This window comes from Arachis hypogaea, chromosome 9 (assembly GCF_003086295.3).
Source record: "Arachis hypogaea cultivar Tifrunner chromosome 9, arahy.Tifrunner.gnm2.J5K5, whole genome shotgun sequence".
NCBI classification, from domain to species: Eukaryota; Viridiplantae; Streptophyta; class Magnoliopsida; order Fabales; family Fabaceae; genus Arachis; species Arachis hypogaea.
In genome coordinates, this window is record NC_092044.1 from 83,775,457 (window position 1) to 83,831,984 (window position 56,528).

The 56,528-nt window shown below is 35.2% G+C and overlaps 2 protein-coding genes and 1 non-coding gene across 6 annotated transcripts; 2 read left to right on the top strand and 1 right to left on the bottom strand.

Moving 5' to 3' along the window:
• The first annotated feature begins 16,613 nt into the window (after positions 1-16,613).
• LOC112711118 (peroxidase 47) lies at positions 16,614-29,207 on the top strand. Its single transcript, XM_025763684.3, has 4 exons — positions 16,614-16,918; positions 26,178-26,366; positions 26,919-27,081; positions 28,669-29,207. Exons 1-4 carry the CDS (start codon positions 16,703-16,705, stop codon positions 29,046-29,048), a joined length of 948 nt encoding a protein of 315 aa, XP_025619469.1. The 5' UTR covers positions 16,614-16,702; the 3' UTR covers positions 29,049-29,207.
• Positions 19,299-22,622, top strand: LOC140175331 (UDP-galactose/UDP-glucose transporter 2-like). Of its 4 annotated transcripts, none has more exons than XR_011865882.1 (6): positions 19,299-19,470; positions 20,404-20,457; positions 20,756-20,809; positions 20,902-20,976; positions 21,385-21,586; positions 22,249-22,622. XR_011865882.1 is itself a non-coding variant. In XM_072203071.1 (5 exons), the coding sequence occupies exons 3-5, from the start codon at positions 20,939-20,941 to the stop codon at positions 22,468-22,470; spliced, it is 399 nt and encodes a 132-aa protein (XP_072059172.1). In that variant the 5' UTR covers positions 20,319-20,457; positions 20,756-20,809; positions 20,902-20,938; the 3' UTR covers positions 22,471-22,622. The 4 variants fall into 4 exon arrangements, 2 of the variants coding, with proteins under 2 accessions (XP_072059172.1, XP_072059173.1); XR_011865883.1 differs by having other exon boundaries at positions 19,330-19,470; positions 22,296-22,622; XM_072203071.1 differs by lacking the exon at positions 19,299-19,470 and having other exon boundaries at positions 20,319-20,457; positions 22,312-22,622.
• Positions 29,208-34,869: 5,662 nt separating the features above from the next.
• Positions 34,870-34,977, bottom strand: LOC112713764 (small nucleolar RNA R71). Its single transcript, XR_003158725.1, has one exon. It is a non-coding gene; the product is annotated as a small nucleolar RNA R71 (small nucleolar RNA).
• Positions 34,978-56,528: the final 21,551 nt, after the last annotated feature.

Below are 56,528 nucleotides of genomic sequence, written 5' to 3' on the forward strand. Positions count from 1 at the left end.
AACTACATCTAATCCTAAAATTATATGTTATGATCTCATGATCTTGAGTCTCTGCATGTTCCCTGAATTTAATCTGTGTTTCTGGGCCAAACTCTGGGTCAAAATGCGGCCCGAAACTGTCTCTAGTGTATTCTGAAATTTCTGCAGATCGCGCAGGTCACGTGTACGCGTCAGTCACGCGTACGCATCATTCAGCATTTTCCTTGCCATGCGTGCGCGTCTGGCACGCGCTCATGCCGTTTGCGTGAACTCCAATCCATGCGTACGCGTCAAGCACGCATATGCGTCGCTATGATTTTGTCCGATTCGCGTGCACGCGTCAGCCATGCGTGCGCGTCACTATTCGCTGGTTGTCTCCTTTATTTCTTGTGATCCTTCCCTTTTTGCAAGCTTCCTCTCCATTCTCTAAGCCATTCTTGCCCTATGAAGCTTGAAACACTTAATACACAGATCACGGCATCGAATGGTATAAAGTAGAATAAAAATATACAATTAAAAGATCTTTAGGAAGCAAGTTTTCAATCATAGAACAATTTGGGAAGGAATTGTAAATACATGCTAATCAGATGAATAAGTGGGTAAAGACTTGATAAAAACCACTCAATTAAACACAATATGAATCATAAAATAATGGTTTATCATCCACTCTTTTTAAAAGGCTGCACAAACAGAGCAATACATGCACATAGTTTAGTTGTTTTTAAAGGGACACCCACTGAAGAAGATTGAAGAAGATTGAAGAAGAATTAACTTAGTTAGAATAAAAAATTCATACCTTGGTCTTAGGTCCTGAATGGTGTTCGGACTTAACTGAGAATGACCTTGAAGAATTAGCAAACCTTTCTGGACTAAAACCCGAGTCCTTGGCTGATGCATTGGTCTCTGATCGATCGCAAGGGTTACCTAGCACACTATCCTGCATCAGATCTGGACATCGCTTATAGTAATGACTGTACTTATGGCAATTAGAGCATGCTCTCTTCTTCCTCCAAGAAGACCTCTTCGAAGGGGCACCTTTGCTTTTGACAACAAAGGGATCGTTGATGCCTTCCATGTCAACATTAGGAGTTGACTTGCCTTTTTTGCGTGACTGCAAGCGGATAACTAACTTCACAAGTTCAGACTGGACTTCGTCAAAGTTTGCAAGATCCTTGCAAGCAATATTACACAGCTTGTTGCAATTCGATGCCTGGTGCACAAAAATTAAACTCACACTATGTAATTCCGCACAACTAACCAGCAAGTGCACTGGGTCATCCAAGTAATACCTTACGTGAGTAAGGATCGAATCCCACGGAGATTGTTGGCTTGAAGCAAGCTATGGTTATCTTATTATTCTTAGTCAGGATACCAATAGGGTTCTTTAATTTCAATTGTAAAAAGTGAAAGAGCATGAATTGAGTATTTGTTACGCAGTAATGGAGAATGTGTTGGAGTTTTGGAGGTACTTTGTCTTCTGAATCTCTGCTTTCTCCCTGTCTTCTTTTTCACGCATGCAAGGTTCCTCCTATGGCAAGCTATGTGTTGGTGGATCACCGTTGTCAATGGCTACCATCTGTCCTCTCAGTGAAAATGGTCCAGGTGCTCTGTCACAGCACGGCTAATCATCTGTTGGTTCTCACTCATGCTGGAATAGGATCCATTGATCCTTTTGCGTCTGTCACTACGCCCAACCCTTGTGAGTTTAAAGCTCGTCATAGTTATTTAATCTCTGAATCCTACTCGGAATACCACAGACAAGGTTTAGACTTTTCGGATTCTCAAGAATGCTGCCAATGGATTCTAGCTTATACCACAAAGATTCTGATTAAGGAATCCAAGAGATACTCATTCAATCGAAGATAGAACGGAGGTGGCTGTCAGGCACGCATTCATAGATTGAGAATAGTAATGAGTTTCACGGATCATCACATTCATCATATTGAAGTGCAAATGAACATCTTAGAGAGAAACGAGCGTGTTTGAATAGAAAACAGAAATAATTGCATTAATTCATCGAGACGCTGCAGAGCTCCTCACCCCCAACAATGGAGTTTAGAGACTCATGCCGTCAAAAGGTACAAAGTTCAGATCTAAAAATGTCATGAGATACAGAATAAATCTCTAAAAGTTGTTTAAATACTAAACTAGTAACCTAGGTTTATAGAAAATGAGTAAACTAAGATAGATAGTGCAGAAATCCACTTCTGGGGCCCACTTGGTGTGTGCTGGGGCTGAGACTTAAGCTTCTCATGTGCCTGGGCTATTTTTGGAGTTAAACGTCAGGTTGTAACCTGTTTCTGGTGTTTAACTCCAACTTGCAACCTGTTTCTGGCGTTCAACGCCAGAATGCAACATGGAACTGGCGTTAAACACCAGTTTACGTCGTTTATTTTCGAGCAAAGTATGGACTATTATATATTGCTGGAAAGCCTGAATGTCTACTTTCCAACCCAATTGAAAGTGCACCAATTGGACTCCTGTAGCTCCAAAAAATCCATTCCGAGTGCAGGGAGGTCAGAATCCAACAACATCAGCAGTCCTTTTTCAGCCTGAATCAAATTTTTGCTCAGCTCCCTCAATTTCAGCCAAAAAATACCTAAAATCACAGAAAAATACACAAACTCATAGTAAAGTCCAGAAATATGAATTTTGCCTAAAAACTAATAAAAATATACTAAAAACTAACTAAAACATACTAAGAACTACATGAAATTACCCCCAAAAAGCGTATAAAATATCCGCTCATCACAACACCAAACTTAAATTGTTGCTTGTCCCCAAGCGACTAGATAAATAAAATAGGATAAAAAGAAATCAAGAAGCAATAATATCTCAGAGTTTTAAATGAAGCCCAGATTCTAATTAGATGAGCGGGACTAGTAGCTTTTTGCTTCTGAACAGTTTTGGCATCTCACTTTATCCTTTGAAATTCAGAATGATTGGCATCCATATGAACTCAGAATTCAGATAGTATTATTGATTCTCCTATTTTAGTATGATGATTCTCGAACACAGCTACTTTATGAGTCTTGGCCATGGCCCTAAGCACTTTGTTTTCCAGTATTACCACCGGATACATAAATGCCACAGACACATAACTGGGTGAACCTTTTTAGATTGTGACTTAGCTTTGCTAAAGTCCCCAATTAGAGGTGTCCAGAGTTCTTAAGCACACTCTTTTTCTTTGGATCACGACTTTAACCACTCAGTCTCAAGCTTTTCACTTGGACCTGCATGCCACAAGCACATGGTTAAGGACAGCTTGATTTAGCCGCTTAGGCCTGGATTTATTTCCTTGGACCCTCCTATCCATTGAAGCTCAAAGCCTTAGATCCTTTTTACCCTTGCCTTTTGGTTTAAAGGGCTATTGGCTTTTTCTGCTTTTTTTCTCTTTTTTTTCACTGCTTTTTCTTGCTTCAACAATCAATTTCATGATTTTTCAGATCATCAATAACATTTCTCATGTTCATCATTCCTTCAAGAGCCAACAGATTTAACATTCATAAACTCCACTATCAAAATTATGCACTGTTCAGGCATTCATTCAGAAGACAAAAAGTATTGCCACCACATATAAATAATTAGAATTTTCATTATTAAAAACTCGAAAAAAAATGTTGCCTCCTAATTCTAAAAGTCTGCTATTTTATTCATGTTTGATGATGATGAGAAAAATAAATAATAGTTTAATTAGAGATAAAATCAAAATAAAGATACTAATTACTACTAATCAGATAGGTTCCTAAAAATAAAAATTATCACATATTTAAGGTTAAGATTAGGACTCAACAACCTTTAGTTTGGGAGATGATGGGTGCTCCTTCAACCTGTCGGGTGTCTGGTCCTTCAAGAGACAGCTTCTGGTGCTTCAGCTCCTGCATCTCCAAATATTCATCTTCTTTCAGATCGAATTTAATTTCCGGGATCACTGATCTCAGACCCATTATTTTGTGGTAATGGTCTGCAAGTTCTTTGGTTAAGAACTTCTCTTGATTCCAAAGTGGTTTTGGAATATTCTCTTTCTTGCCTCTTAAAGTGGTTTGTTTTCCCTTAGGTGCCATGATCTTGATGAGTTTTTGCTCAGTGATCACGGAAAAACACACCAAACTTAGAGGTTTGCCTGTCCTCAAGCAAAAGAAAAGAAAGGAGAGGAATAGAAGGAGAGGCAATTTCGAAAATTCTCCTCCCCACAATTCTGGCGTTACACACCCAAACGCCGCATGTTTTGGGCATTTAACGCCCATTTGTAGCTTCTCCTGGGCGTTTAACGCCCAGCTGTAGCATCTGGCTGGCGTTAAACGCTAGAAACCCCTTTATTACTGGGCATTTTTTTGAACGCCCAGGATGCTGTAAATCTGGCGTTAAATGCCCAGAAGATGCTTCTTTCTGGCGTTTAACGCCCAGATGGCTATCTCTACTGGCGTTAAATGCCCAGTAGATGCTTCTGTTGGGCGTTTAACGCCTAAAACAGCTCTTACTGGCTTTTTCGCACCAGTGAGCTTCTTTTCGCTGTTTTATCCTCTGAATCCTTCTGTAACTCTGTGAACTCATGCAATTGGTATTTTACCTTGAAGATAATTAATATGAACCTGTAAAATTCAATTAATTAACAAATAAGCTTTGTTAATGGCTGGGTTGCCTCCCAGCAAGCACTTCTTTATTATCTTTAGCTGGACTATTACTGAGCTTTAATCAAGTCTCAGTTTTGAACATTCTTGCTCAAAATTGCTTTCAAGATAAAGTTTGACTCTCTGTCCATTAACAATGAACTTTTTGTTAGAATCATTATCCTAAAGCTCTACGTATCCATATGGTGACACACTTGTAATCACATATGGTCCTCTCCACCGGGATTTTAATTTCCCAGGGAATAATCTGAGCCTAGAATTAAACAGCAGAACTTTCTGCCCTGACTCAAAGACTCTGGATGATAGCTTCTTATCATGCCATCTTTTTGCTTTCTCTTTGTAAATTTTTGCATTTTCAAAAGCATTGAGTCTGAATTCCTCTAGCTCATTTAATTGGAGCAATCGTTTTTCTCCAGCTAACTTGGCATCAAGGTTTAGGAATCTGGTTGCCCAGTAGGCCTTATGTTCCAGTTCCACTGGCAAGTGACAGGCTTTTCCATACACAAGCTGGTGTAGAGAGGTCCCTATAGGAGTCTTGAATGCTGTTTTGTATGCCCACAGAGCATCATCCAAGCTTCTTGCCCAATCCCTTCTACGGTTAATCACAGTCCATTCCAAGATTCTTTTAAGTTTTTTATTAGAGACTTCAGCTTGCCTATTTATCTGTGGATGATATGGAGTTGCCACCCTGTGGCTAACTCCATATCGAACCATAGCAGAGTAAAGCTATTTATTGCAGAAATAGGCGCCCCCATCACTGATTAGTACTCTAGGGACACCAAATCTGCTGAAGATATATTTCTGGAGGAATTTTAGCACTGTCTTAGTATCATTAGTGGGTGTTGCAATAGCTTCCACCCATTTGGATACATAATCCACTGCCACCAGAATATAAGTGTTTGAGTATGATGGTGGGAAAGGCCCCATGAAGTCAATACCCCATACATCAAACAACTCAATCTCCAAGATCCCTTGTTAAGGCATGGCATAACTGTGAGGCAGAATGCCAGATCTTTGGCAACTGTCACAATTAAGTACAAACTCTCGAGAGTCTTTATAGAGAGTAGGCCAGTAGAAGCCACATTGGAGGACTCTTGTGGTTGTTCGCTCACTTCCAAAATATCCTCCATATTGTGATCTATGGAAATGCTAGAGGATCTTCTGTGCTTCTTCTTTAGGCACACATCTACGGATTACTTCGTCTGCACATCTCTTGAAGAGATATGGTTCATCCCAAAGATAGTACTTAGCATCCGTGATCAATTTCTTTGATTGCTGCCTACTATACTCTTTGGGTATGAATCTCACAGCCTTGTAGTTTGCAATGTCTGCAAACCATAGTATTTCCTGGATGGCAAAGAGCTGCTCATCTGGAAACTTTTCAGAGATCTCAGTAAGAGGGAGGGACGCCCCTTCTACTGGTTCTATTCGGGACAGGTGATCTGCTACTTAGTTCTCTGTCCCTTTTCTGTCTCTTATTTCTATATCAAACTCTTGCAGAAGCAACACCCATCTTATGAGTCTGGGTTTTGAATCCTGCTTTGCGAGTAAATATTTAAGAGCAGCATGGTCAGTGTACACAATCACTTTTGATCCTACTAAATAAGATCTGAACTTGTCAATAGCGTAAACCACTGCAAGTAACTCTTTTTATGTGGTTGTGTAGTTCTTCTGTGCATTATTTAAAACACGACTGGCATAATAAATGACGTGCAGAAGCTTTTCATGCCTTTATCCCAACACTGCACCAATGGCATGGTCACTGGCATCACACATTAGTTCAAATGGTAATGCCCAGTCTGGTGCAGAGATGACTGGTGCTGTGACCAGCTTAGCTTTCAGAGTCTTAAACGCCTGCAGACACTCCTTATCAAAGATAAATGGCGTGTCAGCAGCTAGCAGATTACTCAGAGGTTTGGCAATTTTTGAAAAATCTTTTATAAACCTCCTATAGAATCCTGCATGCCCCAGAAAGCTTCTGATTGCCTTAACATTGGCAAGTGGTGGTAATTTTTCAATTACCTCTACCTTAGCTTGATCCACCTCTATTCCCTTGTTCGAAATTTTGTGCCCAAGGAAAATTCCTTCGGTAACCATAAAGTGACATTTTTCCCAGTTTAAAACTAGGTTAGTCTCTTGGCACCTCTTTAGAACAAGTGCTAGATGGTCAAGACAGGAGCTGAATGAGTCTCCAAATACTGAAAAGTCATCCATGAAGACTTCTAGAAATTTTTCCACCATATCAGAGAAAATAGAGAGCATGCACCTTTGAAAGATTGCAGGTGCATTGCACAGACCAAATGGAATCTTTCTGTATGTAAATACTCTGGTGGACATGTGAATGCTGTTTTCTCTTGATCCTAGGGATCTACTGCAATTTGATTATAACCTGAATATCCATCCAGAAAGCAGTAGTATTCATGACCTGCTAGTCTTTCTAGCATCTGGTCTATGAATAGTAAAGGAAAATGATCCTTTCTGGTAGCTGTATTGAGCCTTCTGTAATCAATACACATACGCCACCCTGTAACTGTTCTTGTAAGAACCAGTTCATTTTTTCATTATGAACCACTGTCATGCCACCCTTCTTAGGGACGACTTGGACAGGGCTTACCCAGGGGCTATCAGAAATAGGATAAATAATCCCAACCTCTAGTAATTTAGTGACCTCCTTCTGCACCACCTCCTTCATGGCTGGATTCAGCCGCCTCTGTGGTTGAATCACTAGCTTAGCGTCATCCTCCAATAGGATCTTGTGCATGCAACTAGCTGGGCTAATGCCCTTAAGATCACTGATGGACCATCCAAGAGCTGTCTTGTGTGTCCTTAGCACTTGAATTAGTGCTTCCTCTTCTTGTGGCTCTAAGGTAGAGCTTATGATTACAAGAAAAGTGTCACTTTCTCCCATAAATGCATATTTCAGGGATGGTGGTAATGGTTTAAGCTCAGGTTTAGGAGGTTTCTCCTCTTCCTGAGAGATTTTCAAAGGTTCTATTATTCTTTCTGGTTCCTCTAGATCAGGCTGAGCATCTTTAAAGATATCCTCTAGCTCTTATTCGAGACTCTCAATCATATTGACCTCTTTTACCAGAGAGTCAATAATATCAATGCTCATGCAGTCGTTTGGGGTGTCTGGATGCAGCATAGCTTTGACAACATTCAACTTAAACTCATCCTCATTGACTCTCAGGGTTACTTCCCCTTTTTGGACGTCAATGAAGGTTCGTCCAGTTGCTAGGAAAGGTCTTCCTAGAATGAGAGTTGCACTCTTGTGCTCCTCCATTTCCAGCACCACAAAGTCAGTGGGAAAAGCAAATGGCCCAACCTTGACAATCATGTCTTCAATCACACCTGATGGGTATTTAATGGAGCCATCAGCAAGTTGGAGAGATATTCGGGTTGGTTTGACTTCTTCAGTCAAACCAAGCTTTCTGATAGTAGATGCACGTATTAGGTTGATACTTGCCCCAAGATCACATAGAGCTTGCTTGGTACAAGTACCCTCTAATGTGCATGGTATCATAAAGCTTCTGGGATTTTTAAGCTTTTCTGGTAAGCTTTTCAGAATGACTGCACTACATTCTTCAGTGAGGTAAACTTTTTCAGTTTCTCTCCAATCCTTCTTATGACTTAAGATCTCTTTCATGAACTTAGCATAAGAAGGTATTTGCTCAAGTGCCTCTGCAAACAGAATCTTTATTTCAAGAGTCCTGAGATAGTCTACAAAGCGGGTAAATTGTTCATCCTGTTCCGCTTGGCAGAGCTTCTAAGGATAAGGCATCTTGGCTTTGTATTCCTCAACCTTAGTTGCTGCAGGTTTATTTCCTGCAGAGGTGGTTGGGAAAGCCTTCTTAGAGGGGTTGTTATCAGCACTTGTATGTGTCTGATCCCCTACTGGTGTTTGAATGCCAGGGTTGGAAGCTGGATTGGCGTTGGACGCCAAGTCCTTACTTGTTTCTGGCGTTTGAACGCCAGAATTGAGCTTCCTTTGGGAGTTTAACGCCACTTCCTTGCTTGTTTGTGGCGTTTGAACGCCAGAACTGAGCATGGGTTGGGCGTTCAACGCCAGCTCTTCACCCTTTTCTGGCGTTTGAACGCCAGAATTATTCCTCTCTGGGCTCTTACTATCCTCAGAGGGATTTTGGGTAGCAGTTTGTTCATTTCTTGGCTTCCTGCTGCCTTGAAGTGAGGTATTTAACGTCTTCCCACTTCTTAATTGAACTACTTGGCACTCTTCTATTATTTGTTTTGATAACTGCTATTTTGTTTGCTTCGACTGTACTTCCATGTTCATATTAGTCATTCTTGTGTCTTGTAGTATCTCCTTGAATTCGGCTAGCTGTTTTGTTAGAAAATCTAATTGCTGATTGAATTCAGTAACTTGTTTTGCAAGACTGAGTTCAGTAGTTACTGTTTAGCCTCTTCTTTCATGGAAGGTTCACCACTTAGGTACAGATACTGATTCTTGGCAACTGTATCAATGAGCTCTTGAGCTTCTTCAATTGTATTTATCATGTGTATAGATCCACCAGCTGAGTGGTCCAAAGACATCTGAGCTTTCTCTGTAAGCCCATAATAGAAGATGTCTAACTATACCCACTTTGAAAACATTTCAGAAGGGCATTTTCTTAGCATCTCTCTGTATCTCTCCCAAGCATCATAAAGAGATTTATTATCTCCTTGTTTAAAGCCTTGGATGTTTAGCCTTAGCTGTGTCATCCATTTTGGAGGGAAATATTGATTCAGAAATTTTTCTGACAGCTGTTTCCATGTCCTTATGCTAGCCTTAAGTTGATTATTTAACCACCTCTTAGCTTGGTTTTTTTACAGCAAATGGAAACAATAATAATTTGTAGACATCCTGATCTACTTCCTTATCATGTACTGTGTTAGCAATTTGTAAAAATTGTGCCAGAAACTCTATAGGTTCTTCTTGTGGAAGACCGGAATACTGGCAACATTGCTGCACCATGATAATGAGCTGAGGATTCAACTCAAAACTACTAACTTCGATGGAGGGTATACAGATACTACTCCGATATGAAGCAGCAGTGGGGTTAGCATATGATCCCAGAGTCCTTCTGGACTGTTCATTTCCACTTAGGTCCATGATGGAGAAAGGGAGATGATGTGGATTTATTTTATTTATTTTATTATATAAGAAAAATAATTTTCAAAATAATAAAATGAATTAAAATAAAAACTAAAATAAAAAAGAATTTTGAAAATATTTTATGAAGATTTTCGAAAAAGTGAGGAGAGAGAAAGTGGTTAGGATATTTTTGAAAAAGATGTGATTTTTTTAAAAAACTCTTAAAAGGATAAGATTTTGAAAAATTTTGAAATTGAAATCTGAATTTTTATGAAAAATTTTGAAATATTTGCTTAAAAATAGTTAGAAAAGATATTTTTTATTTTTGAATTTTATTATGAAAGAAAGAAACACACAAAAGACTTAAAATTTTTAAATCCAAGCTCCTTGTTTTCGAAAATTTTGGAGGGAAAACACCAAGGCACACCAAACTTAAAAATTTTAAGATCAAAACACAAAGAAGACTCAAGAACACCTTGAAGACTCACAAGAACAACAAGAACAAAAGAAAGAACATCAAACTTAAAATTTTTAGAAAACCAAAATAAAATTTTCGAAAATTAAAGAACGTTAACAAGAAAACACCAAACTTAAAGTTTGGCACAAGATTTAATCAAAGAAAAATTACTTTTGAAAAAGTTTTAAAAGAAAGATACCCAATTGCCAAGAACACAAGCCCACGCTCTAGCCAACTGAGTTATAAATTTAACGTGTTTTAATAAGGTATTTAATAAAAAAAATTTGAAAACTAAAAATTTGAAAATGCACAAGAAAAACAAGAAAAGACACAAAACAAGACAAACCAAAGATCAAACAAGAAAAATTGACAAGAACAATTTGAAGATCAAGGAAGAACAAAGAACATGCAATTCGAAAATTGAAAGACAAAGAAAAGTATGCAATTGACACCAAACTTAAAACATGACACTAGAATCACGTAAAAACTAAAAATTAATAAAGAAAAATAATATTTTTGAAAAACTTTTGAAAAGAAAATAAAAGACTCTGACCCAAAAGACAAAATTTTCCTAATCTAAGCAACAAGATTCACCGTCAGTTGTTCAAACTCAAACAATCCCCGGCAACGGCGCCAAAAACTTGGTGCACGAAAATTACACTCACACTATGTAATTCCGCACAACTAACCAGCAAGTGCACTGGGTCGTCCAAGTAATACCTTACGTGAGTAAGGGTCGAATCCCACGGAGATTGTTGGCTTGAAGTAAGCTATGGTTATCTTATTATTCTTAGTCAGGATACCAATAGGGTTCTTTAATTTCAATTGTAAGAAGTGAAAGAGCATGAATTGAGTATTTGTTATGCAGTAATGGAGAATGTGTTGGAGTTTTGGAGGTGCTTTGTCTTCTGAATCGCTACTTTCTCCCTGTCTTCTTTTTCATGCACGCAAGGTTCCTCCTATGGCAAGCTGTGTGTTGGTGGATCACCGTTGTCAATGGCTACCATCCGTCCTCTCAGTGAAAATGGTCCAGGTGCTCTATCACAGCACGGCTAATCATCTGTCGATTCTCACTCATGCTGGAATAGGATCCATTGATCCTTTTGCGTCTGTCACTACGCCCAACCCTTGTGAGTTTGAAGCTCGTCACAGTCATTCAATCCCTGAATCCTACTCGGAATACCACAGACAAGGTTTAGACTTTCCGGATTCTCAAGAATGCTGCCAATGGATTCTGGCTTATACCACGAAGATTCTGATTAAGGAATCCAAGAGATACTCATTCAATCGAAGGTAGAACGGAGGTGGTTGTCAGGCACGCGTTCATAGATTGAGAATAGTGATGAGTGTCATGGATCATCACATTCATCATATTGAAGTGCGAATGAACATCTTAGAGAGAAACAAGCGTGTTTGAATAGAAAACAGAAATAATTGCATTAATTCATCGAGACGCTGCAGAGCTCCTCACCCCCAACAATTGAGTTTAGAGACTCATGCCGTCAAAAGGTACAAAGTTCAAATCTAAAAATGTCATGAGATACAGAATAAATCTCTAAAAGTTTTTTAAATACTAAACTAGTAACCTAGGTTTACAGAAAATTAGTAAACTAAGATAGATAGTGCAGAAATTCACTTTTGGGGCCCACTTGGTTTGTTCTGGGGCTGAAACTTAAGCTTCTCACGTGCCTGGGCTATTTCTGGAGTTAAACGTCAGGTTCTAACTTGTTTCTGGCGTTTAACTCCAACTTGCAACCTGTTTCTGGCGTTCAACGCCAGAATGCAACATGGAACTAGCGTTAAACGCCAGTTTACATTGTTTATCTTCGAGCAAAGTATGGACTATTATATATTGCTGGAAAGCCCTGGATGTATACTTTCCAACCCAATTGAGATCACACCAATTGGACTCCTGTAGCTCCAAAAAATTCTTTCCGAGTGCAGGGAGGTCAGAATCCAACAGCATCAGTAGTCCTTTTTCAGCCTGAATCAGATTTTTGCTCAGCTCCCTCAATTTCAGCCAGAAAATACCTGAAATCACAGAAAAACACACAAACTCATAGTAAAGTCTAGAAATATAAATTTTGCCTAAAAACTAATAAAAATATACTAAAAACTAACTAAAACATACTAAAAACTACATGCAAATTACCCCCAAAAAGCGTATAAAATATCCGCTCATCAATGCCAATGCACCAACTTGAAACTTTAACACCCTTTCGACGTCATCATTCACGGGCATTTGTGTGCTAATAAATTCGTTCTTTACATTCTTTGTCCACCTTTTGTAGATCAACGAATCTAGAAATTCAAGTATGTTTTCGAACTTTATGGCACAGAAAACATGACTACATGGAATACCACGTGATTTAAACAGCTTGCACGAGCACGAGAATAGATTCTTACTTCTATCGACTTCCACCCGTCGATCTTTGGCCAGGTCCTCGAGAGCAGTCACACTGAACTCTACCTTGTCCAAGGTTGTGCTTAGTACCTTGATGTTCAAAGCCTCTGCCCTCTAAATCTCATTACAAATTTCCTTAAAAATATTTCGAGTGAAATAACATGATGCAGATCTTTCATATACCTCCAACGAGGTAATCATCACTGGCTCTGAGCACTGAGACTTAAAGCCAGCTATTAATTCGTTGTTTCTATACTCCTTTAAGGCCCTATCCAGGTTATGCATGAAGTCAATGAGGGTGTTCTTGCGATTAACATAAAACCTGATGAGAGAATTTATACCTTCACATTGTGACGTCGTCCTTATGTAACCGAAAAACTTATCCCGGAGGAAACAATGGGACCACATCGCACGAGTTTCGTACGTCTTTTCCATCCAGGTACTCCCAACAAGGTTGTACTTATCCAAAATTGATGCCCATCTCCGATCAAAGTCTCTGTGGTCGTTGTTGTCGTATATAAGACCCTTAAAATCGCGTAGAAAATTCAGATTCTTTATATTTTCACATGCATTTCTCTGCAGATGCCATCCGCATAACCGATGGGTCTTGATTGCATCTCGCATGGCAAGGTCTCCGTCCGTTACTGCTTTAGGACTTTTGCCACCCATCGCTTCAACAAAGGTTTCCAACAACCACTTATACGTCTCTGTGGTTTCGTTGGATAGTAGGCCGGAGCCGAAGATAACAGTTTGCCCGTGATGATTGCATCCGGAGAAAATGACCAAAGGCTTGTTGTATTTATTCTTCTTGTAGGTTGAATCAAAGGCAACAATATCTCCAAAACAGTGATAGTCGATAATTGACTGCCCATCTTCCCAAAAAATATACTCGAGCCTTTCGTCACTAGTAAACGTATACTTTCTGAAGAATAGCGGATCGTTGTTTGACTTGCCAATCAAATAGTTTATTGCCGCATTAGCATCCCCGTTTTTAACTTTTGACCGACGATAACGATCAATGTGGTTGTACAAATCTTTGCGTGTGAAGCCAGCATGACGATATCCACCCTTCTGGAACGCAATATACCCCATAATATGGCAGGTCTTGACACCAAAATTATGAAGATTTTCCACTTGAACTTTATCAGTGACAGTTAGGCGACGATTGGCCGGAACCAGATGCACAAATTGGGGTGGCGTCAGATTGTGGTTGTGAGATTCCACAAAACATGATACCTTCCATCAACTGCAGCCATAGTCAAGCTTTACCCTAAGCCGAGCTGGACACTTGATCTATCATCCAAATCAAGATACCTCATATTCCTCCAACCCTCCTTATTGCAAACAAGCTGCCTGCTAATGATTCTACCTTGATTATCCCTAACCACGTCATCCTTCCTCATTACAAATCCATGCCAACAAGAATAAGCGTTATAAAATTGACAAGCCTCATCCTCTGTCCTAAACTCCAAGTTCCAAATATCCTCCACCATTAAATCCGCTATTCTTTTTACACCACAAACTTCTTCACTCTTGCTAGTAGAATCCAGCGAATCCACATCGTCGTCCTCAGCATCATCTTCTGCATTTGGTTGATAATCAAAATCATCACCCAAATCATTATCAGAATCATTCTTCACATTATCCTCCTTTATGGACATAATTTAACCCCTGCCATAATTTTACCCAAAATTGTCAATAAACAGAGCCAATAAATGACGCACCTAATCCGAAGGTAACTGAAAAATGGGAATGGTAAACCAGCTTCCGCCAGCCACAATTTCGTCTCATGCAGAAGTTCAGCTACAAATTTCTCTACTAGAGCAACATTAGTTTAGCATTCGCCCTCTCCTCAGTTGACGTTGATGCCTAGCCGACGAAACCAGAGTACCAATTCTGGCTCCTGTTACTCGGAGGAGATCATTCTTGCCAAATAGACGTTGGGTGGATTAATCTGTGGTATAACATAGAACGAAGGGGAAAAAACCAAACAGGGTTGGGTAGTGGGTACTAGGATAACCAATTTCACTACTGGAGGCTATGCGTTTTACAAGTTATGAGAGATACATGTTGAATTTCAGGAAGACATGGAGGGTATTTTAGAAAAAAAACAACTTAGAGATTATAAATTATAATTGCAAATGTTCCCCAATGCATTATACAGTATATATATACATTAATTAATGTAGTATGTTTATGGTATAGGTTCATTAAAAGCTTTTGCTATAACCAATGAATGAATTAATGAAAGGTTGAAAATTTTTTTTTTTTTATCAATGGCTGAGATGATGACACATGTGTAAGGATAACTTACCCACAAAATTGCCATGGATTTGGAAGAAATCTCCTTAAAATTTTTGAGAGGATAGTTGATTCTGTTAGCTTAATCTGTTGACCTTGAAAGTGTATGTTAATATCAAATCATATCCTTTAACCAAACAGTATAGCAAACTCATTAATTATCTTGTTGACCAACACCAAAAAATTAAACGTATCAAAATATCTAATAGCAAGATAAAACAGATTTTTGTCCTCTCTCTATCCTCTTTATTTTCTCATTTTTTGGTTGGACACTTGTGAGTATAGTTATCAGAACTAGACCGAACCGGTCGGTTCGACCAAAAAATAAGTGAACTAGTGGTCTGGCCGGTTTGGTTTATGATGCAGACCGCTTCTGCAATTAACCCGGTCAACAGTGGTCAAACCTGTTAAAAATTAGACAGATCAACGCGAACTAATGCGGTTCGGGCGTATGAACTGCGCGTCTCCAAGGTGCACCGGCGGGCATGCTGAATCCTGGGATTCGAACCAGGAACCTTGTGCAAAAGCTCCAATTCCCTTGCCACTAAGCCAATCATTCTTCTTTGATAATTATAGGCTAATAATAATATATATAATAAGAAAGTTCACATAAAAATGCTTAACCATACACTAGTTCATATGTCTAAGATTAATTTTATTTATATGTAACTTTTTTTAGATTAGACCCATTAAATTAAAGACTAATAATTTATATATATATATATATATATATATATATATATATATATATTATATATATATATATATAAATATATATATATATATCATATTAAAATAATAAGCTAATGAAATTTATATATAATTTATTTAAATTTAAATAATATGAAATATTAAACCTTAATTTTTATTTTTCAATAAATATTGTATTATAATTTTATATATTTATTTAATTATTACTGGATTAAACAGTTCGACCACTGATCTATTGGTTGAACCAATAATCTAATAAACCAATAACTTCACCGAGTCGATTGTCCATTCGATTTTGATAACTATGCTCGTGACTTTTTTTTTTTCACTCATTTCTTATGCTGTCTCTAAGTTTCAACATCTTTCTTAGCTTCTCATCATTTTAAATACAAGAGTCCGCATTCATTGGTGAAACTATATACATATGGGTGTTATGTTGGATCTTGATAACCTGGCTGACACATTTGATTTTCACATAAATGTGAAATTCCTTACGTGTCAATCCACATGCAACCAGCATTATTTATTTTGCTAGTTTTATTAATTAATATAAGTAATAAAAATTGACCAATGTGATTAGGTAAGATTTTATAATTTTTTAACTAATGGTGCAAAGCTAAGCGATAAAGTACATGCCACTATCTTCAACTTTCTATTTTTCACTGTCTAATTTCCATATCCCAATTTTTTCGGCCAATTGCCTTTTCAATCATGCGCAAATGATATATTTATTTGAAGGAAAAGTATATAAAGATAAACAAAATATTTTAATCATAGTTCCTTATATACATGTGTGTGGTAGTTGAAACAATTAATTTTCTCTAAATATTATTAGTATCTTTGTGTTTTATCTTCTAAGAGCATTATCAAAAGAAAACAAAATGACTACTCGGTTCTAGTAAATTTATGCAATATAATACTATATATATATATATCGCCGTTACCCCACATTGTAGTTTATGCCAACTTTCCCCCACTATATAAACTTCTTTAATTTAGGACCTCATATTACCACAATCCAACTAAACACTACTCCTCCCACACTAGCTATATATATAGTTAACCAAGATTGGATTCATCCAAGATGCAACAAACATAGATCGTATTTGAAGGTTTTGAAGATAGTGATGGCAAATTTGTTGGTAATTGTTTTGGTGATTCATCAAGTGATGGCAAGTGGATACAGAATGGGAGCAAATGGCTTAGACATGAACTATTACTTGATGGTGGGTTGCCCTCTTGTTGAGCCTGTCGTTAAGAACATTGTTAATAGGGCTTTGCAACATGATCCTACTCTTGCTGCTGCTCTTATTAGAATGCATTTCCATGACTGCTTCATTCAGGTACTTCATTCTATATATGTATCACTTTCACATTTTGATAAAGTCTTTGCTAAATATATAATTATTTATTTATCTTTATTTAATAGTTTACATTTTTAAAATAAATAATTTTATATATGGTATTAGAATTTCTCTAATCTTTGATCATAGAGTTTGATCTTTATTCTTTCTAAAGAATTTAGCATAAAAAAGTAAAATAATTTAATAATTATTTGTGTCATTATTTTAATAATTTAATTTTTTAGGATAAGTAATTATTTTTATTTTAATGGTCAATTTATTTATATTTTTAACTCTTATATTTATTACTTATGTTTATATATATATATATATATATATATATATATATATATATATATATATATATATATATATATATAATTTAATTTTAGATATACAAATAATACAGTATTATTACAGTATTACACACACGCCAATCAGCTAAGCATTATGTCAATGAGTAATAGCTCAAATGGTATAGTCTCCCCATACTCAATTAAAAGGTTGCGGGTTCGAGTCTCCTATCTTTGGTAAAAAAAAAATCAGCTAGGCATTATTGGTAGAATGGTTTACTTTTGCATGGTGGGTTTTAAAATCAAATGTGAATTCATTGACCCTTTTAAATCGAGTTTGCAACTGGCAACTTTTGTTTTGTATTATTTCAAGTTTTTATAACATGTATACATATATAAATGATTATGCTTTTTAATGAAAAAATATGATTGCAATAATAAAGAATCTTATATAATTTCTCACTGAAAATAGGCAATATTTTTATGAATGAAAAAATTAAATTGCCTATAGAATAAGTCATGGGTAGACTAGATAACAACCAATTCCATCTTTTTTTTTAATAATTTCTTACTGCTCTCGACCACCAAAATGGGAGAAAAGATTAGCCTCAGTGTTTCATACATACATAAACATCATAATCAAAACACTATCACCTAGTATAATTACTATAATTTTTGTTACATTTTATTACACCTATACAACCAAATACCAATTATTCAAAATCGGAAACACCCCTTCATAAGGATTGGAAAATGTTCTCTCATCGGAGTTTAGATAATGGAGTATGTCTAAAACGAGCACAATAATTATGTGTTTATTAGATGCATTATATTTATATAGATCATTAAATTTAATTAGATAAAAATTAAAGGTTAATATAAAAGAAGAACATTGATGGACTCTAATAAATATTTAGTACATAAATAAATATTTTAAATAATAATATTTTAATACACAATATTTTAAATAGTAATAGAATCTTTTATTCTTAAATAATTAAATATAAAACATATAAATACAAAAATATGAGTATTGTTTATTCAATAAGATTAATTATTATGCAAGAAATTTTTATGATATTAAAAAATTATATTAAAATAAAATTTTAAACTATAAAATAAAAATATAAAATAATTAAAATTTTATTTTATATTACTTGACAAATAATTAGATTATTATATTCAAAATTTATTAATTAACTAATTTTGTTAAAGATATTATTATATAAAATAGTTTTTCATTAAAATATTTTGAAAATATAATTTATTTAAAATATTATATATAATACATAAAAATATTAATCTTTTTTATATTTTTTATTTTTTTTAGAAAAACAGAATAAAAATAATATAATTCTAAATATATACATATCACATTATATATTTACTTGTATTAGTAAAATCTAAACTAATCAAACTTACATAAATAAAAATATAAAACATATAAATACAAAAAGATAAATATTTTTTATTTATTAAAATTAACATTTAAAGTTTCATACATATATATATAAAGGTTTAGTGTAAAGATCAGCCACTTGATCAACAGCACGAATGTGCACAATGTGAAGCTGGTTCTGATTCACCTTCTCCTTTACAAAATGAAGTCTCAAGTTCAAAGTGCTTGCTTCTATGATGAAAGGATAGGATTTGCTAAGAGTTGAAACGTGTTTTAAGTTATCACAATATATCACCATAGTTAATAAATTTTGAATATAATACACTACAAGAAACACGGAACATAGCGGCAAAAAATTGCCGGCCGCTCAGCTAACCGCCACAAAACATGTCAGCAGAAGTACCAATCCTTCATGTGCCGCACCATTGGTGGCGACTGCATCTGAAATGCCGCTAATTTGGATCTTTATCATAATTCAATTTTCATTTTGCCTTTTTTTGTTATCTTATAACTAATATTTTCCCCAATCTTGCAGAAACCCGCAAAGTGAAATTGGTAGCGCATGAAACCCTGGCACTACTGCTCCACCGTGCGTCGCTGATCCATCCTCATCTTTTCGGCGTCAAGCTTTCGACTCTCCTGCACAGTGCCTGAAATCCATACTCCCTCATCCACGGTGCCTGAAATCCCTAATCTTCGATTCACCCTGCGCCTTTGTGTGGTTGTGGAGTCACGCGGCTGCCCTCTGTCCTTCTCTCACCGGCGTCGAAGTTTTCCATCTCCTCGATCGTGCGTGAAACCCTTACACCCTCCTCCCCCGTGCGCCAATCTGAGCTATCGTGGCCTCTCCCCTGTTAATGGTTCGTTCTTCCACATTGATCTTTCTTTCTTGTTTTCATTCTTGGTTCAAAATTTTGATTCAGGTTACTTTGATTCAGAATTTGTCTATATGTTCTATTAATTGGGGTTAATTGTTGCTATTTAGAGTTAGGAATTTGAAGGTACTACTTTTTTTATTTATTGTGTGCTTTGTATTAAAATTGATAGTTAGAGTAAATAAATGAAAAAAGTTATTTGATTGATTCAGTTTCAATAATGTTCAAGTCTGTTTTTGACATAATGTTATGGATGAAACTGTTTGAAATAAGGTCCCCAACCATCCTTTTTATGAGAATCTATTACACACTTACATTATCAATTGAGAGCCTTAAGGTTCAGCTCAGCTTAATTTCAGCTGAATCATGTGGATCGATTGCCTTCATGCGTTGCTTTATTAGAGTTCTTCCATAAAGTTAGAAATGACTTAACTTCAGTACTAATAACTAGCTATCTACCATATATCAGGATCAGAACTTCTAAGTTATTAACATTCTAATCAAGTCAAATTTTAATTCGAAATAGTAGTAAACTAGTTATTAGCACTAATGAGGTAAAATATAAAAAAAGGGTCATTATCATTATTAGAGGAATGTTCAATTGGTCATGGATTGTGCTTTCCATTTTTGGAATTGGAATTATTAAAAAAAGGGACTTAGGTACGTGTATAAATCATATAAAGAAACGCTAAGGTGTTCATGTTGATCTCCATTATGCTCTTTGTATGCTAATAGCATCTATGTTCTGCTTCTGAGCTTGGAATTTTCATCTATTGTTCTGCTGTCTTAACCTTGTATATGAAAAGGTAGTTTAAGCAGCAGTCAGGTATTTCATCTGATGTAATTTACTTATTCTGATGGATGTATGAGACGTGGTTATTTAATCGTTTTGTTTGATTCGTTGTTAAACAATTGTAGACAACTGAGGAAGCAGCTGAAACACTGAACCAGCTTAGACAAGGTGCAGTGAAGGTGAGTTTCTGCAACTGAATGCTACTTTGGTTTGGTTTTGATAGTGAAAAAAAAAAGTTGAACTCTTGCAGAGTGGTTGCTTTTATTGCACAAGATGCAATAACTTTTGTTTTTAGGCCATTGCAGATGATAGATTTGCATGCCAGTTTTATTTACTAGTGATGGTAGTACTTGTTAGTTGTTACATATGGCTAATTGCTCAGATAGAAGATAGTTAATTACATAAGTTTACTTTCTTTAGTGGTGATGTTATAATGCTTTTCTTGTTGGGAATCAATTATTTCTTTTCTTGTTGCAGTCTGAAACTGATATGATTAGTTGATACTTGAATGATAACAATATCTCGGCAAAGGTTAGCTGTGCATTTCTCTTTCAATATGTAGATAATTCTATTAAGCCTTGCTGCTGAATTATAAATCTGATGCTTGACTTGGATTAAAATAGAGTTATCATGGTGGCATGAGTTCAAAGGAACGCAACTATGTCCAAGAGTTGTTTACCTCCAACAAGATTAGAGTGGTAAGATAAAAAATTTTGTTTCTAATTTCCAATTTTGTCAATTTTGTGGTGCTTAAATGCTTTTTTGATAAATGCATATCCCCAAGTTATTAGAATATATATACTTGATTGTAGCAAGGTTGGTCACAGTTTGGCTCCTATAATAAACTTGACTGAAGGGATTCGTGCTGATTAAAATGTGTAGCAACAATTATATATAGGCTGACCAAGATAGATAGATAGATATATTAGGATTTAGGAGTAAGACTATATATATATATATATATATATATATATATATATATATATATATATATATATATATATATATCCTCAGCAAGATATACGATGAATTAATTAGTACTATTTTTATTTGTTAGTGATATTAATTTGTGACTAATAATGATTTGGTGGTTTATTAATTTTCAGCTATGGTTGGTACTTCACATTTATTCAAGGGTTTGTTTACCTTTTCCTGATTTACCTTCAAGGCTTCACAAGGAAGCAAATGGTGAATCCATGGAAAACTTATGTGAAGCTTTTAGCTGTTCTTATGGGTTCTCATGGCCTAACGAAGGGGTCTCAGGCTTTCCTTAACTGCCCTGCACAAATCATGTTCAAATCCACAAAGGTAAATTTATCAAACTAATCCTTACATTTTCTCAATCTTATAGGGAACCTATATACTGATGAAATATCCTGAATGCATTTTCATCTTATTAGTTACTTGTTGGATTTATCAGACATAAATTGGTTGAAAATTAATTCTACATGAATATCTTGATTGAAAAATATATGCATTTGTGTCCTCTTTTCTAATTTGTTGTTGACGAAGTAAACTCAAAACTTACATGTAAATCATTGTAAGTGTCTAATAATTTACTATGAGGGTGTATATGAAGTTAAACTGTTATTGGGTACAAACTAGTAAGACAAAAATAAATCTTCGTTGATCTAACGATTTAGTAAGTTATATTGGTTACTTACGACAACAACTAAGGCAGAGAGCAATTTATGAGACACTCCTCCTATACTCGTATATAGACATACAATTGGACTATAAATATTAAATACATGCCAAGATCGATTTATATAGGATATTTAATATAATTTTGTTACAATTTGCATAGTATTGGTTTCACTTTTACTTCCCAATCCAATTCAATTTTATTTAAAATATTGTCTATATCGATTTGGATTTATTGGATTTGAATTTGGGAATTGATTTTTCTTATTACATCTATATTGTGCATATATGTATGTCTCACTAGACATGTTAGCTTTTTTTTAAAGGTAAAAACCATAAAAGAGGAATTGCATATATGAGCTTGGCTGTGTAGTGCTTAATCTCCACAGATCCATAGGAAGTTGCTTGAACTCCAAGCAGAGCTGGAAGGCGAGAAGTTGAAGAGGAAGGCGATGGAGGATGAGGCAGCAGCAGAGAAGAAAAAGATGAAGGCGATCTGTTTCAACGGCAAGGCAAGGAGCTGCCATCAGACATCACTGCAGGGATGAGTTTCGTGGAATGATAGAGTGAAGAATAGAATATTAGGATTGGAGATCTTTTTGATTGAAGCAAATATTTTATTGAATTAGACTAAGCAACTCTTTGAAAGAGATTTATTTTCTTCGTATTTTTATGAATATATTATTTTGTTTTGCTAAAAGTTTAGATTCTAAGGTTGAAAATATTCACTCTTAAAATAATAAAAAATCTAAAAAGAATAAAAAAATAATTCAATAATATTTTTAAAAAATATGTGTGTTTTTTTTGAGAAATCTATTTTTTTTTTATTTTTTTTAATTTAGCGGCGGTTTTAAACCGTCGATATTTGTGACCGAAATTATAGTATTATTTAGCGGCAGTTTAAAACCGCCGCTAAACGTGTGGCAACTTGGACCTATTGAGATAAATCGCGGTGGTTCGAAAACCACCGGTAAATATGAAGCAAATCGTGTCAGTCTGGTTTGGCGGCGGTTATCTATTGGTGTGCCGCAAAATTTTGATTTAGCGGCGGTTATACCAGCGGTTGCTGGAAACCGCCGCCAAACCCAATCCCGGCGCCCATATCCATAGCGGTCCGGTTAGCCGCCGGCATTTGATTTTGCGGCGGTTTAAAACCGCCGCTAATCAAGAAAAAAACCACCGCCATTTCGCGCCTCCCTTGTAGTGATAATTTAATTATTTATTAAGTAATATAACATAAAATTTTAATTATTGTATATATATTACAATTAAAAATTTTATTTTAATATGATCTTTTAATATTATAAAAAAATTTTGCATAATAATTAATTTTATTGAATAAAGAATATTTATATTTTTTATTTATATGTTTTATATTTAATTATTTAAAAATAAAAGATTTTATTATCATTTAAAACATTGTGTATTAAAGTATTGTCATTTAAAATATTTATTTATTTATTAGAATATTCTGTATTTATTAGAATTCATCGATGTTCTTCTTTTATATTAGTATTTGATTTTCATCTAATCAAATTTAATAATCTATATAAATGTGGTGCATCCAATAAATACATCATTGTTGTGCTCATTTTAGACATACTTAGATAATGTATTTTAAACATTATTACTAAAGTCCAAGCGTTTTTTGCCTAATTTGGCTTAGCCTATTATTCAATAGTCAGTGTTTCTTTTTTTTTTTTTCCCACAAAGTGTTGCTTATACGGTTATACCACATTTAGACCATATTGTCTAAAAATATATAGCCTAAAATTTATTAAGTAATATTTTTTAAAATAAAGGAGTAATATGACATATAAGACTTTGAAAAATTTTATAATAGATTTATAAGTTTTTAAAAAAATAAAATAACAAGTAAATTCTTGAAAAAAATGTTTTCTCCCAGAACCTATAAAAAATCCACCGTTGCAAGTCTTCATGGTCTTATTACTCACATACTTGGTACTTTGTTTAAAAAACTTCTAATGAGATAGATAGATAAGACAGATAAAAATTGAAAAATACCATTAGTCAAATATTCCGACAACGCTTGAAATATAATGTGAAAAAATTTAAAGGTGAATATTTTTTTTTAAATTTAGTCCATATTTAATCGGTAAAAAAAATAAATAATTTTATATTATTAAATAAAATTTTATACTATTAAAAATATTAAAAATAACTAATTAATAACTACAAATCATAAAATATACTGTTTTCTTAGCACTTCTCATATACTATTATAGAGAAATAGAATGTATTGATGACAACAAAATGGTAAGTCCAAGAATTTATATCTCCTTTTTTTTATAGGAAAAATTTTGGAACTAAAATAATAAATAATTCAGTTATAACTAGTTAAAAATTAATTTTAATTTGACTTCATTTATAAAATTATTTTATATTTTGCTTTTTTATTTTACTCTCTTATTACTCAATTTATCATATTATATCATTAATTATTACGATTATCATATATTAATAAAAATTTTTATAATTTAATTTTCATATATACTATTACATTAAAAACTAATCATAATAATATATTTTAAATGTCATTAATGTTAATTGATTTTTCTTTGTATATAACTACTATTTTTTTTATTATTGTTTACTGCACCTACGTAATATCGTAGAAATTGGTAGAGTAATCTAAATTTTAATTATCATTAATTTTAATTAATTTTTTTGTAATCACTAATTTATTATCTTACTTACATAATATTTGTTTCTTATTTTTCAAAGTGGAATAATAATTTATTATATTTTTTAACACAAATATTTTCAAATTTTATCATAACTAAATTTAAAAAAATATATATCAAATACTTAAATTAATTTATTTAGTTGACAAATTTATTCATAATATCCATAAGTTCATACAAATAACATTTATAATTTTATATATATTAATAACAATTAATATTACTAAATTTAAAACTGTATCTTATTATATTTTTCAAATATTATCTCATATGTATACTAATAGGTCATAATTTTAATTATTTTAATATTTTTATTTAATATTCATATATATGCTTATTTATTGATTTTAATATAATGAATTAATAATTATTTTTAAAATTTTATTTCTTAATTTTTGTTTATATTTCATTTTCTGTTTTTTTATTTTTAATAGTCTATATATAAAATATGAGTTGTATAGTTGAAGTTGTTAAATTTTTTTAATTTAACATTCATAATTTTATATGTATAACATCTATAATTTTAAACACATAAAATCTATAGTTAATTTATTATTTATTATTTTATTTTGTAGGTTAAAAACTAATACCTTTGGATGTTTTTAAAAAATAAAGACTAATCAAATATAAGATGTTTTTATTTTTTATAAAATGTATTGAGGTGATGATTTAAGATTTTTTTTAGAATTAAAAATATCAAAATTTAAAATTTTTATTTAGAAAAAAAAAACTTATAGAATTATGAATGTAATAATAATGAAAGAGCATTTTTGAAATTTAATTCATATTAAATTTAAAATTGACTTTAGTGTAACTAAATGAGAGAAGATAATTATATAAAGAAATTAATTGTGTCAATTTATTTTTATTCAGTAATATTAAGAAGACAAACAAACAATCAATAAAACTTTTTTTATTTAGTATTTATTAATTATCACAATAATTAATAAATATTAAATAAGACAAATTATCACTATTTTTGACTAATTTTCTTTAATTACCAAATATTTTTTATTTTTATTTATTATCTATAATATTTTGACTACTTAACAATACTCTTTTTATAGTATCTAATTTTGAAATCTACAAATTAATAATGAATGGACCAGCAAGATGACTTCTATTCCATCCTTATTTCTTAGAATGAGTAACCATTACCTGAAAGTAGTGATCCAACTACTTCTTGTCTCAAAAAATGTCCACACCATTCTGTGGTGCATCTCTTTCAACAGCGACAAAATCCTCGACCACTTGAACACCTTCATCCATTATTTTCTACATTTTACACCTCATGATTTTTATTTTTATTTTTCTTTATGCCAACTCATTCTTGTTATTTGTGTAACAGCTTTTGGTGAAGTTTATTAGAATCTAAATTAATTCAAGCTTATAATTTATTCAATAATGAATAAATAAAATAATACCCATTTCAATTATAATTTATTCAAGCTTATTTGTGTAACAGTTTTTTTTTGTTGTTATTAATTGCAGTCGTTGATACATTATTGAAATCGTTTGCTCACTTATTTGTTCTACGTGCACTTACATAGGGTTGTGATGGGTCAATCCTAATTGACTCCACAAAGGACAATACAGCAGAAAAGGACTCACCAGGGAATCTGAGCCTTAGAGGATACGAAGTCATTGATGAAATCAAGGATGAACTTGAAAGACAATGTGCTGGTGTTGTTTCGTGTGCTGATATTCTTGCTATGGCGGCTAGGGATGCTGTATTCTTTGTAAGTAGATGACGAAATATATTACTTAATTTTATTAGATATAAATTTATTTTGAGTAAAATATGTACTTTATTTTTAATGGCTGTAATTTTTTTAAAAATATTTTTAACATTTATTTTTATTTAATTTTATCGGTGATGTTTTAGATTTATTTAATTTTGTCTCTAATATTTTTTATTTTAAAGTTATCTTTAGATATTTTTAATTTTATCTCTATGATATTTTAGATCAATGAAATTAATCTTTAAAGATAATTTTAACATAAATAAAAAATATAAAAAATAAAATTAAATATTAAAAATATTTTTAACAAAATCATAAATGCTGAAGAAAGAAAATGTATTTTATCCAATTATTATGTGATTATATATTTAATATTTTAAGTTTTAAAAAAATAATATAAGAGTTTTTATGAATGGACGGCGAGAAATATTTTAATCAAATATCATAAATAAAGATTTATCGCAAGTCCAGTATTATAATAAGTGATGTTGTATCCTATATCTTATAAATAATTATTGTACGTATGATGAAAAAAATAAAATAAAACAGGCTGGAGGTCCAATCTATGACATACCAAAAGGGAGAAAGGATGGAAGAAGGTCGAAAATAGAGGATACTATAAATCTTCCATTCCCAACCTTCAATGCCTCTGAGTTGATTAAGGCTTTTGGGCAACGTGGTTTTTCTGCTCAAGAAATGGTCGCTCTTTCGGGTAAGCAGTGTAAACTATTTTATTTACTGTGTAAAAGAATTATATTATTATATAACTAAACTTATTTATTATTGTCGTAGATGATTAATTAATTAATTCTTTTCTTCATTATTTCATAATGTTATTTTTTGCGGACATAATTTTGGTCTTTTGAAAATTCTGTTCTAGTAGTAAGAAAGAGTTAGATGATTAAAATATGAAGTGAAAAGAAAACTTCATTTTCATATATTACATCATTGGTCACTAAGTTCAAAAGGTGGGGGAAAATGTAATAAATGCAAGGATATAAATTATATAGATCTTTGTTTTGTCTTGACAATATGGAGTGATAATTAGTTTGGAAAATATTTTTACGAAAGTGTCACATATTTTGAAATTTATTATCAAAATGTCATATTTTATAAATAATAATTATTCATATGTTATTCTTTTATAAAAAATATTAGAATATATTAGGATCAATTAGCTTTCATTAAAATTATTTATCATATTTATTATAGGATAATACGTTTTTATTATTTTAATTATCTTAATACTTATAAATATCATTTTATATTATACCATTCTATCCAAGTTGAATACACACAAATCCTTTTACATAGGGTATCATGAGTCATGTATCTTTCTTGAAGAAGATAGGTTGTTTTTTTTCATCGTATTTTTTACACTTTTACTCTATCATTTTTCTTTGCTTTTTTTGTCTCTTTTTATATTTTTTCACCTCGCCGATTAGCATATCTTCTTTATTTTGTATCTTTCCAAGTCTGATGAATCAAATACCATTATTATCCACTACTTACGTATTTTCGTGGAAAAATCAAATATTTTTTTTGTCATTCTTCGACATTTTACCATCTCTTCACAGTTTGCCACTTTTTGGCAATTTTCGAGCAGTTCGCCATCTTTTTGGTAGTATTGCCTGAACTTCCTTCCGCAAATTTTGTTTGCACCCGTTTCATTAGTTTATGTAAATTTTTTATATTTTTGTTTTAAAAAATTTCAAACTCAAGTTGTTACTTGAGTTTGAAGTGGATGTTAGAATATATTATGATCAATTAATTTTCATTAGAATTATTTAGCATATCTGAATATTTATTATAAGATATTACATCTTTATTATTTAGATTCTCTTAACATTTATAAATATCTTTTTATATTATATCATTTTATACGACTTGGATACACACAAATCCTTTATAACAAAAAAGAATGATATTTTAGTAATAAATTTAAAAAAAAATCACATTAGTTAAGAAAACTAGTTTGGAATGTGGTAAATATATTTCTAGAACGACTAAATTGCAGATGGAGTTAACATAAAAATATGGAAAAGTCTAGGGGGCCAGCAATTTTGTTGAATTTTGGCCAGCATTTAACCAGCAGAGAAAGGTGAACCATTGGATGAAATCTCACACCAATCTCACACCATCAAATCATCATTGATGACTAGTTGATGGCTAATAATCACAAAAATTGCTGGCCCCTAGCATTGCTCTAAAAATATACGATTAGTTTTTGAAAAATATAGAATGTTCCTTGGCCATAATTTTTTAACAGTCCATATATATATATAATACATTTATGCAGGGGCTCACACGTTAGGAGTTGCAAGATGTGCTTCTTTCAAGAACAGATTGAACCAAGCTGACCCAACATTGGACTCACAATTTGCCAAGACACTCTCTAGGACATGCAGCTCCGGCGACACGACAGAGCAGCCGTTCGATGCAACAAGGAACGACTTTGATAACTTGTACTTCAATGCTCTGGTGAGGAAGAATGGTGTTCTCACGTCAGATCAAACCCTCTATGCTAGCCCTTTAACAAGGAACATTGTGAATGCCTATGCATTTAACCAAGCCATGTTCTTCTTTGATTTCCAACGAGCAATGGTCAAAATGGGCCTCATTGATGTCAAAGATGAATCCAAGGGTGAAGTGCGACAAAATTGCCGCAGAATACTTTAATTAATTATTAATGATAATTATATACGAATAATTGGGTGTGTGTTCTCATGTTCTGTGTGATATATATTTTATGTGTATGTACTGTGTGTATGCATGTTAAATGTGTTAAGGTTTGGTGTAAGTTGTTTTTGGAATAAAGGGGTACAGTAGTTTCTGATACATCTTTCTTGTTTATATTTTTATATATGTTTTTTTTTAACTTTTACATGTGAATCTAATTACGTAATGTATAACATCTTAACTAAAGAATTTGACACGTCCCGTTACTAATAAAGAAAAGACCTACAAATAAGGAGCTGGACCCTTTAGGTTTCTCAATGTGTGGTTCTCATATTCGTAGTTCAAGAAAATTTTCGATCAAGATGAAAGAAAGTAGAGGGGAGAACTTGTGCCAAAATATTGAAGAATATAAACATTTTACTGCGCTCAACGAATAGAATAAGAAATATGAAAACATAGATGAGAAGATAAAGTGCTTTGACGAGAAAATTGCAACAGTAAAACAAGAATTGAAAAATGGGATAAGCTATGAAGAAAACTTAATAAAGAGACAAGCTTTAAAGAATTAAGTTGAGTTAAGGTACAAGTAGGAGTGGCAAGTGGGGAAATCCGCCCGCCCTGTCCCGCCAGAAGCTTTTTTTTGGTGGGTTGGTCCGCCCCGCCTTGCCTAGTGAGGCGGTTCTAAAATCTTAGTCCGCCCCGCTTAAGGGTGGGCTGGCGGGCCGGCGAGCTAAACTCGCCAAATAACCTCTTTTTTTTCTTTTTTTTTTTATTTTTAACTATTAAATAATATATATATAAAGGCATAAAAAAGTCTCTCCTATTTTTTACTTTTAACTATTATAATTTCTAAAAGTATAAACAAATTATAATTTTTATATTCACAAACATTAAAGTCTTTGTAATTATAAATATCTAATAAATATAATTATAAACCAAGTTTTCATCCAAAACATAATTATAAATATTGTTCTCAAAGCAAAATAAACATAATCCAAAACATAATTATAAATATTATCTCTAAAACAAAATAAATATAATCCAAAATACTCCATTTTCATCTTCATTCTCTTGTAAGTTGGGTTGGGGGAAGTTGGATTTTGGTAAAAAAAAATTGTAAAAATACCCCCTTGCTAAAAAAATTTCTAAGTCCAACGGAAAAGCCCACCCTGCCCGCCAAAGCCCGCTAAAAACCCGCGGTTTAAGCGGTGCGGGTTAGGCAGGCTTTTACTTTCTGGCAGTCCCAATTTTTCAACCCAACCCGCCTTTTTGGCGGGTTATGCGGGTCGGCCCGGCGAGTTTAGACCCATTTGCCACCCTTAGATACAAGAGAAGACAAAATTTTAGAAACAACACTCAAGGGATAAATACAGAAAGGATTTTGATAGAAACTCGAAATATTTTCATGTAAAGTTAACAAATAAGGCGGAGAAGAAGCCAAATCCTAAAAATTCAAGACGAGGGAAGAAATGTGAAGGATCCAAGTAGAGAATCAACAAGATTGCTAGGAGGTCATACTTTAAAGATCTCTAAACTCAAAACCTATGTTGGTCGTGTCTTTTTAGGAGGAATTGATTCCAAAGATATTAGAAGAGCAAGCCATCATGATTGATATAATTCCGAGTGACAAGGAAATAAGAGATGTGGTTTGGTCTTGTGAATCTACAAGAGCTCCAAGGCCTGATGGATACAACTTTGGGTTCATCGAGAGGACATGCAAAACAATTGGAGCTGAAATTACAGACATGGTCAAAGGTAGGTTTCTTTATTCAAGGGAGTATACAAAAAGAGATCAACACAACATGCGACTTACTAGTATGGTGGGTTGCGTGGGTTGGTGATGAGCGGATAATTTATACGCTTTTTGGCATGATTTTTAGATAGTTTTTAGTAGGATCTAGCTACTTTTAGGGATGTTTTCATTAGTTTTTATGCTAAATTCATATTTCTGGACTTTACTATGAGTTTGTGTGTTTTTCTGTGATTTCAGGTATTTTCTGGCTGAAATTGAGGGACCTGAGCAAAACTCTAATAAGAAGGCTGACAAAGGACTGCTGATGCTGTTGGATTCTAACCTCCCTGCACTTGAAATGAATTTTATGGAGCTACAGAACTTCAAATGGCGGGCTCTCAATGGCGTTGGAAAGTAGACATCCAGAGCTCTCCAGCAATATATAATAGTCCATACTTTATTCGAGATTAGACGACACAAACTGGCGCTCAATGCCAGTTCCATACTGCATTCTGGAGTCAAACGCCAGAAACACATCACGAACTAGAGTTAAACGCCAAAAACACGTTACAACTTGGCGTTTAACTCCAAGAGAAGCCTCTACACGTGTAAAGCTCAAGATCAGCCCAATCACACACCAAATGGGCCCCGGAAGTGAATTTCTACATCAATTACTTAATTCTGTAAACCCTAGTAGCTAGTCTAGTATAAATAGGACATTTTACTATTGTATTAGACGTCTTTGATTGTATAGTCTCTTGACCATTCGGTCTTTTGATCATTCATGGGGGCTGGCCTCTCGGTCATGCCTGGACCATCATTTATGTATTTTCAACGGTGGAGTTTCTACACACCATAGATTAAGGTGTGGAGCTCTGCTGTACCTCAAGTTTTAATGCAAAGTACCACTATTTTCTATTCAATTCAAGCTTATTCTTATTCTAAGATATTCGTTGCACTTCAACATGACAAATGTGATGATCCGTGACACTCATCATCATTCTCACCTATGAACGCGTGATTGACAACCACTTCCGTTTTACCTTAGACCGAGCGCATATCTCTTGGATTCTTTAATCAGAATCTTCGTGGTATAAGCTAGAATTGATGGCAGCATTCATGAGAATCCGGAAAGTCTAAACCTTGTCTGTGGTATTTCAAGTAGGATTCAGGGATTGAATGACTGTGACGAGCTTCAAACTCGCGATTGTTGGGCGTGATGACAAACGCAAAAGAATCAATGGATTTTATTCCGGCATGATCAAGAACCGACAGATGATTAGCCGTGCTATGACAAGAGCATTTGGACCTTTTTCACTGAGAGGATGGAAAGTAGCCATTGACAACAGTGATGCCCTACATACAGCTTGCCATGAAAAGGAGTAAGAAGGATTGAGGAAGGTAGTAGGAAAGCAGAGATCCAACAGGGACAAAGCATCTCCCTACACTTATCTGAAATTCTCACCAATGATTTACATAAGTATTTCTATCTTTATTTTCTGTTTATTTATTATTATTATTCAAAAATCCCATAACCATTTATTATCCGCCTAACTGAGATTTACAAGATGACTATAGCTTGCTTCATACCAACAATCTCTGTGGGATCGACCCTTACTCACGTAAGGTTTATTACTTGGACGACCCAGTGCACTTGCTGGTTAGTTGCGAGAAGTTGTGAAGAAATTGCTGAATTAGTAGATGCGCATACCAAGTTGAATGCCATTATTAGAAATCACAATTTCGTGCACCAAATTTTTGGCGCCGTTGCCGGAGATTGTTCGAGTTTGGACAACTGACGGTTCATCTTGTTGCTTAGATTAGGTAATTTTCTTTTAGTTTTATTTTCAAAAAATTTTCAAAAATCTTTCAAAAAATCTTTACTTCTATTTTCGAAAAATTATTCTAACTTTTTAAGAATGAATTCTAGTGTTTCATAAAGCATGTTGAAGCTTGGCTGGCTGTAAAGCCATGTCTAACTCAATTGGATTGAGGCTTCCCCTTGTCAGTATATGGAGTTGGATGAAGTATCAGCTGGTATATGTCTGATTTATATGCTAAAGCTTGGCTTGCCATTGGCCATGTCTAGTGTTTTGGACAGAAGCTTTCACAAAAAGCTTGGCTGGCTATTAAGCCATGTCTAATTCCTGGACCGGAGCTTTAGACTAACATTGCAAAGATTCCTGGAATTCTTATTAAAAATTTTGAATTTCTTATTTTCTTTTTCCTATATGTTTTCGAAAAAATAATAAAAATACAAAAAATTAATAAAATCATAAAATCAAAAATATTTTGTGTTTCTTGTTTGAGTCTAGTGTCAATTTTTAAGTTTGGTGTCAATTGCATGTCTTTTAAAATTTATGCATTTTTCGAAAACTCATGCATGGTGTTCTTCATGATCTTCAAGTTGTTCTTGGTAAGTCTTCTTGTTTGATCTTGATATTTTCTTGTTTTGTGTTTTTTGTTGTTTTTCATATGCATTTTTGCATTCATAGTGTCTAAGCATTAAAAATTTCTAAGTTTGGTGTCTTGCATGTTTTTCTTTTCTTGAAAATTTTCAAAAATAAGTCTTGATGTTCATCTTGATCTTCAAAGTGTTCTTGGTGTTCATCATTGACATTCATAGTGTTCTTGCATGCATTATGTGTTTTGATCTTAATTTTCATGTTGTGAGTCATTTTTGGTGTTTTTCTCTCTCATCATTAAAAATTCAAAAAAATCAAAAAAAAATATTTTCCTTATTTTGCTCATAATTTTCAAAAATTTGAGTTGACTTAGTCAAAAATGTTTAAAACTTAGCTATTTCTTATAAGTCAAGTCAAATTTTCAATTTTAAAAATCCTATCTTTTCAAAAATTTTTTTCTTATCTTTATTTCAAAATTTCGAAAACTTTACTAACAATTAATGTGATTGATTCAAAAATTTGAAGTTTGTTACTTTCTTGTTAAGAAAGGTTCAATCTTTAAATTCTAGAATCATATCTTTTAGTTTCTTTTTAGTCAAGTAATCAATTTTAAAATTTTGAAATTAAATCTTTTTCAAAATATCTTTTCAATCATATCTTTTCAAAATATCTTTTTCAAAAATTTGATTTCAAAAATCTTTTCCAACTTCTTATCTTTTCAAAATTGATTTTCAAATCTTTTTCAACTAACTAATTGACTTTTTGTTTGTTTCTTATCTTTTCAAAACCACCTAACTACTTTTCTCTCTCTAATTTTCGAAAATCATCTCCCTCTTTTTCAAAATTCTTTTTAATTAACTAATTGTTTTAAATTTTAATTTTAATTTTATTTTTTCTCTTAATTTTCGAAAATCACTAACCCTTTTTCAAAATTTATTTTCGAAATTCTCCCTCTTTCATCTCCTTCTATTTATTTATCTACTAACACTTCTCTTCCACCCAAGAATTCAAACCCACTCTCTTCCCCCTTGTGTTTGGATTCTCCTCTTTTCCTTCTTCTATTCTTTTATTCTTCTACTAACATAAAAGAATCTCTATACTGTGACATAGAGGATTCTTCTTCTTTTCTCGTTCTCTTCTCTTTCATATGAGCAGGAACAAGGAAAAAGGCATTCTTGTTGAAGCTGATCCTGAACCTGAAAGGACTCTGAAGAGGAAACTAAGAGAAGCTAAAATACAACAATCCAGAGACAACCTTACTGAAATTTTCGAACAAGAAAAGGATATGGCAGCCGAACCTAACAACAATAATGCAAGGAGAATGCTTAGTGATTATACTACACCTACTTCCAAGTTTGATGGAAGAAGCATCTCAATCCCTGCCATTAGAGCAAACAATTTTGAGCTGAAACCTCAACTAGTTGCTCTAATGCAATAGAACTACAAGTTTCATGGACTTCCATCAGAAGATCCCTATCAGTTTTTAACTGAGTTCTTACAGATCTGTGAGACTGTTAAGACTAATGGAGTGGATCCTGAAGTCTACAGGCTCATGCTTTTCTCTTTTGCTGTAAGAGACAGAGCTAGAACATGGTTGGACTCACAACCTAAAGATAGTCTGGACTCTTAGGATAAGCTGGTCACAGCCTTCTTGGCTAAGTTCTTTCCTCCTCAAAAGCTTAGCAAGCTTAGAGTGGATGTTCAGACCTTCAAACAAAAAGATGATGAATCCCTCTATGAAGCTTGGGAAAGATACAAGCAGATGACCAAAAGGTGTCCTCCTGACATGCTTTCAGAATGGACCATTCTGGATATATTCTATTATGGTCTATCTGAGTTCTCTAAGATGTCACTGGACCATTCTACAGGTGGATCCATTCACCTAAAGAAAACGCCTGCAGAAGCTCAAGAACTTATTGACATGGTTGCAAATAATCAATTCATGTACACTTCTGAGAGGAATTCTGTGAATAATTGGACACCTCAGATAAAGGGAGTTCTTGAGATTGATGCTCTGAATGCCATATTGGCTCAGAACAAAATGTTGACTCAGCAAGTCAACATGATTTCTCAAAGTCTGAATGGATGGTAAAATGCATCCAACAGTACTAAAGAGGCATCTTCTGAAGAAGAAGCTTATGATCCTGAAAACCCTGCAATAGTAGAGGTAAATTACATGGGTAAACCTTATGGGAACACCTATAATTCTTCATGGAGAAATCATCTAAATTTCTCATGGAAGGATCAACAAAAGCCCCAACAAGGCTTTAATAATGGTGGAAGAAATAGGCTCAGCAATAACAAGCCTTTTCCATCATCTTCTCAGCAATAGACAGAGAATTCTGAGCAGAGCACCTCTAACTTAGCAAACATAGTCTCTGATCTGTCTATGGCCAATTTAAGTTTCATGAGTGAAATAAGGTCCTCCATCAGAAATTTGGAGCACAAGTGGGCCAGCTGAGTAAGAAAGTCACTGAAACTCCTCCTAGTACTCTCCCAAGCAATACTGAAGAAAATCCAAAAAGAGAGTGCAAGGCCATTGATATTGTCAATATGGCTGAATCCAAGGAGGAAGGGGAGGACGTGAATCCCAATGAGAAAGACCTCATGAGACGTCTCCCAGACAAGAAGGAGTTCCTTATTGAGGACCTAAAGGAATCTGAGGCTCATACAGAGACCATAGAGATCCCATTAAACCTTCTTCTGCCATTCATGAGCTCTGAAGACTATTCTTCCTCTGAAGAGGATGAAGATGTAACTGGAGAGCAAGTTGCTCAATATCTGGGAGCTATCATGAAGCTGAATGCCAAGTTATTTGGTAATGAGACTTGGGAAGATGAACCTCCCTTGCTCATTAGTGAACTAGATACATGGGTTTAGCAAGCTCTACCTCAAAAGAAACAAGACCTTGGTAAATTTTTAATATCCTGTACCATAGGCACCAGGACCTTTGAGAAGGCTCTTTGTGACCTGGGGTTAGGGATAAATCTTATGCCACTCTCTGTAATGGAGAAGCTAGGGAGCATTGAGGTACAACCTGCCATATTCTCATTACAGATGGCAAACAAGTCAATGAAACAAGCTTATGGATTAGTAGAGGACGTGTTAGTAAAGGTTAAAGGCCTTTACATCCCTGCTGATTTCATAATCTTAGACACTAGGAAGGAGGAGGATGAATGCATTATCCTTGGAAGACCCTTCCTAGCCACAGCAGGAGCTGTGATTGATGTTGACAGATGAGAGCTAGTTCTTCAATTAAATGGGGACTACCTTGTATTTAAAGCTCAAGGATCTTCTTCTGCAACCATGGAGAGGAAGCATGAAAAGCTTCTCTCAATATAGAGTCAAACAAAGCCCCCACAATCAAACTCAAAGTTTGGTGTTGGGAGGCCACAACCAAACTCTAAGTTTGGTATTGAACCCCCACATTCAAACTCTAAGTTTGGTGTTGGGAGTCTACAACATTGACTTGATCACCTATGAGGCTCTATGAGAGCCACTGTTAAGCTATTGACATTAAAGAAGAGCTTATTGGGAGGCAACCCAATTTTTATCTAATTTTATTTTTATTTTGATTGTTCTTTTATGTTTTATTAGGTTCATGATCATGTGGAGTCACAAAACAAATACTAAAATTAAAAAAAGAATAAAAAATAGCAGAAGAAATAGCACACCCTGGAGGAAGGGCTTACTGGCGTTTAAACGCCAGTAAGGAGCATCTGGCTGGCGTTCAATGCCAGAACAGAGCATGGATCTGGCGTTTAAATGCCAGGATTGCACACTGAGGGAAGCTGGCGTTCAATGCCAGAAACATGCTACAGACTGGTGTTGAACACCCAAAACAAGTATAGAACTGGCGTTCAATGCTAGAAACAAGCATCAATCTGGCGTTAAACGCCAGGATTGTATGAAAAGGGCGTTTTACACGCCTCATTGGTGTAGGGATTTAAATCCTTGACACCTCAGGATCTGTGGACCCCACAGGATCATCTCAGGATCTGTGGACCCCACAGGATCCCCACTTACCTCAATTTACCTTCTCTCTTCTTCACCAATCACTTCAATCTCTCTTCCCCATCACCTCTTCACCACTCACATCCATCCACTCTTCCCCATAAACCCCACCAACCTTCAAAATTCAAAATCACTTTCCCACCCAAACCCACCCAATATGGCCAAACCTTAACCCCTCTCCCCCCACTATATAAACCTCTCTATCCCTCTTCATTTTCACACAACACAACCCTCTCTTTCCCCTTGGCCGAATACATATCTCTCCCTCTCCTCCATTTTCTTCTTCTTCTTCATCTTCTTCTTTTCTTTTCTTTCTTCTCTTGCTCAAGGGCGAGCAATATTCTAAGTTTAGTGTGATAAAAGCATAGCTTTTTATTTTTCCATAACCACTTATGGCACCTAAGGCCGGAGAAACCTCTAGAAAAGGGAAAGGGAAGACAAAAGCTTCCACCTCCGAGTCATGAGAGATGGAGAGATTCATCTCAAAGGTCTATCAAGACCACTTCTATGATGTTGTGGCCAAGAAGAAGGTGATCCTTGAGGTCCCTTTCAAGCTCAAGAAAAATGAGTATCTAGAGATCCGACTTGAGATCCAAAGAAGAGGTTGGGAAGTTCTGACCAACCCCATTCAACAAGTCGGAATCTTAATGGTTCAAGAGTTCTATGCCAATGCATAGATCACTAGGAACCATGATCAAAGTGTGAACCCGAATCCAAAGAATTATCTTACAATGGTTCGGGGGAAATACTTAGATTTCAGTCCGGAAAATGTAAGGTTGGCATTCAACTTGCCTATGATGTAAGAAAATGCACGTCCCTACACTAGAAGGGTTAACTTTGATCAAAGGTTGGACCAAGTCCTTATGGACATATGTGTGGAAGGAGCTCAATGGAAAAGAGACTCAAAAGGCAAGCCGGTTCAATTAAGAAGACTGGACCTCAAGCCTGTGGCTAGAGGATGGTTGGAGTTCATCCAACGCTCCAACATCCCCACTAGCAACTGATCCGAAGTTACTGTGGATCAGGCCATCATGATCCATAGTATCATGATTGGAGAGGAAGTAGAAGTTCATGAAGTCATCTCTCTTGAATTCTACAAAATAGCCAAAAAGTCCTCCACCATGGCAAGGCTAGCTTTTCCTCATCTTATTTGCCATCTATGCTACTCAGCTGGAGTTATCATAGAAGGAGACATCCTCATTGAAGAGGATAAGTCCATCACTAAGAAGAGGATAAAGCAAACAAGAGAGCCCATTCATGGATCTCAAGAGACACATGAGGAGGCTCATCATCAAAAAATCCCTGAGATGCCTCAAGGGATGCATTTTCCTCCAAATAACTATTGGGAACAACTCAACACTTCTTTAGAAGATTTGAGTTATAACATGGACCAACTAAGGGTGGAACATCAAGAGCACTCCATCATTCTCCATGAGATTAGAGAAGATCAAAGAGCAATGAGGGAGGAGCAACAAAGGCAAGGAAGAGACATAGAAGAGCTCAAGGACATCATTGGTCCTTCAAGAAGAAGACGTCACTAAGGTGGACTCATTCCTTGTTCTTATCTCTCTATTTTTTGATTCTTATGCTATATATTTGTCTATGTTTGTGTCTTTACTTCATGATCATTAGCATTTAGTAACTATGTCCTAAGGCTATGAATAATTCTATTAATCCTTCATCTCTCTTAAATGAAAAATGTTTTTTTAATACAAAAGAACAAGAAGTATATGAGTTTCAAATTCATCCTTGAATTTAGTTTAATTATATTGATGTGGTGACAATACTTTTTGTTTCTGAATGAATGATTGAACAGTGCATATTTTTGATCTTGTTGTTTATGAATGTTAAAATTGTTGGCTCTTGAAAGAATTATGAACAAAGAGAAATGTTAATGATGATCTGAAAAATCATAAATTTGATTTTTGAAGCAAGAAAAAGCAGTGAATAGCAAAAGCTTGAGAAAAAAATGGCAAAAAAAGAAAGAGAAAGAAAAAGAAAAAGCAAGCAGAAAAAGCCAATAGCCCTTAAAACCAAAAGGCAAGGGTAAAAATGATCCAAGGCTTTGAGCATCAATGGATAGGAGGGTCCAAGAAAATAAAATCCAGGCCTAAGCGGCTAAATCAAGCTGTCCCTAACCATGTGCTTGTGGCATGCAGGTCCAAGTGAAAAGCTTGAGACTGAGTGGTTAATGTCGTGATCCAAAGCAAAAAGAGTGTGCTTAAGAACCCTGGACACCTCTAACTGGGGACTTTAGCAAAGCTGAGTCACAATCTGAAAAGGTTCACCCAGTCATGTGTCTGTGGCATTTATGTATCCGGTGGTAATACTGTAAAACAAAGTGCTTAGGGCCACGACCAAGACTCATAAAAGTAGCTGTGTTCAAGAATCAACATACTTAACTAGGAGAATCAATAACACTATCTAAAATTCTGAGTTCCTATAGATGCCAATCATTTTAAACTTCAAAGGAAAAAGTGAGATGCCAAAACTGTTCAGAAGCAAAAAGCTACAAGTCCCGCTCATCTAATTAGAACTAATATTCATTGATATTTTGGGATTTATAGTACATTCTCTTCTTTTTATCCTATTTGATTTTCAGTTGCTTGAGGACAAGCAACAATTTAAGTTTGGTGTTGTGATGAGTGGATAATTTATACGCTTTTTGGCATGGTTTTTAGATAGTTTTTAGTAGGATTTAGCTACTTTTAGGGATGTTTTCATTAGTTTTTATGCTAAATTCACATTTTTGGACTTTACTATGAGTTTGTGTATTTTTCTATGATTTCAGGTATTTTCTGGCTGAAATTGAGGGACCTGAGCAAAACTCTGATAAGAAGGCTGACAAAGGACTACTGATGCTGTTGGATTCTGACCTCCCTTCACTCGAAATAAATTTTCTGGAGCTAAAGAACTCCAAATGGCGTGCTCTCAACGACGTTGGAAAGTAGACATCCAGAGCTTTCCACCAATATATAATAGTTCATACTTTATTTGAGATTAGACGATGTAAACTGGCGCTTAACGCCAGTTTTATGCTGCATTCTGGAGTCAAACGCCAGAAACACGTCACGAACCAGAGTTAAATGCCAAAAATACGTTACAACTTGGCGTTTAACTCTAAGAGTAGCATCTACACGTGTAAAGCTCAAGCTCAGCCCAAGCACACACCAAATGGGCCCCGGAAGTGGATTTCTACATCAATTTCTTAACTCTGTAAACCCTAGTAGCTAGTCTAGTATAAATAGGACATTTTACTATTGTATTAGACGTCTTTGATTGTATAGTCTCTTGACCATTCGGTCTTTTGATCTTTCATGGGGCTGGTCTCTCGGCCATGCCTGGACCATCACTTATGTATTTTCAACGGTGGAGTTTCTACACACCATAGATTAAGGTGTGGAGCTCTGCTGTACCTCAAGTTTTAATGCAAAGTACCACTATTTTCTATTCAATTCAAGCTTATTCTTATTCCAAGATATTCGTTGCACTTCAACATGACGAATGTGATGATCCATGACACTCATCATCATTCTCACCTATGAACGCGTGATTGACAACCACTTCCATTCTACCTTAGACCTAGCGCATATCTCTTGGATTCCTTAATCAGAATCTTCGTGGTATAAGCTAGAATTGATGGCGGCATTCATGAGAATCCAGAAAGTCTAAACCTTGTCTGTGGTATTCCAAGTAGGATTTAGGAATTGAATGACTGTGATGAGCTTCAAACTCGCAATTGTTGGGCGTGATGACAAACGCAAAAGAATCAATGGATTCTATTCCGGCATGATCGAGAACCGACAGATGATTAGCCGTGTTGTGATAAGAGCATTTGGACCTTTTTCACTGAGAGGATAGGAAGTAGCCATTGACAACGATGATGCCCTACATACAGCTTGCCATGGAAAGGAGTAAGAATGATTGAAGGAAGGTAGTAGGAAAGCAGAGATCCAACAGGGACAAAGCATCTCCCTACACTTATCTGAAATTCTCACCAATGATTTACATAAGTATTTCTATCTTTATTTTCTGTTTATTTATTATTATTATTCGAAAATCCCATAACCATTTTTTATCCGCCTAACTGAGATTTACAAGATGACTATAGCTTGCTTCATACCAACAATCTCCGTGGGATCGACCCTTACTCACGTAAGGTTTATTACTTTGACGACCTAGTGCACTTGCTGGTTAGTTGTACGAAGTTGTGAAGAAAGTGCTGAGTTAGTAAATGCGCATACCAAGTTGAATGGCATTATTAGATATCACAATTTCATGCACCAGTTGTGTCTATAAAGTGACATCTAAGGTTATAGTGGCAAGACTAAGACCTCTCATGGGGACATTGATTAGTGAAGCTCAATCAACCTTCCTTTAGAATCGACAAATATTATATGGGGCGTTGATAGCCTATGAAACAGTGGCATGGCTAAAGACGGCAAAGGGCAAAGGAGTACTAGTGAAGTTAGACTTTAGGAGTGCCTATGACATGAGGTGTAAAATAGGAAATTTGCCAATTAGGTATCTAGGGATCCTTTTTGGTGCAAATCATAGAAGAACACAAATATGGAGACCAATGTTAGATAAAATACAAAAGAAGCTCAGTTTATGAAGAGCAAGTCTACTCTTTGAAAGCTAGAAAGACAGTAATAATAAAATCAATTATCAACAGCCTATCTATATACTATTTGGGTTGTGTAAAATGTTTAAAAAGGTTATTAGGAAGAAAATTTCACTTTAAACAAGATTCCTTGACGGGGGCACATGTGACAAGAGGGTGATGCCAAGTATAAGGTGGACTACAATACAAAATCTGAAGGAGTATAGAGGCTTGTGTATAGCTAGGAGATTTAGCAATAAAAACTACAACAATGCTTTTTAAGTGGTGGTGATGGAGGTTTTCAAATGAGAATGAGACCCCATGACAAAAAGATATTAGCTCATATTATGATGTAGATGGGAATATCATGGTAATGGAACATGTACCTAAAAAATCAAATGAGCCATGAAGAAGATTGTTAATATTAGCTAACGACTATAACTTGTATAGGGATTTAGCAAAAGAAGGGTGCAGAATGTGTATATAGGATGGTAAAAGAGTTAGATTTTGGAAGGATATTTGAATTGGAGACAGATCTTCAGAAGAAATATTCCTTATATTTTACATAATATCAAGCCAGAAAATTTGCGTTGTTGATGAGTGTGGTGTGTGGGTTAATTCAACATGGGTCTCGAACCTCCAATGAAAAACAGATTTCTTAGAGAGAGAGAGAGAGAGAGAGAGAGAGAGAGAGAGAGAGAGAGAGAGAGAGAGATCAAATAGAGGAGTTACAAAATATTTTGGATGTGTTTTTTTTATGTGTAAGTTACAAAGATAGCATAATGTGAATTTTCTACCTAGGTAGTTCCTATAAAACTAAATCATTTATAAAAATAAAGCATGTATTTTATTAAATTATGGCGGGATAGTACCACCAAGATTCGAGATGCTGACATGGTTTGTGATTAATGAAGCCTTAAACACAAAGAACATGCAAGTATGAGAAAAAGAAGAACAATATGTAAATCATTTATTTATTTCCTAAAAATTCTCTTCAAATATATGGTGGTTATCCTTGAATTGGGCTAGTGTAAAATTGGTGGGACCTAGGGTATAAAACTATAAATTGAAAATTAGATGAAACAAGAGTTTCATAGGGTTAAAATGCAGTAATTCTGCTATAGTCATGAAACCTTGTTTCAACTATAGTAACTCAAGCTCTTTCGCCGTTCTGACTGAGTTAGGAAAGTATTTCTTATAGAATTCAGATTGGAAAGCGTCCCAAGATATCACTATGTTACCTTATTGTAGTAAGTGGTGAACTCACTGCCATTAATATTGTGCTTCTTCCATCAACTGATAAGTGGCGAATTCGACATACTGATTCTCAAGCATGTATTGAGCCTGTAAAGCCCTTTCCATCGCTTGAAACTAGTTGTCCACTTCTGTGGGGTTCATGGTTCCTCGAAAAATAGGTGGATTCACCTTCAAGAAAGTGGCTAAGATTATTAGTCCATTGCTGCCATTGCCTCAATTTCCATTACTAGCTTGTTGGACTAGAACCTCAGTTGTGCCCTGCATAGCAGCAACAATGTTCTCAAGTGCGGGCATGAAATTTATTGGGTTATTTTTTTTATCATTTTGGGTCTCTCATTATCCCTCCAACCTCTTCATCGAGCACATTTGCGTTCATGAGATGTCATTTGGTTCTTGTTCACACCAAACAATTGATATCAAGGTGATCAATCTCAATATCTCAAGTCTAGTGCTTTAAAGTCCCAAATGCATGCTCATGAATAAGTATGCTATTTTATCAGTTAGATAATCCTAAATAGCATATACACGCACCTAGAGTATGCTCAGAAGTATAGTCAGTCCGCCTCTCAGGCTCTATAGGAACGAATTGCTCTAATACCATAATGTAATACCCTACCACATAGAGCTTTACGCTTAAGTTCATAAATCAGAGGTGGTGAGGTATTATAACCTTTAAAAGATCATATATATAATAAGTGGAGATAATAAGTATCTAAATAAATACATATAACCAAAATAAAGTCCCAACAGCTCAAGATCTTCGCTATCAAAAGCTTCCAGCAGGCCTTAGCAAGGAGCCTCACGTCCTACATCTGAAAACCACAAAATCTGCATGAAATGAGAACCGGAGGTTCTCAGCATAATAACAGTGCCCACATATCTAACATATAATGTCTTGGAAAAGCCGAAGGCAATCCTAGAACTTCCGACATATAATTAAACCTTATAAACATAACTAAACCATGAAAATGAAAAAGGCAACTAGCTAAGGGTCTTCTATAACACCCTAATTAGCCTAAACCTTACCTCGCGTCGTAAAACAAAGGTTAATCAGAGATTACGACAGTTCTAAGCTCATATATATATATGAGCTTAGAACTGTCGTAAATATATATATATATATATATATATATATATATATATATATATATATATATATATATATATATATATATATATAAGGAATAGTAATCTAGAAGCCCGATGAAAGATATAGTTCAAAAACCAAATTTCAAAAGCGCAAACCTTTACTAATGAAGCTACTAACTTAAAGCACAAGATACAGATAAGGTATATCAAAATATAATAATATAACATCATAAGAACCTAGCCACGGCTCGCGGAGTTTAAGCTGGCTAGCCATATACAGACCATACACAAATTCAGAAAGTAAAAACAGCTTATACAAGTTTTGTTCTCTCAAATACAAGCCTCTAGACCAAACAAAATACAAAAGCGAGAGACATGTACAAAATAAATCAAAAGACTCAAAAGAAGTATCCAGATCCCCCGCTTCTGTCACCAACCAGACAACTCACCGAGGTGGGTTGCGACCTACATCTGAAAAATACAACAGAAATATGGTATAAGAACCGGAGGTTCTTAGTATGGTAACAGTGCCCAGTGATGTAGGATATAAGACCCCGGGACGCGAAAGGCAATCCTAGACTTCAAATCCATCACAACATCCAATCTTAAGGCATCCTAGAACAAATAAGCATAATATATATATAAATCTTATCATAAGTATACATGGTACTCTATCTTAAAGGATTTCTATTCTAACCAAACACCGCTGTCCCACAGCCTTCACCACCTAACCTCTGTATGATCCCATCGCCACTGCCTCCCAAACCTCCTCAATCCCAATAAAATACACAAGTAATAGCAATGCAAGTAAAACACAAGTAGAAGCATATAAGGCAAGTAGTTCAAGTAAGCAAATAGGCATGTTATTCAATTAGGCATACGATTACAGGTCGGCAAAGCATATAAACAGATAGAAAATGCACATGATGAATGCCTACCCTATTGGCTGTGATATCACATTGTCGGTTCAACTACCAACCCGACACATCTCCATGGAGATGTCGCCCTTCTGAATCATCATATGGGAACCCCCGAGATATAGTGCTCGGATCAATGTCCAGGGTTTTGCGCCTGCACGCTCTATTGATCCGAAGGGATGCGAGCAGGATACTCTTGCCACCGACCTCGCATCTCAACGCAAGCGGGACGAACCACCGCCCTTACGCCGCCGCCGCTACCTCGACAGGCGGAATCCAACTGCCGTCCCTGTTGTAACAACCCCAATTTTTGAGTACGTGATATCTTTTCTGAAGGCACAGATTTCTCCAGAAGACTAGTAAAGAAAAAACCTCTACTGTATCATCAAGAATCTCAATCCTCATTGTCAATATGTTATCTTTAAGCTAGAACCTTTTCTGAGGCAAGCTCGATAACGCAGTCACAAAGAACCTAGTTTTTGAACCGTATTGATTGGTAGTTTTGATTCTAGGAAACCATTTTTTTTAAAACCCCTTGGTTAATAACCGCGCCATGATGATCATTAACTTCCCTTTCCAATCAACATTAAATGCACCACTAACATCTCTCCACTATCCACACTCTACAGTCCTTTCCTCTTCTTCCAACTCCATATCTTCTCTTCATCATGAAGAAGAAAACGGCCTCTAGAAAAAGTGAACGCATTCGGCTTTCTCAGAAGACTCCCTCTCCACAAACCCATTCTCATATCCACATTCATTATACATCTTCATCTTCTCCTTCACCACCATCCAAATGCACTTCCACCATGAGAAAGAAAGTGATTGCCCAGAAAAGTTCAGGCCAAGGCAAAAATAAGGAGCCAAGTGTTGAGGCAGAATCATCTCACACTTCACCCATCACATCACCACCACCATCACCGAAGAAAGCCACACCTGGGAAGAGTGGTCAGAAATCAAAGGGCTTCGCTCTAAACAACACCATGGAACCGGCAAATCTAGAATCCCTGGAATTTAAAAATAAATTTGCCAAGAATCACTCCCACTTCGATCCTGCCAGATTCAACTCTTGCACTTCCTATGAATTCCACAAGGAGGTCATACAAAAGCGTCATCTCTGTTTGACGTACCTTGTCAACCTTAAGAATCTCGCAAACAAGGGAGTAAATGTCTCCCCACTCTTCGAACTGCTTCAATGGACTTCTCTGCTTCAAATCCAGAAACCAGTTTATCCAGGTCTGGTCCGTGAGTTCTACGCCAACATGCATCTTATTGATGGCACCATCCATTCATATGTAAAAAGAGTTCACATTACTCTTGACACTACCACCATTGGAACTACCTTGGGATACAAGGATGAAGGACCGAGAGCATACATGGCCGAACGGTGGGACTCACAAATCGGTGTCACTCATACCGTGGTTCTTCAACACATATGTGAGCGTTTCTCAGGCTTGGATGGAAATATTCCTACTCACAAGGCTTTAGGCTCCACCAATTCATTGCTCCACAGGATCATCACCCATATTCTCACTCCTCAAAGTGGGTCTCACAACAGAGTAACATATTCTGACTCCCTCATCTTATTTGCACTTGTTACATCTACTCCCATTTCTTTTGGTTATATTATGATTCGCCATATGTGGGACTCGGTCAGGAGCACCAAAAAGGCAAATCTACCCTATGGTATGTTCTTAACCAGTATCTTTGAATTCTTTAAAGTTGACCTTTTGAATGAGAAAGTAGAGAACAAAGTGTCAATGGTCAAAGGAGGCGGAGCAGTGAAAGGAACCAAAAGCAAGAAATCCATGGCTTCAGAAAGCGAGTTTGAGGGCAGACCTGAGTCCTCCAAGATCGCCAAGTCCATCAAAGAAATTCTCACTGAATTTTTAAATATGTCAGAAGTCATGGTGCAATCTCATAAGGCTGCACGTAAACTGGCATATGAAACTGAAAAAGCATGGATGAGATGCAAAGATAGAGTGGGTCTAATGCTGGAAAACTTGGAGAATGATTTGGGATTTGATAATGAAGATGATGAAGGAGATTCTGATCTCAATCTATCTGATGATTAATTCTCTGTTTTAAGTTTAGGATATTGGCTTAAGTAGGCTCAATCTGGTACTTTATTTGTTGGAGACTCTTATAACTCTGAGATACCCTGTGATATTCTGCTGTGTTTGACTATATTTTGAATATTTTGCTTGCTATCTCAAAACTGTTTGCAGGTGACCCTTTGATGACAAAAGGGGGAGAAAAATAAAAAAATTGAAATTGGAAAACAGGGGTTGAAATTCTCTCTTGAGAATTCATGATTACCCATGTTAAAGAGGATTGATGCTTGATTGAAGTATCTGTTTTAATTGTGATCATGTTTTGATTGATGCATCTGCTTTGAATATTGCTTTGAATACATTGCTGCCATCATTTGATGTTTATCTTGGTAAAATGTGTTTACTGTGTTTATGATATATTTGAATTACCTTGATAAAATGCTTAATGTTGGATTTACTTTTGGCAGTTCTCTTAATTTTTAATGAAAACAGTTGCTGTGTTTGGAAAGATTATATCTTGCTTGAAAAATATTTTTCTTACCATAACTATGATTGCTCTGATTTGTTGGAAAATATTTTTTTAACCAATTTGAACAGCAAAAATTATTTCTGTTTGATTATGTTGTGTGCATTGAGCAGAAAATAAGTTTATGATGTCAAATAAGTTTTGATTATCAATTTAAACTGCTCATAAATCAAGCATTTAGCTTCATGGAATGAAAATGCTAAATAACATTGTTACTTGAAGCTTGATTGAATTGTTACAGGTATAAAGCCTCCCTTGGTAAAATAGCATACATTAAAGGGGAGCCATATGACATTTAGAAAGGGGGAGAAATTCAAATTCAAAGGGAGTATTCCTTACTCAATTTTAAAATTTCTTTCCATTTCAATTTTAATAATGTTTGTCATCAAGGGGGAGATTGATGAGTTTGGAAAACTCCAAATTAATATTTGTGATGAACAAACATTATTGAAATAATCAATTACAAAATTATTAATATGATTTTCATTAAACATGTGTTAATTAATAATTTTGTGATGCAGGTTTTAATATTGGGCTGAAAAACAAATTTCTGGTGCAAGCCCAATCACATTCAGCCTTTAGTTTTGATAATATATGATGAATATGGCTGAATTGATTTTTTATGTTACTTGGGCCAACTTAATCCAAGTCCAAGCTGAAAATGCTTTCCTATTTGTTTTATGCATGATCCAAAAATTCATCAGGAAAGCAAATGTTACTAATTGGGCCAGATTAAATTTTGTTGCTACCAAGCCCAATATTAATTTTGATGAATGTTTCCAAGCTTGGTCCAAAACCAAATTAAAAAGAAAGCAAGTTGGCTCCATGCTTTCAACGGATTCCATTTCTTGTTAAAGGATGGATTTCAAAACTTAATTTGCTAGCATTGGAAACATGAGAGAGAATTTGACATTGATTTGATTGAAGGCATCATTGCTACACGCCACTCTAAGGGAAGTAAAAGCAACTTTTACCAATTAATTGGTTTAACTCATTTAATTGCTTTTCTTCCAAGATTGCTTATTCTCTCTCATCTCTCTCCTTCTTCTCCTTCGATCATTGTCCAGGAAACAATGGAAGCTATGTTCAGCAACCAAAAGAAAGAAGAAGATTCATGCTTCAAGACCATCGAACTAATGATGGTAAGAAAACATAACAAAAGAAAAGTATGATGTGGCTGAGATTATCACCAAAAGTGGTAAGATTTGGTGAGGTAATCTCAGATCCTTCATACTCAAAAAGAAAGAAGGTGATTCGGCCAGCAAGGAGGAGATTCTTGGAGGCATGGCTTGTCTCTGATTCTGCTCAACCACCACAGGAAGTAGCTAGAGTGGCGAAGTGATGGAAGAGGCAAAGATTGGAGCAGATGAAGCCATCATCATCATGAAGCATCAAGGGCCAGAAATCCATCTTGGAGAGCAAGCCAAGGATGGAGCGTTCGGATTGATGAAGAGTGATGACCAAGGAAGAACTAGAGGTATTTGCATGTTGGGTTATGCATGAGTTACCTCTTCTCTCTCTGTGGCCGAACCGGATTTGTTTTTGAAGGAAAAGAAGTTTAAGCTTGGTTTTATTTCAACTGTGAAGGCTTCTCTTCTCTATAAAAGGAGTGAATAGTCACGGTTTGATTTAAGGGAAGAAAGTGAGAGTGCAAGGCACAGAAGTCTCATAGCTACCTAAGCTTACAGATTTTCTTCTCCTTCAATGTATTCTGTTTTGTAATTTTTCTGTTTAATTCTGTCATGTCTTGAGTCTCATGGAAAAAGGCAAACAGTGAGGTTTGTATGAAAAAGCCATAGAGCGGAAAAAGGCAGAGAGTGCAAAATTAAAAGAAAAAGCCATAGATGTCCTTAGAGTTCCTTTGTACATCTATGTTGTGTTTCATGATTCTGTAGGAATCCCCTTGTAAGTTGGGTTAGCACTTTACAATTTGTAATCTGGATGATTATAGTGAAATTCCATCGTTGTTGTGATGGAGACTGGATGTAGGCTACATTGCACTTAGCGGCTGAACCAGGATATATATGGGTGTATTCTTCTCTCTCTACTTCTTCATTTCTGTTTCTACTGCATAGGAGCTAAAATAAAAAATGTCTCGAGCCAAGTGACGAGACAAAAGTAAAAAGTCTCGTGGCTAGGGACGAGACAAAAACAGAAAAGTCTCCTCAAAGACCAGAAAGTGTAATCAAGAAAAAGGGGGCTAAGATTCAACCTCCCTTCTCTTAGCCACTGAAACCATCAATTTTGGTAAAAAAGAACGACGAATTTTGGTGCTTTCCCACTGACTATAGGACATTGAATTCGGAAACGATCAAAGACTCTTTCCCTATGCCAACAGGGGACGAATTATTGGATAAATTGTTTGGCGCTCAATTTTTTTCTAAACTAGATCTCAGAACAAGGTATCAACAAATTTGGGTTGCCCCTGAGGATTGCTACAAGACTGTATTTAGGACTCACCACGGTCTTTATGAATGGCTAGTAATGCCAATTGGGCTGACAAATTGATAAACCCCATTTTGACGGTTTATCTTGTATTGATTTTAAGAGAGTTTATCACCTTTTACCCACATTTATCCATTGAATTAGCATAGTTTTGTGATTGTCTCCTTATTTGTGCTTAGATGTGAAAACATGCTTTTTAGGACTTAAAATAACTAAATCTAATTCTCCTTGATTCCATTAGATGCCTTGATATGTTTGTTAGTGATTTCAGATTGAAAAGGCTAGGAATGGATCAAAGGAGTGAAGAGGGAAAGCATGCAAAGTGGAGAAATCATGAAAAGTCAAAGAAGTTGAACTCGCCCATGGACGCGCGCGTGCACCTGGCGCTTGCGCGCACCTTGCGAATCACCCCATGGACGCGTACGCATGCTGTGCACGTACACGTCGGTGCTAGTTTATGATTTTTTAATGAAAACGTGACCAACGAATTCTCAAGGGTTGTGGGGCCCAATTCCAACTAACTTTGGCGCCTAAACTGCTTTTTAAAGCCAAGGATTGAAGAGCAAAGGGACTTTAGTTCATTTTCACTCATTAGGATTAGTTTAGAGGTAGTTTCTAGAGAGAGAAACTCTCTCTTCTCTCTAGAATTAGGATTAGGATTAGGTTTAGTTCTTAGATCTAGGTTTCCATTCATTCATTCTTCTACTTCTACTCTTCAATTCATTGTAGTTACATTCATTCTTCTTCCATTCTTTTGTTGTAATTTCCTTTGTGTTGTTCTTATGTTTTGTTGTAGATCTACTATTGTTCCTTCCATTTTCTTTCAATTCAATAAGAGGTAATTCATGTAGATCTTGTTTCCTTTAGTTGTTGTTGTCAATTCTTTACATTTGATTGTTGTTAGAATTAATTCTTGTTGTTGATTTACTATGCTTTTCTTTTGTACCTTCCAAGTGTTTGATAAAATGCTTGGTTGGATTTTAGAGTAGGGTTTTATGTTCTTGGTTTGGAAAGGTAACTTAGGAACTCTTGAGTTGCTAATGTCCAAGTAATTGATGATTGGGATCCATTGACTCTAGTTCTCACTAATTGAATTAGTGGAGAGTTAGGACTTATGGACTAGGATTGATATAGCTCATTTGACTTTCCTCTACTACTTGTTAGAGGATGATTTAATGAGATTAATCCTTGCCAATTCTCATATTGTGGTTAGTGATTAGGATAGAGATCCTTGACCACCAACCCTTGCCAAGACCTTTTTAGGCCTTAGTTTACTTTCTTGCCATTTATCTTTCATGTTTCTTATTAAAACCCCAAAAATAACTCACAACCAATAACAAAACACTTCATTACAATTCCTAGGGAGAACGACCCGAGGTTCAATACTTCGGTTTATAAATTTTAGGGGTTTGTACTAGTGACAAACAACTTTTTGTATGAAAGGATTATTGATTGGTTTAGAAACTATACTTGCAACGAGAATTCATTTGTGAAATTCTATACCATCAAAAATCCAAATCATCAAAATGGCGCCGTTGCTGGGGAATTGCAATGATGTTATGTTATTGGTTATTGTATATATGTGAATATTGTGAATATGTTTGCTTTTTGCTTCTTTGTTAGTTTTTAGTTTGTTCTCTTTATTTGTTACTATTTTTTTGTTTTTGCCTTCGCTTACTATCATGAATTCTCACTTTGGCTATGAGTGTAGTTACAATTATGTTGTAGGTGATGAGAACTATAATGAGAATGTGTATCAAGGATGGGATAACCAAAGGTGGAAGGAGCCATATGCATATGATCAATCTTCTTGGCAACAACCCCCACCAATGCACTATGAAGAAGAGCCATTCTTTGATGCATACCAATCCAATGGCTATGGTAAATCACCTTGTGACTTTCCAGAACCACCACCATATGCCTATGAACCATATCCTCAACATAACTCTCAACCATACTCACAAGCCCCTTCTTACCAACAACCTTCATATGACCCTAATCCATATCCACCATTCCAACAACCATATAAGCCATATGAACCACATATAGAGCCACCAACATTCCAACATCAATATTTTTAAGAGCCACCTCCTCCACATTATTACCAAGATGAACCACCTCCAATATATGAAAATTTTCAACCACAAGATGAATACTACTTTCCACCACAACCTCCCATGGAAGAATACTCAAATCCATTGATCCAAGAGCCACATGATCCTAATCATATTATCCAAGAGGAACAAGAGTCAAGGGATCGTCTCAAGGAAGCATTGGATCAATTTCAAGCAACCATGGAGTGTGTTGTGCAACAAGTGGAAAGAGTGGAAAACATTGAACCACCACAAATCTACCAAGAAGAACTACCTTCCTACTATGAACCCTTCCCCCAAAATGATGAACCCTTCCACCCACTCCAATCTCTAATGGATGAAACCCTTGGTGTTCTTGTTCAAGGTCAAGAAGAGATGAAAAGGGATGTGCAAAATTTTATGGCCGCCTTGGATGCGGTAACAAATCAATTAGCCTCCCAATGCTTGAACACTCAAGGAACTCCCATGGCTACATGTGGAGAATCAAATGAAGAACATAGCATGAAGGAGAGATTGGAAATTCCGGTGGGAAATGAGGGAAGTTGCTTTGTATTGGAACAATTGGGGGAAGCTTTAATTGTTAAAGACAAGGAAGAAGTGGTAGAAGACTTGGGAGATGCGGAGCCTCCATGGGAACATAGAGTTGAAGAAAACCCCTCCAAGATGATTGAAATTGATGCTAGGGAGGAAAGTGCACACCTTCCAAGGAATATTCCATATGAAGGCTTGGATGAGTTCCCTTGGTGATGAAGATCAAGCATCAAGTCTTAGTGGTAAAGAATCCTTTGAGCATGAAGAACCTTCTCCGGTTGGATTTGAAAGCGTTGAGGAGGTAAATTTTTCTCACCCTCCCTATTATGATTTGAGTAAAGGAAAAGGTTTAGATAAAACTGTTGAACAAGGGATTGAGATTAAGAGATCTTGTGAAGAGGTGAAAATCCCTAGAAATAGAAGAACGAGGGTTGGTTATGCTTTGTCAAGATCTTTGGAAGCATCTTTGCCTAGGTTGCCATCTACATCTTCATTTGAGTGGGTGAAATTCATTTCTATTAGCTTCATTATCTCACTTGAATATGGTTTGCTTGAAACGGATGGCCAACTTAGGAAAGTTTGTGGGATGAAGCGTAAGCGGAAAAGGTTTTGTGGTGGGCGTTGCAAATCAAGGCTCATTATGGTTGATGCATCAAACATGAGATATAAAGGTTATAGTAGTGCTCAAATAGATGGGTCTAGGAGGATTGTTGGGCACTTCATAGAGAATTCATCTTGTTCACCACCCAGATGGACTAATAATGATGATCAACCTCAAGACGGGTGTGAAAACAAAGTGTGGGATCCCGGATTAGAAAAAGAGGACCAACTTTGGGAGCCCCAAGCTTGTGAAGAACTCCATCAAGACTTGGCTCAATCCATGAAGAATCTTGGGGCACAATGGAGAACCAAGCATTGGTGGAAGTTCCAAGATGAGTACAAGCACAAGCCACCTTGATGAGGAGCTCCCCATAAGTCCAACTTAAGGACAATAAACAAAAGTGCTAGGTGGGAGACACCCCACCATGGTAAAATCCTTTCATTTTCTCTTTTGTACATATTGATAGAATTAGTTTAAATTCATGTTTTGATTAGTTAGTTGAGTATATTTGGTAGTATAATATGTTAAATAAGGTTTTATGGTATTTTGGTAGCTGTTTGGAGGTTTGGAATGCTTAGATTGGTACAAAAATATAGGAAAATTTTGAAAAATAGAGCACCATCCATGCATACGCACACTTCACGCGTACGCGTGCATCAAGCACTTTCGACCATCCACGCGTGCGCGCCATGCGTGCGTACGCGTAGATTGAGAAGTTCCACATTCCCTACATTTTCCAGAGAGTTATGCCTACGCCACGCCAACGTTGTGCCTTTGGCACAACCCCACTCGCGCGCACGCGCACATGACGCATACGCACAACTCTCGAAATAAGCCATCGACGTGCGCGTGCCATGCGTGCGTACGCGTGAATGCCCTTCCTTCAATCCACTTCTTTTCCTCTCCTCTTTCCATTTCTTTCCTCCTCCTTTCTTCTTTCCCTCTCCTACCCTTAATCCAACACTCCCAAACACCATCGATAACCATTTATTTTAGTTAGTTATTAGTTAGTTAGTTAGTTAGTTATTAGCTAGTTAGTTAGTTAATTAGTTAGTTAGTTAGTTGATTAGTTAGTCTTAGTTTTGTTTTCATTTTATTTTCTCTCTTTTCATCATAAGTGTTGGATTATTGACTTTGTTTACTATACATTGCTGCCCCTTATTGCCTAAATGCTATTTTAGCATGAATGTTTTTTGATAATCTTTGTTGGACTATTTAATTGAGGTTATATTTTACTACTTGGTTTTGAGTTTTTCATGCTTACCTTTTAAGAATACCAAGTGATGAGAATTGCCTTCGAGCTTGTAACTCTTTTTGAATTGCATGATTTGGCCACCATGTGATTTGAGCCTTATTCTATGATTAGGCAACCTCTTGATGGATGATGTTATGCATTTACCTTAATGCATTGTATTTCATGATCATATGCATCCATATGTTTTAGCTTGAATGCTTTCATGCTTCTTTAATGCTTGTTTTACCTTACAAGTTTACTTAAAGCATCTCAAGCACACTAGGATAAGTGAAGTGCATGCTTCTTTTGTGACATAACTTTTATGCCAATGTGTGTTCTAAACCGCGCAATTTAGAATTCATACACCTAATATTTCTTAATGTCACACTAATTCACTCACTCAATTCTAGTGATTTACCTCATTCTAACAATTATGCTTCCTTGCTTTTGTTTTCCCATCTTATGGTGTTATATTTTTGTTTTTCATGACGAATGCACCATAAGCAATAACGGAAGCAAGACTAAGAACATGCAGCAAGCGGAGATTCGCCGTACCCCCTTGCTCATCTCTGAGTGCACCGAGGACGGTACAAACTTTTAAGTGTGGGGAGGTCGTCCGACCGGTCGGTGATTTTGGGTGACAAATTTCTAATCCCAACACTTTTGCATTTCATTCTAGGATTTTATGGTTTTTACTTGTATTTTCTTATTTTTTCATACATATACACAATAAGCTTAGTCAAAATAATGAATTTTTTCAAGGATTTCTATCTATAGGGCACCAATTGATTTGAGTGAAAACTTTTCATAGAACTTGCTTGAATTATATATCTTGTGGATCATGTTTTGAGCTAAGAACACAAGCTTGTAAGATTTGAGCCTAATGGTGTGGTTACATCTTATAACCACTTATTTTTCCTTCTTGTGTGCATTATTCTCTTTCTATGAATGTGATCTTTGATTTGTTGATTCTTTATGTCCATTATTTTATGTATTCATGCATTTATATGATTGAGGCCATCATTTCATTTAACTCACTTACCCCAAATATCCTTACCTTTTATATTTCTTTGTTAGCCAATTTGAGCCTATGATTAACCCACTTCGTTCTTATTTTAGCACATTACAAGCCATTAAGCGAAAAACAATAAATGTCCTTAATTTGGATCTTTGGTTGGCTTAGGCTAGTGTGCGTGAGTACCATTCAAGTGTGAAAATCTTGGGACATTGGGGGAATAAAAAGGTAGTTTTGTATTGTTATTGAAAATATTGGAAATTGGGTACATACTCATATATTGATCAAATGTAAAACCTTATGCATTGATGTTCTTGTATATAGAAAAAACAGAAAAATGAGAAAAAGAAAAGAAAAAAAAAAGAGAAAAACAAAATGGAAAAGAAAAGAAAAAAATATAGAAAAGAAAGAAAAAAAAGAAAAACAATAAAAAGGGGACAAAATGCCCCAAAGCAAAGTGTTACTCAATAAAATCAATGCATAAGTGTTGTGAAATGAAAATGGATACATGAGTATGTGAAAAAGTGAAAAATGGGTAGTTAGGTTAGAACTTAATTGTATAAGATGTCATAGGTTAGGTGGAAAGTTTAAGCTTATCAAAGATTCAAAATTCAAGCTCACTTAACCATATATGCATCCTACCTTGACCTTAACCCCATTACAACCTAAAGAAAAGACCTCATGATAGATGTATGCATGCATGAAATATATATTGATTGTTAGAAGAAGAACAAATCTTGGAAAGTATGATTAGGGGAGAATTGAGAGAATCAACCCTAAACACTTGAGCGAATAGAGTGCAAATACATCCGGTGAGGGTTTGATGCTCAATTACATGTTTCCACCTATGATCATCTCTTCTCATGCAAGTTTGTAAAAAATATTTAATAACTCAATTCAATTGTGGATTAGACTTGCTAGTCCTTAGCCCTTGTGCATATATGATTCTTGGGAATTGATTTAT

Excerpts from the sequence above, each read along its gene's own strand:
- LOC112711118 (XM_025763684.3), top strand. The coding sequence starts at position 16,703 with ATGGCAAATTTGTTGGTAATTGTTTTGGTGATTCATCAAGTGATGGCA. Across the intron at positions 16,919-26,177 it reads TCCATGACTGCTTCATTCAG|GGTTGTGATGGGTCAATCCT; the intron begins GTACTTCATTCT and ends GCACTTACATAG. Across the intron at positions 26,367-26,918 it reads CTAGGGATGCTGTATTCTTT|GCTGGAGGTCCAATCTATGA; the intron begins GTAAGTAGATGA and ends AAAATAAAACAG.
- LOC140175331 (XM_072203071.1), top strand. The coding sequence starts at position 20,939 with ATGTCCAAGAGTTGTTTACCTCCAACAAGATTAGAGTG. Across the intron at positions 20,977-21,384 it reads CCTCCAACAAGATTAGAGTG|CTATGGTTGGTACTTCACAT; the intron begins GTAAGATAAAAA and ends ATTAATTTTCAG. Across the intron at positions 21,587-22,311 it reads TCATGTTCAAATCCACAAAG|ATCCATAGGAAGTTGCTTGA; the intron begins GTAAATTTATCA and ends TAATCTCCACAG.